Source organism: Petromyzon marinus, chromosome 42, assembly GCF_048934315.1.
Source record: "Petromyzon marinus isolate PM22_M1 ecotype Great Lakes invasive population chromosome 42, UKy_Petmar_22M1.pri1.0, whole genome shotgun sequence".
Lineage (NCBI taxonomy): Eukaryota > Metazoa > Chordata > Hyperoartia > Petromyzontiformes > Petromyzontidae > Petromyzon > Petromyzon marinus.
The window spans coordinates 1,923,601-1,995,689 of record NC_133708.1 but is presented as its reverse complement, the minus strand read 5'-3'; positions in this window follow the sequence as shown (position 1 = coordinate 1,995,689).

The following is a 72,089-nucleotide window of genomic DNA, read 5'->3' as shown; positions in this document are numbered from 1 at the left end:
ATGGGTAATGTTAGACTTTGGGCAATGTTAGACTATGGGTAATGTTAGACTTTGGGCAATGTTAGACTATGGGCAATGTTAGACTATGGGTAATGTTAGACTTTGGGCAATGTTAGACTTTGGGCAATGTTAGTCTATGGGTAATGTTAGACTATGGGCAATGTTAGACTATGGGCAATGTTAGACTATTGGCAATGTTAGACTATTGGCATAGTTATACTATGGGTAATGTTAGACTATGGGTAATGTTAGACTTTGGGCAATGTTAGACTATGGGTAATGTTAGACTTTGGGCAATGTTAGACTATGGGCAATGTTAGACTATGGGTAATGTTAGACTTTGGGCAATGTTAGACTTTGGGCAATGTTAGTCTATGGGTAATGTTAGACTATGGGCAATGTTAGACTTTGGGCAATGTTAGACTATGGGTAATGTTAGACTATTGGCAATGTTAGACTATTGGCATAGTTATACTATCGGTAATGTTAGACTATGGGTAATGTTAGACTTTGGGCAATGTTAGACTATGGGTAATGTTAGACTTTGGGCAATGTTAGACTATGGGCAATGTTAGACTATGGGTAATGTTAGACTTTGGGCAATGTTAGACTTTGGGCAATGTTAGTCTATGGGTAATGTTAGTCTATGGACAATGTTAGTCTATGGGTAATGTTAGTCTATGGGTAATGTTAGACTATGGGCAATGTTAGACTATGGGTAATGTTCATCTATGGGCAATTTCAGTATATGGGCAATGTTAGTCTATGAGCAATGTTAGTCTATGGGTAATGTTAGTCTATGGGTAATGTTAGTCTATGGGTGCTGTTAGTCTATGGGCAATTTTAGACTATGGGCAATGTTAGACTATGGGCAATGTTAGACTATGGGCAATGTTAGACTATGGGCAATGTTAGACTATGGGCAATGTTAGACTATGGGCAATGTTAGACTTTGGGCAATGTTAGACTATGGGCAATGTTAGACTATGGGCAATGTTAGACTATGGGCAATGTTAGACTATTGGCAATGTTAGACTACGGGTAATGTTAGACTTTGGGCAATGTTAGACTATGGGCAATGTTAGACTATGGGCAATGTTAGTCTATGGGCAATGTTAGACTATGGGCAATGTTAGACTATGGGCAATGTTAGACTATGGGCAATGTTAGACTATTGGCAATGTTAGACTATTGGCAATGTTAGACTATGGGCAATGTTAGACTATGGGCAATGTTAGACTATTGGCAATGTTAGACTATTGGCATAGTTATACTATGGGTAATGTTGGACTATGGGTAATGTTAGACTTTGGGCAATGTTAGACTATGGGTAATGTTAGACTTTGGGCAATGTTAGACTATGGGCAATGTTAGACTATGGGTAATGTTAGACTTTGGGCAATGTTAGACTTTGGGCAATGTTAGTCTATGGGTAATGTTAGACTATGGGCAATGTTAGACTTTGGGCAATGTTAGACTATGGGCAATGTTAGACTATTGGCAATGTTAGACTATTGGCATAGTTATACTATGGGTAATGTTAGACTATGGGTAATGTTAGACTTTGGGCAATGTTAGACTATGGGTAATGTTAGACTTTGGGCAATGTTAGACTATGGGCAATGTTAGACTATGGGTAATGTTAGACTTTGGGCAATGTTAGACTTTGGGCAATGTTAGTCTATGGGTAATGTTAGACTATGGGCAATGTTAGACTTTGGGCAATGTTAGACTATGGGCAATGTTAGTCTTTGGGCAATGTTAGACTATTAGCAATGTTAGACTATGGGCAATGTTAGACTATTGGCAATGTTAGACTATGGGGGTAATGTTAGACTATGGGCAATGTTAGACTATGGGCAATGTTAATATATGGGCAATTTCAGTATATGGGCAATGTTAGTCTATGAGCAATGTTAGTCTATGGGTAATGTTAGTCTATGGGTAATGTTAGTCTATGGGTAATGTTAGTCTATTGGCAATGTTAGACTATGGGCAATGTTAGACTATGGGCAATGTTAGACTATGGGTAATGTTAGACTTTGGGCAATGTTAGACTATGGGCAATGTTAGACTATGGGCAATGTTAGACTATTGGCAATGTTAGACTATTGGCATAGTTATACTATGGGTAATGTTAGACTATGGGTAATGTTAGACTTTGGGCAATGTTAGACTATGGGTAATGTTAGACTTTGGGCAATGTTAGACTATGGGCAATGTTAGACTATGGGTAATGTTAGACTTTGGGCAATGTTAGACTTTGGGCAATGTTAGTCTATGGGTAATGTTAGACTATGGGCAATGTTAGACTTTGGGCAATGTTAGACTATGGGCAATGTTAGACTATTGGCAATGTTAGACTATTGGCATAGTTATACTATGGGTAATGTTAGACTATGGGTAATGTTAGACTTTGGGCAATGTTAGACTATGGGTAATGTTAGACTTTGGGCAATGTTAGACTATGGGCAATGTTAGACTATGGGTAATGTTAGACTTTGGGCAATGTTAGACTTTGGGCAATGTTAGTCTATGGGTAATGTTAGACTATGGGCAATGTTAGACTATGGGCAATGTTAGACTATTGGCAATGTTAGACTATTGGCATAGTTATACTATGGGTAATGTTAGACTATGGGTAATGTTAGACTTTGGGCAATGTTAGACTATGGGTAATGTTAGACTTTGGGCAATGTTAGACTATGGGCAATGTTAGACTATGGGTAATGTTAGACTTTGGGCAATGTTAGACTTTGGGCAATGTTAGTCTATGGGTAATGTTAGACTATGGGCAATGTTAGACTTTGGGCAATGTTAGACTATGGGTAATGTTAGACTATTGGCAATGTTAGACTATTGGCATAGTTATACTATCGGTAATGTTAGACTATGGGTAATGTTAGACTTTGGGCAATGTTAGACTATGGGTAATGTTAGACTTTGGGCAATGTTAGACTATGGGCAATGTTAGACTATGGGTAATGTTAGACTTTGGGCAATGTTAGACTTTGGGCAATGTTAGTCTATGGGTAATGTTAGTCTATGGACAATGTTAGTCTATGGGTAATGTTAGTCTATGGGTAATGTTAGACTATGGGCAATGTTAGACTATGGGTAATGTTCATCTATGGGCAATTTCAGTATATGGGCAATGTTAGTCTATGAGCAATGTTAGTCTATGGGTAATGTTAGTCTATGGGTAATGTTAGTCTATGGGTGCTGTTAGTCTATGGGCAATTTTAGACTATGGGCAATGTTAGACTATGGGCAATGTTAGACTATGGGCAATGTTAGACTATGGGCAATGTTAGACTATGGGCAATGTTAGACTATGGGCAATGTTAGACTTTGGGCAATGTTAGACTATGGGCAATGTTAGACTATGGGCAATGTTAGACTATGGGCAATGTTAGACTATTGGCAATGTTAGACTACGGGTAATGTTAGACTTTGGGCAATGTTAGACTATGGGCAATGTTAGACTATGGGCAATGTTAGTCTATGGGCAATGTTAGACTATGGGCAATGTTAGACTATGGGCAATGTTAGACTATGGGCAATGTTAGACTATTGGCAATGTTAGACTATTGGCAATGTTAGACTATGGGCAATGTTAGACTATGGGCAATGTTAGACTATTGGCAATGTTAGACTATTGGCATAGTTATACTATGGGTAATGTTGGACTATGGGTAATGTTAGACTTTGGGCAATGTTAGACTATGGGTAATGTTAGACTTTGGGCAATGTTAGACTATGGGCAATGTTAGACTATGGGTAATGTTAGACTTTGGGCAATGTTAGACTTTGGGCAATGTTAGTCTATGGGTAATGTTAGACTATGGGCAATGTTAGACTTTGGGCAATGTTAGACTATGGGCAATGTTAGACTATTGGCAATGTTAGACTATTGGCATAGTTATACTATGGGTAATGTTAGACTATGGGTAATGTTAGACTTTGGGCAATGTTAGACTATTGGCAATGTTAGACTATTGGCATAGTTATACTATGGGTAATGTTAGACTATGGGTAATGTTAGACTTTGGGCAATGTTAGACTATGGGTAATGTTAGTCTATGGGTAATGTTAGACTATGGGCAATGTTAGACTTTGGGCAATGTTAGACTTTGGGCAATGTTAGTCTATGGGTAATGTTAGACTATGGGCAATGTTAGACTTTGGGCAATGTTAGACTATGGGTAATGTTAGACCATTGGCATCGTTATACTATGGGTAATGTTAGACTATGGGTAATGTTAGACTTTGGGCAATGTTAGACTATGGGTAATGTTAGACTTTGGGCAATGTTAGACTATGGGCAATGTTAGACTATGGGTAATGTTAGACTTTGGGCAATGTTAGACTTTGGGCAATGTTAGTCTATGGGTAATGTTAGTCTATGGACAATGTTAGTCTATGGGTAATGTTAGTCTATGGGTAATGTTAGACTATGGGCAATGTTAGACTATGGGTAATGTTCATCTATGGGCAATTTCAGTATATGGGCAATGTTAGTCTATGAGCAATGTTAGTCTATGGGTAATGTTAGTCTATGGGTAATGTTAGTCTATGGGTGCTGTTAGTCTATGGGCAATGTTAGACTATGGGCAATGTTAGACTATGGGCAATGTTAGACTATGGGCAATGTTAGACTATGGACAATGTTAGACTATGGGCAATGTTAGACTATGGGCAATGTTAGACTTTGGGCAATGTTAGACTATGGGCAATGTTAGACTATTGGCAATGTTAGACTACGGGTAATGTTAGACTTTGGGCAATGTTAGACTATGGGCAATGTTAGACTATGGGCAATGTTAGTCTATGGGCAATGTTAGACTATGGGCAATGTTAGACTATGGGCAATGTTAGACTATGGGCAATGTTAGACTATTGGCAATGTTAGACTATTGGCAATGTTATACTATGGGTAATGTTAGACTATGGGTAATGTTAGACTATGGGCAATGTTAGACTATGGGTAATGTTAGACTTTGGGCAATGTTAGACTATGGGCAATGTTAGACTAAGGGTAATGTTAGACTTTGGGCAATGTTAGACTTTGGGCAATGTTAGTCTATGGGTAATCTTAGACTATGGGCAATGTTAGACTTTGGGCAATGTTAGACTATGGGCAATGTTAGTCTTTGGGCAATGTTAGACTATTGGCAATGTTAGACTATGGGCAATGTTAGACTATTGGCAATGTTAGACTATGGGAAATGTTAGACTATGGGCAATGTTAGACTATGGGCAATGTTAGTCTTTGGGCAATGTTAGACTATTTGCAATGTTAGACTATGGGCAATGTTAGACTATGGGCAATGTTAGACTATGGGCAATGTTAGACTATGGGCAGTGTTAGTCTTTGGGCAATGTTAGACTTTGGGCAATGTTAGACTATGGGCAATGTTAGACTATTGGCATAGTTATACTATGGGTAATGTTAGACTATGGGTAATGTTAGACTTTGGGCAATGTTAGACTATGGGTAATGTTAGACTTTGGGCAATGTTAGACTATGGGCAATGTTAGACTATGGGTAATGTTAGACTATGGGCAATGTTAGACTTTGGGCAATGTTAGACTATGGGCAATGTTAGTCTTTGGGCAATGTTAGACTATTGGCAATGTTAGACTATGGGCAATGTTAGACTATTGGCAATGTTAGACTATGGGTAATGTTAGACTATGGGCAATGTTAGATTATGGGTAATGTTAGACTAAGGGTAATGTTAGACTTTGGGCAATGTTAGACTTTGGGCAATGTTAGTCTATGGGTAATCTTAGACTATGGGCAATGTTAGACTTTGGGCAATGTTAGACTATGGGCAATGTTAGTCTTTGGGCAATGTTAGACTATTGGCAATGTTAGACTATGGGCAATGTTAGACTATTGGCAATGTTAGACTATGTGAAATGTTAGACTATGGGCAATGTTAGACTATGTTCAATGTTAGTCTTTGGGCAATGTTAGACTATTTGCAATGTTAGACTATGGGCAATGTTAGACTATGGGCAATCTTAGACTAAGGGCAATGTTAGACTATGGGCAGTGTTAGTCTTTAGGGCAATGTTAGACTTTGGGCAATGTTAGACTATGGGCAATGTTAGACTATTGGCAATGTTAGACTATGGGTAATGTTAGACTTTGGGCAATGTTAGACTATGGGCAATGTTAGACTATGGGTAAAGTTAGACTTTGGGCAATGTTAGACTTTGGGCAATGTTAGTCTATGGGCAATGTTAGACTAAGGGCAATGTTAGACTATGGGCAGTGTTAGTCTTTGGGCAATGTTAGACTTTGGGCAATGTTAGACTATGGGCAATCTTAGACTATTGGCAATGTTAGACTATGGGTAATGTTAGACTTTGGGCAATGTTAGACTATGGGCAATGTTAGACTATGGGCAATGTTAGACTATTGGCAATGTTAGACTATTGGCATAGTTATACTATGGGTAATGTTAGACTATGGGTAATGTTAGACTTTGGGCAATGTTAGACTATGGGTAATGTTAGACTTTGGGCAATGTTAGACTATGGGCAATGTTAGACTATGGGTAATGTTAGACTATGGGCAATGTTAGACTTTGGGCAATGTTAGACTATGGGCAATGTTAGTCTTTGGGCAATGTTAGACTATTGGCAATGTTAGACTATGGGCAATGTTAGACTATTGGCAATGTTAGACTATGGGTAATGTTAGACTATGGGAAATGTTAGATTATGGGTAATGTTAGACTAAGGGTAATGTTAGACTTTGGGCAATGTTAGACTTTGGGCAATGTTAGTCTATGGGTAATCTTAGACTATGGGCAATGTTAGACTTTGGGCAATGTTAGACTATGGGCAATGTTAGTCTTTGGGCAATGTTAGACTATTGGCAATGTTAGACTATGGGCAATGTTAGACTATTGGCAATGTTAGACTATGGGAAATGTTAGACTATGGGCAATGTTAGACTATGTTCAATGTTAGTCGTTGGGCAATGTTAGACTATTTGCAATGTTAGACTATGGGCAATGTTAGACTATGGGCAATGTTAGACTAAGGGCAATATTAGACTATGGGCAGTGTTAGTCTTTGGGCAATGTTAGACTTTGGGCAATGTTAGACTATGGGCAATGTTAGACTATTGGCAATGTTAGACTATGGGTAATGTTAGACTTTGGGCAATGTTAGACTATGGGCAATGTTAGACTATGGGCAATGTTAGACTATTGGCAATGTTAGACTATTGGCATAGTTATACTATGGGTAATGTTAGACTATGGGTAATGTTAGACTTTGGGCAATGTTAGACTATTGGCAATGTTAGACTATGGGAAATGTTAGACTATGGGCAATGTTAGACTATGTTCAATGTTAGTCTTTGGGCAATGTTAGACTATTTGCAATGTTAGACTATGGGCAATGTTAGACTATGGGCAATCTTAGACTAAGGGCAATGTTAGACTATGGGCATTGTTAGTCTTTAGGGCAATGTTAGACTTTGGGCAATGTTAGACTATTGGCAATGTTAGACTATGGGAAATGTTAGACTATGGGCAATGTTAGACTATGTTCAATGTTAGTCTTTGGGCAATGTTAGACTATTTGCAATGTTAGACTATGGGCAATGTTAGACTATGGGCAATCTTAGACTAAGGGCAATGTTAGACTATGGGCAGTGTTAGTCTTTAGGGCAATGTTAGACTTTGGGCAATGTTAGACTATGGGCAATGTTAGACTATTGGCAATGTTAGACTATGGGTAATGTTAGACTTTGGGCAATGTTAGACTATGGGTAATGTTAGACTTTGGGCAATGTTAGACTATGGGCAATGTTAGACTATGGGTAATGTTAGACTATGGGCAATGTTAGACTTTGGGCAATGTTAGACTATGGGCAATGTTAGTCTTTGGGCAATGTTAGACTATTGGCAATGTTAGACTATGGGCAATGTTAGACTATTGGCAATGTTAGACTATGGGTAATGTTAGACTATGGGCAATGTTAGATTATGGGTAATGTTAGACTATGGGCATTGTTAGTCTTTAGGGCAATGTTAGACTTTGGGCAATGTTAGACTATTGGCAATGTTAGACTATGGGAAATGTTAGACTATGGGCAATGTTAGTCTTTGGGCAATGTTAGACTATTGGCAATGTTAGACTATGGGCAATGTTAGACTATTGGCAATGTTAGACTATGGGAAATGTTAGACTATGGGCAATGTTAGACTATGTTCAATGTTAGTCTTTGGGCAATGTTAGACTATTTGCAATGTTAGACTATGGGCAATGTTAGACTATGGGCAATGTTAGACTAAGGGCAATATTAGACGATGGGCAGTGTTAGTCTTTGGGCAATGTTAGACTTTGGGCAATGTTAGACTATGGGCAATGTTAGACTATTGGCAATGTTAGACTATGGGTAATGTTAGACTTTGGGCAATGTTAGACTATGGGCAATGTTAGACTATGGGCAATGTTAGACTATTGGCAATGTTAGACTATTGGCATAGTTATACTATGGGTAATGTTAGACTATGGGTAATGTTAGACTTTGGGCAATGTTAGACTATGGGTAATGTTAGACTTTGGGCAATGTTAGACTATTGGCAATGTTAGACTATGGGAAATGTTAGACTATGGGCAATGTTAGACTATGTTCAATGTTAGTCTTTGGGCAATGTTAGACCATTTGCAATGTTAGACTATGGGCAATGTTAGACTATGGGCAATCTTAGACTAAGGGCAATGTTAGACTATGGGCATTGTTAGTCTTTAGGGCAATGTTAGACTTTGGGCAATGTTAGACTATTGGCAATGTTAGACTATGGGAAATGTTAGACTATGGGCAATGTTAGACTATGTTCAATGTTAGTCTTTGGGCAATGTTAGACTATTTGCAATGTTAGACTATGGGCAATGTTAGACTATGGGCAATCTTAGACTAAGGGCAATGTTAGACTATGGGCAGTGTTAGTCTTTAGGGCAATGTTAGACTTTGGGCAATGTTAGACTATGGGCAATGTTAGACTATTGGCAATGTTAGACTATGGGTAATGTTAGACTTTGGGCAATGTTAGACTATGGGCAATGTTAAACTATGGGTAATGTTAGACTTTGGGCAATGTTAGACTTTGGGCAATGTTAGTCTATGGGCAATGTTAGACTAAGGGCAATGTTAGACTATGGGCAGTGTTAGTCTTTGGGCAATGTTAGACTTTGGGCAATGTTAGACTATGGGCAATGTTAGACTATTGGCAATGTTAGACTATGGGTAATGTTAGACTTTTGGCAATGTTAGACTATGGGCAATGTTAGACTATGGGCAATGTTAGACTATTGGCAATGTTAGACTATTGGCATAGTTATACTATGGGTAATGTTAGACTATGGGTAATGTTAGACTTTGGGCAATGTTAGACTATGGGTAATGTTAGACTTTGGGCAATGTTAGACTATGGGCAATGTTAGACTATGGGTAATGTTAGACTATGGGCAATGTTAGACTTTGGGCAATGTTAGACTATGGGCAATGTTAGTCTTTGGGCAATGTTAGACTATTGGCAATGTTAGACTATGGGCAATGTTAGACTATTGGCAATGTTAGACTATGGGTAATGTTAGACTATGGGCAATGTTAGATTATGGGTAATGTTAGACTAAGGGTAATGTTAGACTTTGGGCAATGTTAGACTTTGGGCAATGTTAGTCTATGGGTAATCTTAGACTATGGGCAATGTTAGACTTTGGGCAATGTTAGACTATGGGCAATGTTAGTCTTTGGGCAATGTTAGACTATTGGCAATGTTAGACTATGGGCAATGTTAGACTATTGGCAATGTTAGACTATGGGAAATGTTAGACTATGGGCAATGTTAGACTATGTTCAATGTTAGTCGTTGGGCAATGTTAGACTATTTGCAATGTTAGACTATGGGCAATGTTAGACTATGGGCAATGTTAGACTAAGGGCAATATTAGACTATGGGCAGTGTTAGTCTTTGGGCAATGTTAGACTTTGGGCAATGTTAGACTATGGGCAATGTTAGACTATTGGCAATGTTAGACTATGGGTAATGTTAGACTTTGGGCAATGTTAGACTATGGGCAATGTTAGACTATGGGCAATGTTAGACTATTGGCAATGTTAGACTATTGGCATAGTTATACTATGGGTAATGTTAGACTATGGGTAATGTTAGACTTTGGGCAATGTTAGACTATTGGCAATGTTAGACTATGGGAAATGTTAGACTATGGGCAATGTTAGACTATGTTCAATGTTAGTCTTTGGGCAATGTTAGACTATTTGCAATGTTAGACTATGGGCAATGTTAGACTATGGGCAATCTTAGACTAAGGGCAATGTTAGACTATGGGCATTGTTAGTCTTTAGGGCAATGTTAGACTTTGGGCAATGTTAGACTATTGGCAATGTTAGACTATGGGAAATGTTAGACTATGGGCAATGTTAGACTATGTTCAATGTTAGTCTTTGGGCAATGTTAGACTATTTGCAATGTTAGACTATGGGCAATGTTAGACTATGGGCAATCTTAGACTCAGGGCAATGTTAGACTATGGGCAGTGTTAGTCTTTAGGGCAATGTTAGACTTTGGGCAATGTTAGACTATGGGCAATGTTAGACTATTGGCAATGTTAGACTATGGGTAATGTTAGACTTTGGGCAATGTTAGACTATGGGTAATGTTAGACTTTGGGCAATGTTAGACTATGGGCAATGTTAGACTATGGGTAATGTTAGACTATGGGCAATGTTAGACTTTGGGCAATGTTAGACTATGGGCAATGTTAGTCTTTGGGCAATGTTAGACTATTGGCAATGTTAGACTATGGGCAATGTTAGACTATTGGCAATGTTAGACTATGGGTAATGTTAGACTATGGGCAATGTTAGATTATGGGTAATGTTAGACTATGGGCATTGTTAGTCTTTAGGGCAATGTTAGACTTTGGGCAATGTTAGACTATTGGCAATGTTAGACTATGGGAAATGTTAGACTATGGGCAATGTTAGTCTTTGGGCAATGTTAGACTATTGGCAATGTTAGACTATGGGCAATGTTAGACTATTGGCAATGTTAGACTATGGGAAATGTTAGACTATGGGCAATGTTAGACTATGTTCAATGTTAGTCTTTGGGCAATGTTAGACTATTTGCAATGTTAGACTATGGGCAATGTTAGACTATGGGCAATGTTAGACTAAGGGCAATATTAGACTATGGGCAGTGTTAGTCTTTGGGCAATGTTAGACTTTGGGCAATGTTAGACTATGGGCAATGTTAGACTATTGGCAATGTTAGACTATGGGTAATGTTAGACTTTGGGCAATGTTAGACTATGGGCAATGTTAGACTATGGGCAATGTTAGACTATTGGCAATGTTAGACTATTGGCATAGTTATACTATGGGTAATGTTAGACTATGGGTAATGTTAGACTTTGGGCAATGTTAGACTATGGGTAATGTTAGACTTTGGGCAATGTTAGACTATTGGCAATGTTAGACTATGGGAAATGTTAGACTATGGGCAATGTTAGACTATGTTCAATGTTAGTCTTTGGGCAATGTTAGACTATTTGCAATGTTAGACTATGGGCAATGTTAGACTATGGGCAATCTTAGACTAAGGGCAATGTTAGACTATGGGCATTGTTAGTCTTTAGGGCAATGTTAGACTTTGGGCAATGTTAGACTATTGGCAATGTTAGACTATGGGAAATGTTAGACTATGGGCAATGTTAGACTATGTTCAATGTTAGTCTTTGGGCAATGTTAGACTATTTGCAATGTTAGACTATGGGCAATGTTAGACTATGGGCAATCTTAGACTAAGGGCAATGTTAGACTATGGGCAGTGTTAGTCTTTAGGGCAATGTTAGACTTTGGGCAATGTTAGACTATGGGCAATGTTAGACTATTGGCAATGTTAGACTATGGGTAATGTTAGACTTTGGGCAATGTTAGACTATGGGCAATGTTAAACTATGGGTAATGTTAGACTTTGGGCAATGTTAGACTTTGGGCAATGTTAGTCTATGGGCAATGTTAGACTAAGGGCAATGTTAGACTATGGGCAGTGTTAGTCTTTGGGCAATGTTAGACTTTGGGCAATGTTAGACTATGGGCAATGTTAGACTATTGGCAATGTTAGACTATGGGTAATGTTAGACTTTGGGCAATGTTAGACTATGGGCAATGTTAGACTATGGGCAATGTTAGACTATTGGCAATGTTAGACTATTGGCATAGTTATACTATGGGTAATGTTAGACTATGGGTAATGTTAGACTTTGGGCAATGTTAGACTATGGGTAATGTTAGACTTTGGGCAATGTTAGACTATGGGCAATGTTAGACTATGGGTAATGTTAGACTATGGGCAATGTTAGACTTTGGGCAATGTTAGACTATGGGCAATGTTAGTCTTTGGGCAATGTTAGACTATTGGCAATGTTAGACTATGGGCAATGTTAGACTATTGGCAATGTTAGACTATGGGTAATGTTAGACTATGGGCAATGTTAGATTATGGGTAATGTTAGACTAAGGGTAATGTTAGACTTTGGGCAATGTTAGACTTTGGGCAATGTTAGTCTATGGGTAATCTTAGACTATGGGCAATGTTAGACTTTGGGCAATGTTAGACTATGGGCAATGTTAGTCTTTGGGCAATGTTAGACTATTGGCAATGTTAGACTATGGGCAATGTTAGACTATTGGCAATGTTAGACTATGGGAAATGTTAGACTATGGGCAATGTTAGACTATGTTCAATGTTAGTCTTTGGGCAATGTTAGACTATTTGCAATGTTAGACTATGGGCAATGTTAGACTATGGGCAATGTTAGACTAAGGGCAATATTAGACTATGGGCAGTGTTAGTCTTTGGGCAATGTTAGACTTTGGGCAATGTTAGACTATGGGCAATGTTAGACTATTGGCAATGTTAGACTATGGGTAATGTTAGACTTTGGGCAATGTTAGACTATGGGCAGTGTTAGACTATGGGCAATGTTAGACTATTGGCAATGTTAGACTATTGGCATAGTTATACTATGGGTAATGTTAGACTATGGGTAATGTTAGACTTTGGGCAATGTTAGACTATGGGTAATGTTAGACTTTGGGCAATGTTAGACTATGGGCAATGTTAGACTCTGGGCAATGTTAGACTATGGGCAATGTTAGTCTTTGGGCAATGTTAGACTATTGGCAATGTTAGACTATGGGCAATGTTAGACTATTGGCAATGTTAGACTATGGGTAATGTTAGACTATGGGCAATGTTAGACTATGGGCAATGTTAATCTATGGGCAATTTCAGTATATGGGCAATGTTAGTCTATGAGCAATGTTAGTCTATGGGTAATGTTAGTCTATGGGTAATGTTAGTCTATGGGTAATGTTAGTCTATGGGCAATGTTAGACTATGGGCAATGTTAGACTATGGGCAATGTTAGACTATGGGCAATGTTAGACTATAGGCAATGTTAGACTATGGGCAATGTTAATCTATGGGCAATGTTAGTCTATGGGCAATGTTAGTCTATGGGCAATGTAAGTCTATGGGTAATGTTGGATTATGGGTAATGTTAGTCTATGGGCAATGTTAGACTATGGGTAATGTTAGTCTATGGGTAATGGTAGTCTATGGGTAATGTTAGTCTATGGGCAATGTTAGTCTATGGGTAATGTTAGTCTATGGGCAATGTGAGTCTATGGGTAATGTTAGTCTATGGGTAATGTTAGTCTATGGGCAATGTTAGTATATGAGTAATGTTAGTCTATGGGCAATGTTTGTCTATGGGTAATGTCAGTCTATGGGTAATGTTAGACTATGGGCAATGCTAGATTATGGGTAATGTTAATCTATGGGTAATGTTCGTCTATGGACAATGTTAGTCTATGGGTAATGTTAGTCTTTGGGCAATGTTAGACTATTTGCAATGTTAGACTATGGGCAATGTTAGACTATGGGCAATGTTAGACTAAGGGCAATGTTAGACTATGGGCAGTGTTAGTCTTTGGGCAATGTTAGACTTTGGGCAATGTTAGACTATGGGCAATGTTAGACTATTGGCAATGCTAGACTATGGGTAATGTTAGTCTATGGGCAATGTTAGACTATGGGCAATGTTAGACTATGGGCAATGTTAGACTATGGGCAATGTTAGACTATAGGCAGTGTTAGACTATGGGCAATGTTAATCTATGGGCAATGTTAGTCTATGGGCAATGTTAGTCTATGGGCAATGTAAGTCTATGGGTAATGTTGGATTATGGGTAATGTTAGTCTATGGGCAAAGTTAGACTATGGGTAATGTTAGTCTATGGGTAATGGTAGTCTATGGGTAATGTTAGTCTATGGGCAATGTTAGTCTATGGGTAATGTTAGTCTATGGGCAATGTGAGTCTATGGGTAATGTTAGTCTATGGGTAATGTTAGTCTGTGGGCAATGTTAGTATATGAGTAATGTTAGTCTATGGGCAATGTTTGTCTATGGGTAATGTCAGTCTATGGGTAATGTTAGACTATGGGCAATGCTAGACTATGGGTAATGTTAATCTATGGGTAATGTTCGTCTATGGACAATGTTAGTCTATGGGTAATGATAGTCTTTGGGCAATGTTAGACTATTTGCAATGTTAGACTATGGGCAATGTTAGACTATGGGCAATGTTAGACTAAGGGCAATGTTAGACTATGGGCAGTGTTAGTCTTTGGGCAATGTTAGACTTTGGGCAATGTTAGACTATGGGCAATGTTAGACTATTGGCAATGTTAGACTATGGGTAATGTTAGTCTATGGGCAATGTTAGACTATGGGCAATGTTAGACTATGGGCAATGTTAGACTATGGGCAATGTTAGACTATAGGCAGTGTTAGACTATGGGCAATGTTAATCTATGGGCAATGTTAGTCTATGGGCAATGTTAGTCTATGGGCAATGTAAGTCTATGGGTAATGTTGGATTATGGGTAATGTTAGTCTATGGGCAAAGTTAGACTATGGGTAATGTTAGTCTATGGGTAATGGTAGTCAATGGGTAATGTTAGTCTATGGGCAATGTTAGTCTATGGGTAATGTTAGTCTATGGGCAATGTGAGTCTATGGGTAATGTTAGTCTATGGGTAATGTTAGTCTATGGGCAATGTTAGTATATGAGTAATGTTAGTCTATGGGCAATGTTTGTCTATGGGTAATGTCAGTCTATGGGTAATGTTAGACTATGGGCAATGCTAGAATATGGGTAATGTTAATCTATGGGCAATTTCAGTATATGGGCAATGTTAGTCTATGAGCAATGTTAGTCTATTTGTAATGTTAGTCTATGGGCAATGTTAGTCTATGGGCAATGTTAGTCTATGGGCAATGTGAGTCTATGGGCAATGTTAGTCTATTGGCAATGTTAGTATATGGGTAATGTTAGTCTATGGGTAATGTTAGTCTATGGACAATGTTAGTCTATGGGTAATGTTAGTCTATGGGTAATGTTAGACTATGGGCAATGTTAGACTATGGGTAATGTTAATCTATGGGCAATTTCAGTATATGGGCAATGTTAGTCTATGAGCAATGTTAGTCTTTGGGTAATGTTAGTCTATGGGTAAAGTTAGTCTATGGGTGCTGTTAGTCTATGGGCAATGTTAGACTATGGGCAATGTTAGACTATGGGCAATGTTAGACTATGGGCAATGTTAGACTATGGGCAATGTTAGACTATGGGCAATGTTAGACTATGGGCAATGTTAGACTTTGGGCAATGTTAGACTACGGGCAATGTTAGACTATTGGCAATGTTAGACTACGGGTAATGTTAGACTTTGGGCAATGTTAGACTATGGGCAATGTTAGACTATGGGCAATGTTAGACTATTGGCAATGTTAGACTATTGGCAATGTTATACTATGGGTAATGTTAGACTATGGGTAATGTTAGACTATGGGCAATGTTAGACTATGGGTAATGTTAGACTTTGGGCAATGTTAGACTATGGGCAATGTTAGACTATTGGCAATGTTAGACTATGGGTAATGTTAGACTTTGGGCAATGTTAGACTAAGGGCAATGTTAGACTATGGGCAGTGTTAGTCTTTGGGCAATGTTAGACTTTGGGCAATGTTAGACTATGGGCAATGTTAGACTATTGGCAATGTTAGACTATGGGTAATGTTAGACTTTGGGCAATGTTAGACTATGGGCAATGTTAGACTATGGGCAATGTTAGACTATTGGCAATGTTAGACTATTGGCGTAGTTATACTATGGGTAATGTTTGACTATGGGTAATGTTAGACTTTGGGCAATGTTAGACTATGGGTAATATTAGACTTTGGGCAATGTTAGACTATGGGCAATGTTAGACTATGGGTAATGTTAGACTATGGGCAATGTTAGACTTTGGGCAATGTTAGACTATGGGCAATGTTAGTCTTTGGGCAATGTTAGACTATTGGCAATGTTAGACTATGGGCAATGTTAGACTATTGGCAATGTTAGACTATGGGTAATGTTAGACTATGGGCAATGTTAGATTATGGGTAATGTTAGACTAAGGGTAATGTTAGACTTTGGGCAATGTTAGACTTTGGGCAATGTTAGTCTATGGGTAATCTTAGACTATGGGCAATGTTAGACTTTGGGCAATGTTAGACTATGGGCAATGTTAGTCTTTGGGCAATGTTAGACTATTGGCAATGTTAGACTATGGGCAATGTTAGACTATTGGAAATGTTAGACTATGGGAAATGTTAGACTATGGGCAATGTTAGACTATGTTCAATGTTAGTCTTTGGGCAATGTTAGACTATTTGCAATGTTAGACTATGGGCAATGTTAGACTATGGGCAATGTTAGACTAAGGGCAATGTTAGACTATGGGCAGTGTTAGTCTTTGGGCAATGTTAGACTTTGGGCAATGTTAGACTATGGGCAATGTTAGACTATTGGCAATGTTAGACTATGGGTAATGTTAGACTTTGGGCAATGTTAGACTATGGGCAATGTTAGACTATGGGCAATGTTAGACTATTGGCAATGTTAGACTATTGGCATAGTTATACTATGGGTAATGTTAGACTATGGGTAATGTTAGACTTTGGGCAATGTTAGACTATGGGTAATGTTAGACTTTGGGCAATGTTAGACTATGGGCAATGTTAGACTATGGGCAATGTTAGACTATGGGCAATGTTAGACTTTGGGCAATGTTAGACTATTTGCAATGTTAGACTATGGGCAATGTTAGACTATGGGCAATGTTAGACTAAGGGCAATGTTAGACTATGGGCAGTGTTAGTCTTTGGGCAATGTTAGACTTTGGGCAATGTTAGACTATGGGCAATGTTAGACTATTGGCAATGTTAGACTATGGGTAATGTTAGACTATGGGCAATGTTAGATTATGGGTAATGTTAGACTAAGGGTAATGTTAGACTATGGGCAATGTTAGACTTTGGGCAATGTTAGACTATGGGCAATGTTAGTCTTTGGGCAATGTTAGACTATTGGCAATGTTAGACTATGGGCAATGTTAGACTATTGGCAATGTTAGACTATGGGTAATGTTAGACTATGGGCAATGTTAGATTATGGGTAATGTTAGACTAAGGGTAATGTTAGACTTTGGGCAATGTTAGACTTTGGGCAATGTTAGTCTATGGGTAATCGTAGACTATGGGCAATGTTAGACTTTGGGCAATGTTAGACTATTGGCAATGTTAGACTATGGGAAATGTTAGACTATGGGCAATGTTAGACTATGTTCAATGTTAGTCTTTGGGCAATGTTAGACTATTTGCAATGTTAGACTATGGGCAATGTTAGACTGTGGGCAATGTTAGACTAAGGGCAATGTTAGACTATGGGCAGTGTTAGTCTTTGGGCAATGTTAGACTTTGGGCAATGTTAGACTATGGGCAATGTTAGACTATTGGCAATGTTAGACTATGGGTAATGTTAGACTTTGGGCAATGTTAGACTATGGGCAATGTTAGACTATGGGCAATGTTAGACTATTGGCAATGTTAGACTATTGGCATAGTTATACTATGGGTAATGTTAGACTATGGGTAATGTTAGACTTTGGGCAATGTTAGACTATGGGTAATGTTAGACTTTGGGCAATGTTAGACTATGGGCAATGTTAGACTATGGGCAATGTTAGACTATGGGCAATGTTAGACTTTGGGCAATGTTAGACTATTTGCAATGTTAGACTATGGGCAATGTTAGACTATGGGCAATGTTAGACTAAGGGCAATGTTAGACTATGGGCAGTGTTAGTCTTTGGGCAATGTTAGACTTTGGGCAATGTTAGACTATGGGCAATGTTAGACTATTGGCAATGTTAGACTATGGGTAATGTTAGACTTTGGGCAATGTTAGACTATGGGCAATGTTAGACTATGGGCAATGTTAGACTATTGGCAATGTTAGACTATTGGCATAGTTATACTATGGGTAATGTTTGACTATGGGTAATGTTAGACTTTGGGCAATGTTAGACTATGGGTAATGTTAGACTTTGGGCAATGTTAGACTATGGGCAATGTTAGACTATGGGTAATGTTAGACTATGGGCAATGTTAGACTTTGGGCAATGATAGACTATGGGCAATGTTAGTCTTTGGGCAATGTTAGACTATTGGCAATGTTAGACTATGGGCAATGTTAGACTATTGGCAATGTTAGACTATGGGTAATGTTAGACTATGGGCAATGTTAGATTATGGGTAATGTTAGACTAAGGGTAATGTTAGTCTATGGGCAATGTTAGACTATGGGCAATGTTAGACTATGGGCAATGTTAGATTATGGGCAATGTTAGACTAAGGGCAATGTTAGACTATGGGCAGTGTTAGTCTTTGGGCAATGTTAGACTTTGGGCAATGTTAGACTATGGGCAATGTTAGACTATTGGCAATGTTAGACTATGGGTAATTTTAGACTTTGGGCAATGTTAGACTATGGGCAATGTTAGACTATGGGCAATGTTAGACTATTGGCAATGTTAGACTATTGGCATAGTTATACTATGGGTAATGTTAGACTATGGGTAATGTTAGACTTTGGGCAATGTTAGACTATGGGTAATGTTAGACTTTGGGCAATGTTAGACTATGGGCAATGTTAGACTATGGGCAATGTTAGGCTATGGGCAATGTTAGACTTTGGGCAATGTTAGACTATTTGCAATGTTAGACTATGGGCAATGTTAGACTATGGGCAATGTTAGACTAAGGGCAATGTTAGACTATGGGCAGTGTTAGTCTTTGGGCAATGTTAGACTTTGGGCAATGTTAGACTATGGGCAATGTTAGACTATTGGCAATGTTAGACTATGGGTAATGTTAGACTTTGGGCAATGTTAGACTATGGGCAATGTTAGACTATGGGCAATGTTAGACTATTGGCAATGTTAGACTATTGGCATAGTTATACTATGGGTAATGTTTGACTATGGGTAATGTTAGACTTTGGGCAATGTTAGACTATGGGTAATGTTAGACTTTGGGCAATGTTAGAGTATGGGCAATGTTAGACTATGGGTAATGTTAGACTATGGGCAATGTTAGACTTTGGGCAATGATAGACTATGGGCAATGTTAGTCTTTGGGCAATGTTAGACTATTGGCAATGTTAGACTATGGGCAATGTTAGACTATTGGCAATGTTAGACTATGGGTAATGTTAGACTATGGGCAATGTTAGATTATGGGTAATGTTAGACTAAGGGTAATGTTAGACTTTGGGCAATGTTAGACTTTGGGCAATGTTAGTCTATGGGTAATCTTAGACTATGGGCAATGTTAGACTTTGGGCAATGTTAGACTATGGGCAATGTTAGTCTTTGGGCAATGTTAGACTATTGGCAATGTTAGACTATGGGCAATGTTAGACTATTGGCAATGTTAGACTATGGGAAATGTTAGACTATGGGCAATGTTAGACTATGTTCAATGTTAGTCTTTGGGCAATGTTAGACTATTTGCAATGTTAGACTATGGGCAATGTTAGACTATGGGCAATGTTAGACTAAGGGCAATGTTAGACTATGGGCAGTGTTAGTCTTTGGGCAATGTTAGACTTTGGGCAATGTTAGACTATGGGCAATGTTAGACTATTGGCAATGTTAGACTATGGGTAATGTTAGACTTTGGGCAATGTTAGACTATGGGCAATGTTAGACTATGGGCAATGTTAGACTATTGGCAATGTTAGACTATTGGCATAGTTATACTATGGGTAATGTTAGACTATGGGTAATGTTAGACTTTGGGCAATGTTAGACTATGGGTAATGTTAGACTTTGGGCAATGTTAGACTATGGGCAATGTTAGACTATGGGCAATGTTAGACTATGGGCAATGTTAGACTTTGGGCAATGTTAGACTATTTGCAATGTTAGACTATGGGCAATGTTAGACTATGGGCAATGTTAGACTAAGGGCAATGTTAGACTATGGGCAGTGTTAGTCTTTGGGCAATGTTAGACTTTGGGCAATGTTAGACTATGGGCAATGTTAGACTATTGGCAATGTTAGACTATGGGTAATGTTAGACTTTGGGCAATGTTAGACTATGGGCAATGTTAGACTATGGGCAATGTTAGACTATTGGCAATGTTAGACTATGGGAAATGTTAGACTATGGGCAATGTTAGACTATGTTCAATGTTAGTCTTTGGGCAATGTTAGACTATGGGCAATGTTAGACTAAGGGCAATGTTAGACTAAGGGCAATGTTAGACTATGGGCAGTGTTAGTCTTTGGGCAATGTTAGACTTTGGGCAATGTTAGACTATGGGCAATGTTAGACTATTGGCAATGTTAGACTATGGGTAATGTTAGACTTTGGGCAATGTTAGACTATGGGCAATGTTAGACTATGGGCAATGTTAGACTATTGGCAATGTTAGACTATTGGCATACTTATACTATGGGTAATGTTAGACTATGGGTAATGTTAGACTTTGGGCAATGTTAGACTATGGGTAATGTTAGACTTTGGGCAATGTTAGACTATGGGCAATGTTAGACTATGGGCAATGTTAGACTATGGGCAATGTTAGACTTTGGGCAATGTTAGACTATGGGCAATGTTAGTCTTTGGGCAATGTTAGACTATTGGCAATGTTAGACTATGGGCAATGTTAGACTATTGGCAATGTTAGACTATGGGTAATGTTAGACTATGGGCAATGTTAGACTATGGGCAATGTTAATCTATGGGCAATTTCAGTATATGGGCAATGTTAGTCTATGAGCAATGTTAGTCTATGGGTAATGTTAGTCTATGGGTAATGTTAGTCTATGGGTAATGTTAGTCTATGGGCAATGTTAGACTATGGGCAATGTTAGACTATGGGCAATGTTAGACTATGGGCAATGTTAGACTATAGGCAATGTTAGACAATGGGCAATGTTAATCTATGGGCAATGTTAGTCTATGGGCAATGTTAGTCTATGGGCAATGTAAGTCTATGGGTAATGTTGGATTATGGGCAATGTTAGTCTTTGGGCAATGTTAGACTATTGGCAATGTTAGACTATGGGCAATGTTAGACTATTGGCAATGTTAGACTATGGGTAATGTTAGACTATGGGCAATGTTATATTATGGGTAATGTTAGACTAAGGGTAATGTTAGACTTTGGGCAATGTTAGACTTTGGGCAATGTTAGTCTATGGATAATCTTAGACTATGAGCAATGTTAGACTTTGGGCAATGTTAGACTATGGGCAATGTTAGTCTTTGGGCAATGTTAGACTATTGGCAATGTTAGACTATGGGCAATGTTAGACTATTGGCAATGTTAGACTATGGGAAATGTTAGACTATGGGCAATGTTAGACTATGTTCAATGTTAGTCTTTGGGCAATGTTAGACTATTTGCAATGTTAGACTATGGGCAATGTTAGACTATGGGCAATGTTAGACTAAGGGCAATGTTAGACTATGGGCAGTGTTAGTCTTTGGGCAATGTTAGACTTTGGGCAATGTTCGACTATGGGCAATGTTAGACTATTGGCAATGTTAGACTATGGGTAATGTTAGACTTTGGGCAATGTTAGACTATGGGCAATGTTAGACTATGGGCAATGTTAGACTATTGGCAATGTTAGACTTTTGGCATAGTTATACTATGGGTAATGTTAGACTATGGGTAATGTTAGACTTTGGGCAATGTTAGACTATGGGTAATGTTAGACTTTGGGCAATGTTAGACTATGGGCAATGTTAGACTATGGGCAATGTTAGACTTTGGGCAATGTTAGACTATGGGCAATGTTAGACTATTGGCAATGTTAGACTATGGGTAATGTTAGACTTTGGGCAATGTTAGACTATGGGCAATGTTAGACTATGGGCAATGTTAGACTATTGGCAATGTTAGACTATTGGCATAGTTATACTATGGGTAATGTTAGACTATGGGTAATGTTAGACTTTGGGCAATGTTAGACTATGGGTAATGTTAGACTTTGGGCAATGTTAGACTATGGGCAATGTTAGACTATGGGCAATGTTAGACTATGGGCAATGTTAGACTTTGGGCAATGTTAGACTATGGGCAATGTTAGTCTTTGGGCAATGTTAGACTATTGGCAATGTTAGACTATGGGCAATGTTAGACTATTGGCAATGTTAGACTATGGGTAATGTTAGACTATGGGCAATGTTAGACTATGGGCAATGTTAATCTATGGGCAATTTCAGTATATGGGCAATGTTAGTCTATGAGCAATGTTAGTCTATGGGTAATGTTAGTCTATGGGTAATGTTAGTCTATGGGTAATGTTAGTCTATGGGCAATGTTAGACTATGGGCAATGTTAGACTATGGGCAATGTTAGACTATGGGCAATGTTAGACTATAGGCAATGTTAGACAATGGGCAATGTTAATCTATGGGCAATGTTAGTCTATGGGCAATGTTAGTCTATGGGCAATGTAAGTCTATGGGTAATGTTGGATTATGGGCAATGTTAGTCTTTGGGCAATGTTAGACTATTGGCAATGTTAGACTATGGGCAATGTTAGACTATTAGCAATGTTAGACTATGGGTAATGTTAGACTATGGGCAATGTTAGATTATGGGTAATGTTAGACTAAGGGTAATGTTAGACTTTGGGCAATGTTAGACTTTGGGCAATGTTAGTCTATGGGTAATCTTAGACTATGGGCAATGTTAGACTTTGGGCAATGTTAGACTATGGGCAATGTTAGTCTTTGGGCAATGTTAGACTATTGGCAATGTTAGACTATGGGCAATGTTAGACTATTGGCAATGTTAGACTATGGGAAATGTTAGACTATGGGCAATGTTAGACTATGTTCAATGTTAGTCTTTGGGCAATGTTAGACTATTTGCAATGTTAGACTATGGGCAATGTTAGACTATGGGCAATGTTAGACTAAGGGCAATGTTAGACTATGGGCAGTGTTAGTCTTTGGGCAATGTTAGACTTTGGGCAATGTTAGACTATGGGCAATGTTAGACTATTGGCAATGTTAGACTATGGGTAATGTTAGACTTTGGGCAATGTTAGACTATGGGCAATGTTAGACTATGGGCAATGTTAGACTATTGGCAATGTTAGACTATTGGCATAGTTATACTATGGGTAATGTTAGACTATGGGTAATGTTAGACTTTGGGCAATGTTAGACTATGGGTAATGTTAGACTTTGGGCAATGTTAGACTATGGGCAATGTTAGACTATGGGCAATGTTAGACTATGGGCAATGTTAGACTTTGGGCAATGTTAGACTATGGGCAATGTTAGTCTTTGGGCAATGTTAGACTATTGGCAATGTTAGACTATGGGCAATGTTAGACTATTGGCAATGTTAGACTATGGGTAATGTTAGACTATGGGCAATGTTAGACTATGGGCAATGTTAATCTATGGGCAATTTCAGTATATGGGCAATGTTAGTCTATGAGCAATGTTAGTCTATGGGTAATGTTAGTCTATGGGTAATGTTAGTCTATGGGTAATGTTAGTCTATGGGCAATGTTAGACTATGGGCAATGTTAGACTATGGGAAATGTTAGACTATGGGCAATGTTAGACTATAGGCAATGTTAGACAATGGGCAATGTTAATCTATGGGCAATGTTAGTCTATGGGCAATGTTAGTCTATGGGCAATGTAAGTCTATGGGTAATGTTGGATTATGGGTAATGTTAGACTATGTTCAATGTTAGTCTTTGGGCAATGTTAGACTATTTGCAATGTTAGACTATGGGCAATGTTAGACTATGGGCAATGTTAGACTAAGGGCAATGTTAGACTATGGGCAGTGTTAGTCTTTGGGCAATGTTAGACTTTGGGCAATGTTAGACTATGGGCAATGTTAGACTATTGGCAATGTTAGACTATGGGTAATGTTAGACTTTGGGCAATGTTAGACTATGGGCAATGTTAGACTATGGGCAATGTTAGACTATTGGCAATGTTAGACTATTGGCATAGTTATACTATGGGTAATGTTAGACTATGGGTAATGTTAGACTTTGGGCAATGTTAGACTATGGGTAATGTTAGACTTTGGGCAATGTTAGACTATGGGCAATGTTAGACTATGGGCAATGTTAGACTATGGGCAATGTTAGACTTTGGGCAATGTTAGACTATGGGCAATGTTAGTCTTTGGGCAATGTTAGACTATTGGCAATGTTAGACTATGGGCAATGTTAGACTATTGGCAATGTTAGACTATGGGTAATGTTAGACTATGGGCAATGTTAGACTATGGGCAATGTTAATCTATGGGCAATGTTAGTCTATGGGCAATGTTAGTATATGAGTAATGTTAGTCTATGAGCAATGTTTGTCTATGGGTAATGTCAGTCTATGGGTAATGTTAGACTATGGGCAATGCTAGACTATGGGTAATGTTAATCTATGGGCAATTTCAGTATATGGGCAATGTTAGTCTATGAGCAATGTTAGTCTATTTGTAATGTTAGTCTATGGGTAATGTTAGTGTATGGGCAATGTTAGTCTATGGGCAATGTGAGTCTATGGGCAATGTTAGTCTATTGGCAATGTTAGTATATGGGCAATGTTAGTCTATGGGTAATGTTAGTCTATGGACAATGTTAGTCTATGGGTAATGTTAGTCTATGGGTAATGTTAGACTATGCCCAATGTTAGACTATGGGTAATGTTAATCTATGGGCAATTTCAGTATATGGGCAATGTTAGTCTATGAGCAATGTTAGTCTATGGGTAATGTTAGTCTATGGGTAATGTTAGTCTATGGGTACTGTTAGTCTATGGGCAATGTTAGACTATGGGCAATGTTAGACTATAGGCAATGTTAGACTATGGGCAATGCTAATCTATGGGCAATGTTAGTCTATGGGCAATGTTAGTCTATGGGCAATGTTAGTCTATGGGTAATGTTAGACTATGGGTAATGTTAGAATATGGGCAATGTTAGACAATGGGCAATGCTAGACTTTGGGCAATGTTAGACTATTGGCATAGTTATACTATGGGTAATGTTAGACTATGGGTAATGTTAGACTTTGGGCAATGTTAGACTATGGGTAATGTTAGACTTTGGGCAATGTTAGACTATGGGCAATGTTAGACTATGGGCAATGTTAGACTATGGGCAATGTTAGACTTTGGGCAATGTTAGACTATGGGCAATGTTAGTCTTTGGGCAATGTTAGACTATTGGCAATGTTAGACTATGGGCAATGTTAGACTATTGGCAATGTTAGACTATGGGTAATGTTAGACTATGGGCAATGTTAGACTATGGGCAATGTTAATCTATGGGCAATTTCAGTATATGGGCAATGTTAGTCTATGAGCAATGTTAGTCTATGGGTAATGTTAGTCTATGGGTAATGTTAGTCTATGGGTAATGTTAGTCTATGGGCAATGTTAGACTATGGGCAATGTTAGACTATGGGCAATGTTAGACTATGGGCAATGTTAGACTATAGGCAATGTTAGACAATGGGCAATGTTAATCTATGGGCAATGTTAGTCTATGGGCAATGTTAGTCTATGGGCAATGTAAGTCTATGGGTAATGTTGGATTATGGGTAATGTTAGACTATGTTCAATGTTAGTCTTTGGGCAATGTTAGACTATTTGCAATGTTAGACTATGGGCAATGTTAGACTATGGGCAATGTTAGACTAAGGCCAATGTTAGACTATGGGCAGTGTTAGTCTTTGGGCAATGTTAGACTTTGGGCAATGTTAGACTATGGGCAATGTTAGACTATTGGCAATGTTAGACTATGGGTAATGTTAGACTTTGGGCAATGTTAGACTATGGGCAATGTTAGACTATGGGCAATGTTAGACTATTGGCAATGTTAGACTATTGGCATAGTTATACTATGGGTAATGTTAGACTATGGGTAATGTTAGACTTTGGGCAATGTTAGACTATGGGTAATGTTAGACTTTGGGCAATGTTAGACTATGGGCAATGTTAGACTATGGGCAATGTTAGACTATGGGCAATGTTAGACTTTGGGCAATGTTAGACTATGGGCAATGTTAGTCTTTGGGCAATGTTAGACTATTGGCAATGTTAGACTATGGGCAATGTTAGACTATTGGCAATGTTAGACTATGGGTAATGTTAGACTATGGGCAATGTTAGACTATGGGCAATGTTAATCTATGGGCAATTTCAGTATATGGGCAATGTTAGTCTATGAGCAATGTTAGTCTATGGGTAATGTTAGTCTATGGGTAATGTTAGTCTATGGGTAATGTTAGTCTATGGGCAATGTTAGACTATGGGCAATGTTAGACTATGGGCAATGTTAGACTATGGGCAATGTTAGACTATAGGCAATGTTAGACAATGGGCAATGTTAATCTATGGGCAATGTTAGTCTATGGGCAATGTTAGTATATGAGTAATGTTAGTCTATGAGCAATGTTTGTCTATGGGTAATGTCAGTCTATGGGTAATGTTAGACTATGGGCAATGCTAGACTATGGGTAATGTTAATCTATGGGCAATTTCAGTATATGGGCAATGTTAGTCTATGAGCAATGTTAGTCTATTTGTAATGTTAGTCTATGGGTAATGTTAGTGTATGGGCAATGTTAGTCTATGGGCAATGTGAGTCTATGGGCAATGTTAGTCTATTGGCAATGTTAGTATATGGGCAATGTTAGACTATTGGCAATGTTAGACTATGGGCAATGTTAGACTATTGGCAATGTTAGACTATGGGAAATGTTAGACTATGGGCAATGTTAGACTATGTTCAATGTTAGTCTTTGGGCAATGTTAGACTATTTGCAATGTTAGACTATGGGCAATGTTAGACTATGGGCAATGTTAGACTAAGGGCAATGTTAGACTATGGGCAGTGTTAGTCTTTGGGCAATGTTAGACTTTGGGCAATGTTAGACTATGGGCAATGTTAGACTATTGGCAATGTTAGACTATGGGTAATGTTAGACTTTGGGCAATGTTAGACTATGGGCAATGTTAGACTATGGGCAATGTTAGACTATTGGCAATGTTAGACTATTGGCATAGTTATACTATGGGTAATGTTAGACTATGGGTAATGTTAGACTTTGGGCAATGTTAGACTATGGGTAATGTTAGACTTTGGGCAATGTTAGACTATGGGCAATGTTAGACTATGGGCAATGTTAGACTATGGGCAATGTTAGACTTTGGGCAATGTTAGACTATGGGCAATGTTAGTCTTTGGGCAATGTTAGACTATTGGCAATGTTAGACTATGGGCAATGTTAGACTATTGGCAATGTTAGACTATGGGTAATGTTAGACTATGGGCAATGTTAGACTATGGGCAATGTTAATCTATGGGCAATTTCAGTATATGGGCAATGTTAGTCTATGAGCAATGTTAGTCTATGGGTAATGTTAGTCTATGGGTAATGTTAGTCTATGGGTAATGTTAGTCTATGGGCAATGTTAGACTATGGGCAATGTTAGACTATGGGAAATGTTAGACTATGGGCAATGTTAGACTATAGGCAATGTTAGACAATGGGCAATGTTAATCTATGGGCAATGTTAGTCTATGGGCAATGTTAGTCTATGGGCAATGTAAGTCTATGGGTAATGTTGGATTATGGGTAATGTTAGACTATGTTCAATGTTAGTCTTTGGGCAATGTTAGACTATTTGCAATGTTAGACTATGGGCAATGTTAGACTATGGGCAATGTTAGACTATGGGAAATGTTAGACTATGGGCAATGTTAGACTATAGGCAATGTTAGACAATGGGCAATGTTAATCTATGGGCAATGTTAGTCTATGGGCAATGTTAGTCTATGGGCAATGTAAGTCTATGGGTAATGTTGGATTATGGGTAATGTTAGACTATGTTCAATGTTAGTCTTTGGGCAATGTTAGACTATTTGCAATGTTAGACTATGGGCAATGTTAGACTATGGGCAATGTTAGACTAAGGGCAATGTTAGACTATGGGCAGTGTTAGTCTTTGGGCAATGTTAGACTTTGGGCAATGTTAGACTATGGGCAATGTTAGACTATTGGCAATGTTAGACTATGGGTAATGTTAGACTTTGGGCAATGTTAGACTATGGGCAATGTTAGACTATGGGCAATGTTAGACTATTGGCAATGTTAGACTATTGGCATAGTTATACTATGGGTAATGTTAGACTATGGGTAATGTTAGACTTTGGGCAATGTTAGACTATGGGTAATGTTAGACTTTGGGCAATGTTAGACTATGGGCAATGTTAGACTATGGGCAATGTTAGACTATGGGCAATGTTAGACTTTGGGCAATGTTAGACTATGGGCAATGTTAGTCTTTGGGCAATGTTAGACTATTGGCAATGTTAGACTATGGGCAATGTTAGACTATTGGCAATGTTAGACTATGGGTAATGTTAGACTATGGGCAATGTTAGACTATGGGCAATGTTAATCTATGGGCAATGTTAGTCTATGGGCAATGTTAGTATATGAGTAATGTTAGTCTATGAGCAATGTTTGTCTATGGGTAATGTCAGTCTATGGGTAATGTTAGACTATGGGCAATGCTAGACTATGGGTAATGTTAATCTATGGGCAATTTCAGTATATGGGCAATGTTAGTCTATGAGCAATGTTAGTCTATTTGTAATGTTAGTCTATGGGTAATGTTAGTGTATGGGCAATGTTAGTCTATGGGCAATGTGAGTCTATGGGCAATGTTAGTCTATTGGCAATGTTAGTATATGGGCAATGTTAGTCTATGGGTAATGTTAGTCTATGGACAATGTTAGTCTATGGGTAATGTTAGTCTATGGGTAATGTTAGACTATGCCCAATGTTAGACTATGGGTAATGTTAATCTATGGGCAATTTCAGTATATGGGCAATGTTAGTCTATGAGCAATGTTAGTCTATGGGTAATGTTAGTCTATGGGTAATGTTAGTCTATGGGTACTGTTAGTCTATGGGCAATGTTAGACTATGGGCAATGTTAGACTATAGGCAATGTTAGACTATGGGCAATGCTAATCTATGGGCAATGTTAGTCTATGGGCAATGTTAGTCTATGGGCAATGTTAGTCTATGGGTAATGTTAGACTATGGGTAATGTTAGAATATGGGCAATGTTAGACAATGGGCAATGCTAGACTTTGGGCAATGTTAGACTATTGGCATAGTTATACTATGGGTAATGTTAGACTATGGGTAATGTTAGACTTTGGGCAATGTTAGACTATGGGTAATGTTAGACTTTGGGCAATGTTAGACTATGGGCAATGTTAGACTATGGGCAATGTTAGACTATGGGCAATGTTAGACTTTGGGCAATGTTAGACTATGGGCAATGTTAGTCTTTGGGCAATGTTAGACTATTGGCAATGTTAGACTATGGGCAATGTTAGACTATTGGCAATGTTAGACTATGGGTAATGTTAGACTATGGGCAATGTTAGACTATGGGCAATGTTAATCTATGGGCAATTTCAGTATATGGGCAATGTTAGTCTATGAGCAATGTTAGTCTATGGGTAATGTTAGTCTATGGGTAATGTTAGTCTATAGGTAATGTTAGTCTATGGGCAATGTTAGACTATGGGCAATGTTAGACTATGGGCAATGTTAGACTATGGGCAATGTTAGACTATAGGCAATGTTAGACAATGGGCAATGTTAATCTATGGGCAATGTTAGTCTATGGGCAATGTTAGTCTATGGGCAATGTAAGTCTATGGGTAATGTTGGATTATGGGTAATGTTAGACTATGTTCAATGTTAGTCTTTGGGCAATGTTAGACTATTTGCAATGTTAGACTATGGGCAATGTTAGACTATGGGCAATGTTAGACTAAGGGCAATGTTAGACTATGGGCAGTGTTAGTCTTTGGGCAATGTTAGACTTTGGGCAATGTTAGACTATGGGCAATGTTAGACTATTGGCAATGTTAGACTATGGGTAATGTTAGACTTTGGGCAATGTTAGACTATGGGCAATGTTAGACTATGGGCAATGTTAGACTATTGGCAATGTTAGACTATTGGCATAGTTATACTATGGGTAATGTTAGACTATGGGTAATGTTAGACTTTGGGCAATGTTAGACTATGGGTAATGTTAGACTTTGGGCAATGTTAGACTATGGGCAATGTTAGACTATGGGCAATGTTAGACTATGGGCAATGTTAGACTTTGGGCAATGTTAGACTATGGGCAATGTTAGTCTTTGGGCAATGTTAGACTATTGGCAATGTTAGACTATGGGCAATGTTAGACTATTGGCAATGTTAGACTATGGGTAATGTTAGACTATGGGCAATGTTAGACTATGGGCAATGTTAATCTATGGGCAATTTCAGTATATGGGCAATGTTAGTCTATGAGCAATGTTAGTCTATGGGTAATGTTAGTCTATGGGTAATGTTAGTCTATGGGTAATGTTAGTCTATGGGCAATGTTAGACTATGGGCAATGTTAGACTATGGGCAATGTTAGACTATGGGCAATGTTAGACTATAGGCAATGTTAGACAATGGGCAATGTTAATCTATGGGCAATGTTAGTCTATGGGCAATGTTAGTATATGAGTAATGTTAGTCTATGAGCAATGTTTGTCTATGGGTAATGTCAGTCTATGGGTAATGTTAGACTATGGGCAATGCTAGACTATGGGTAATGTTAATCTATGGGCAATTTCAGTATATGGGCAATGTTAGTCTATGAGCAATGTTAGTCTATTTGTAATGTTAGTCTATGGGTAATGTTAGTGTATGGGCAATGTTAGTCTATGGGCAATGTGAGTCTATGGGCAATGTTAGTCTATTGGCAATGTTAGTATATGGGCAATGTTAGTCTATGGGTAATGTTAGTCTATGGACAATGTTAGTCTATGGGTAATGTTAGTCTATGGGTAATGTTAGACTATGCCCAATGTTAGACTATGGGTAATGTTAATCTATGGGCAATTTCAGTATATGGGCAATGTTAGTCTATGAGCAATGTTAGTCTATGGGTAATGTTAGTCTATGGGTAATGTTAGTCTATGGGTACTGTTAGTCTATGGGCAATGTTAGACTATGGGCAATGTTAGACTATAGGCAATGTTAGACTATGGGCAATGCTAATCTATGGGCAATGTTAGTCTATGGGCAATGTTAGTCTATGGGCAATGTTAGTCTATGGGTAATGTTAGACTATGGGTAATGTTAGAATATGGGCAATGTTAGACAATGGGCAATGCTAGACTTTGGGCAATGTTAGACTATGGGCAATGTTAGACTATGGGCAATGTTAGACTATGGGCAATGTTAGACTATGGGCAATGTTAGACTATGGGCAATGTTAGACTTTGGGCAATGTTAGACTATGGGCAATGTTAGACTATGGGCAATGTTAGACTATGGGCAATGTTAGACTATGGGCAATGTTAGACTATGGGCAATGTTAGACTTTGGGCAATGTTAGACTATGGGCAATGGTAGACTATGGGCAATGGTAGACTATTGGCAATGTTAGACTATGGGTAATGTTAGACTTTGGGCAATGTTAGACTATTGGCAATGTTAGATTATGGGCAATGTTAGACTATTGGCAATGTTAGACTATTGGCAATGTTATACTTTGGGTAATGTTAGACTATGGGTAATGTTAGACTATGGGCAATGTTACACTATGGGTAACGTTAGACTTTGGGCAATGTTAGACTTTGGGCAATGTTAGACTTTGGGCAATGTTAGTTTATGGGTAATATTAGACTATGGGCAATGTTAGACTTTGGGCAATGTTAGACTATGGGCAATGTTAGTCTTTGGGCAATGTTAGACTATTGGCAATGTTAGACTATGGGCAATGTTAGACTATTGGCAATGTTAGACTATGGATAATGTTAGACTATGGGCAATGGTAGACTATGGGCAATGTTAGTCTTTGGGCAATGTTAGATTATTTGCAATGTTAGACTATGGGCAATGTTAGACTATGGGCAATGTTAGACTATGGGCAATGTTAGACTATGGGCAATGTTATTCTTTGGGCAATGTTAGACTATGGGCAATGTTAGACTATGGGCAATGTTAGACTATGGGCAATGTTAGTCTTTGGGCAATGTTAGACAATGGGCAATGTTAGACTATGGGCAATGTGAGACTATGGGCAATGTTAGTCTTTGCGCAATGTTAGACTATGGGCAATGTTAGACTATGAGCAATGTTAGACTATTGGCAATGTTAGACTATGGGCAATGTTAGACTTTGGGCAATGTTAGACTATGGGCAATGTTAGTCTATGGGCAATGTTAGACTTTGGGCAATGTTAGACTATGGGCAATGTTAGACTATGGGCAATGTTAGACTATTGGCAATGTTAGACTATTGGCAATGTTATACTATGGGTAATGTTAGACTATGGCCAATGTTAGACTTTGGGCAATGTTAGACTATGGGTAATGTTAGACTTTGGGCAATGTTAGATTATGGGCAATGTTAGACTATGGGTAATGTTAGACTTTGGGCAATGTTAGACTTTGGGCAATGTTAGTCTATGGGTAATGTTAGACTATGGGCAATGTTAGACTTTGGGCAATGTTAGACTATGGGCAATGTTAGTCTTTGGGCAATGTTAGACTATTGGCAATGTTAGACTATGGGCAATGTTAGACTATTGGCAATGTTAGACTATGGGTAATGTTAGACTATGGGCAATGTTAGACTATGGGCAATGTTAGTCTTTGGGCAATGTTAGACTATGGGCAATGTTAGACTATGGGCAAAGTTAGACTATGGGCAATGTTAGACTATGGGCAATGTTAGACTATGGGCAATGTTAGTCTTTGGGCAATGTTAGACTATGGGCAATGTTAGACTATGGGCAATGTTAGACTATGGGCAATGTTAGTCTTGGGGAATGTTAGACTATGGGCAATGTTAGACTATGGGCAATGTTAGACTATGGGCAATGTTAGACTATGGGCAATGTTAGTCTTTGGGCAATGTTAGACTATGGGCAATGTTAGACTATGGGCAATGTTAGACTATGGGCAATGTTAGTCTTGGGGAATGTTAGACTATGGGCAATGTTAGACTATGGGCAATGTGAGACTATGGGCAATGTTCGTCTTTGCGCAATGTTAGACTATGGGCAATGTTAGACTATGGGCAATGTTAGACTATGGGCAATGTTAGACTATGGGCAATGTTAGACTATGGGCAATGTTAGACTTTGGGCAATGTTAGACTATGGGCAATGTTAGACAGACGTTTGCCAATGCTGTTGGCTGTGAGCGTGATACAACCTCGCTAGCGAGACGGAGGTGTTTCTCGGCCTTACGAGTGGGTGACCAAATCCGCGAGCGACGTGAAATTGCCCGAGCATGACGATGTGTGACATTCACGTCAATGACGGCGGTACACCAAACGGAGACAAAGGTCCCCCGTGTAGCCTCTAACAGGCTGCTGGGGCAAGTGCTGTTCGCGAGGAGCGCCTACGAAGGTCGTCAGGGTTCTAGGGGGCCGTCCATAAATGACGTCACACGATTGTGGACGATTTATGACCTCCCCCCCCCCCCTTTGTCACACAGCGTCACAAAAAATCAGACCCCCTTCAAATATGACGTCACAAAGCTATGCCCCCCAATCCCCCCAAAAATACATAAAACATGCTTCAAATCGCTTTAAACTATTGTCATTGTAGTGCGTATTTAATGTGGCGCTGCACTCTGATGTTGTAGGAGATTAACATTGATAAAAAATCTATTTAATTAAGTAGAACGTGTTGTCTATTTTTATTTAAAGTTGCGCATTTTGATGTGACGTCACATTTCTCAACCCTCCCCCCCCCTCCATCGTCACAAATGTCTGACCCCCCCCCCCAGGTGCGGTACGTCATTTATGGACGGCCCCTAGTCACCACGCCCAGCCGCCTTTGTCTCTCCCCACTGCTGATTTTTTGTTCGTGTATTACAACATTGCATCAGTTGCTCGTTTGAGGCTGGTTCGACCTAGGGCGAGTCCGGGAACCCGGTTCGGAAAGACAGTCGCTGTCACCTCATGTTAGCCGTGAGACAGGATCGAACTCGGGTTCGTAGCGCGGTGGCGATAACCGTTGCGCCACCGCTCCCCACTTACGTACAACACGCACACACTTTATTTGCATACAGACATCATTAACATCAAAATCCGATGTATAGAAAAGCTATCTATGTAAATCCACATTACACATGCGGTGTGAATGTAGCATAGAGGCACGCGCTATATTTCCATAACAACAACATTATCATCATCATCATAGCCATCACCAAAACGTTAAATTATTGTACATCCATTTTATCTCCTAACCGTCCAATCTTAACGACTAATTAATCCGCACTGTACTGAAATTAAATCTGAATTCAATCGTAATGTCAACTCGTAACACTGCGCTACCCCCACCGCCATTGCGCTGGGAGAGAGTCGATCCACACATCCAGAGAACAGCCACCGCTCGTTCACTTCCCCACACCGAAGTGGTACTGATTTTATCGACCCCCAGATGCGGGGGTGATGGGCCGAGGCGACCCCTTCTCCCCAGACCAGGACTCGAACTCGCACACCGCTGATCCACCATCACCATCATCAACATCATCACCATTAACATCATCACCATTAACATCATCATCACCATCACCACCATCACCAACATCACCATCACCAACATCACCATCATCAACATCATCACCATCACCAACATCACTATCACCAACATCATCACCATCAACATCATCAACATCATCACCATCAACATCATCACCGTTAACATCATCACCATCACCAACATCTCCATCACCAACATCACCATCATCAACATCATCACCATAAACATCATAACCATCACCAACATCACCAACATCACCATCATCAACATCATCACCATCAACATCATCACCATTAACATCATCAACATCATCACCATCAACATCATCAACATCATCACCATCAACATCATCACCATTAACATCATCACCATTAATATCATCACCATCACCAACATCACCATCACCAACATCATCACCATTAACATCATCACCATCATCAACATCATCACCATTAACTTCACCATTAACATCATCACCATTAACATCATCACCATCAACATCATCACCGTTAACATCATCACCATCACCAACATCACCATCACCAACATCACCATCACCAACATCACCATCATCAACATCATCACCATAAACATCATAACCAACATCAACATCACCATCATCAACATCATCACCATCAACATCATCACCATTAACATCATCACCATCAACATCATCAACATCATCACCATCAACATCATCACCATTAACATCATCACCATTAACATCATCACCATCACCAACATCACCATGATCAACATCATCACCATCAACCTCATCACCATCACCAACATCACCATCACCATTATCAACATCATCACCATCAACATCATCACCATTAACATCATCAACGTCATCACCATCAACATCATCACCATCAACATCATCACCATTAACATCATCGCGATCATTATTTTGTCTCAGACAAAGACAAAGATCCCCCGAATAGCCTTAACTGACTGTTGGGGAAGTGTTGTTAGCGAGCAGCACTCATGAAGGCCGGAATAGCACACAAAGGGGTGGTGGAGCTAGACCCACGCCCGGCCGCCTTTGTCTCCCCAGTGATGATGTACACACTCCGCAACAGCTGCTCATTTGCTTCAAGTTGGAGGCCCAGGGCTGGCTCACACACGCACACACCACACGCACACACCACACGCACACACCACACGCACACACCACACACACACTACAACAACAACCGCCATTCGCCACTAAGTGGCGGTGACGTCACCACGACGCTTGTGCCAGGCTATGTGCACCCTGAGGCCACGTGAAGTGTCGAACGCCCGCTGGCAGGAGGTCACGGGGCAGACCCAGGTGCCACGGGTCGACTGACTGAGATGACTGGCTGATGCACCACCTGTGCCCCCTACTGTGCCAACCTGCTGTGCTTTAGCCACCCGGCGCTCCGCTCGCTGTTGTGAGCGTCGCTCCTCCGCCCTCCGTTGTTGTTGGAGGGCGACTGCCTCCAACTGCCCAGTAGCATCCTTCACGAGCCTCCTCCACAGAGGCCGATCTTGACACCGCTGGTACCAGTCATCGGCAAGTCCACTCAGCTCCACGTCCTCCTGTACCACATCACTCCATCTCTTCTCTAGCCCGTGCCGCGCCCGCTTAGCCCCCTCAATCCGGCCAAACAAAAGCTGTTTCGGCATGCGGTGGCTGGGCATGCGGGCTACATGACCCAGCCATCGCAGCCTTGCCTGCCGGAGGAGCTCACCGATGGGACCCTGCCCAGATCTTTCAAGGATTTGTGAGCTCCTCACACAATCCAGTCTGGTTAAACCCAGGATGGATCGTAGGCAGGCCAGCCTAAATGTTTCTAACCGGCGAAGATGTTCCATTAGGGGGGTCCACGTTTCGCAAGCATAGAGAAGGGAGGGAATGACCGTGGCCGAGAAGACCTGAAGCTTAGTGCGGAGCGACAGACCAGGTAGCTTCCACACAGCGTTACGCAACCGATGAAAAGATATTGCCGCTCGACTGATTCGGAGTGAGACCTCTGCTGTTAAACTGGAGCCAGTCATAAGCACACTGCCCAGGTATGGGAAACTCTCCACTCTCTCCACAACTGCCCCATCACCGATTGGGAGCTGTGGTGGTGGAGTGTCCGATGGTACAAAATACCCAGGCAGGTGCTTAGTTTTGGTGGGGCTGATGGTAAGGCCCCACCTCTTAGTGGCATTCTCCAGTCTCAGCAGCAGCGTCTCCAACTCCTCCTCTGACTGAGCAGCTATTACCAAGTCATCAGCATACATAACGTGGTTGAGCAATAGGGAGCCATCCCTTGACCGCACCCGGGCATCGATTAGCCTCCCATTATATCTGTACCATATGGAGATTCCCCCGGTACAGCTATTGAAGGCTTCACGAACTACGTGGTCAAAATAGATGTTAAATAATGTGGGAGCCAAAGGACATCCCTGTCGCACCCCAAGGTGTACAGGGAATGGCTCTGACTCCCGGCCACGTAGTTTTACCCGGGCCCGCTCACCATCATGAAGGTCCTTAATGATCGTGAGCAGAGGGTCAGGTACTCCAAAAGCACGAAGAACGACCCAGAGCCCAGGCCTACTGATGGTATCATAGGCCTTGACCAGGTCAATAAAGCAGAGATGTAGGTCTTGTTGGAATTCCCTACACCTCTGCTGTAGCAGACGGACAGAAAATATGGCATCTGTGCAGGACCGCCCTTTCCTGAAACCGCATTGGGGCTCCGCAAGCCTCTCCTCAGCGTGCCTGGCAAGGCGATGCTGAATAATCCTTGCCAGGACCTTTCCCGGCACACTGAGGAGTGAGATGCCCCTGTAGTTGTTACAGTCTGTGCGGTCCCCCTTCTTAAAAAGGGGGACCACCAGGGCATCCTTCCAATCCTGCGGAACCCGTCCAGTGGTCCAGACTGTTGTTATGATGTCATATAGGGCAGTCTGTGCACAAACGCCACCCTCCCTCAGCATTTCGCTTGGGAGATCATCTCTGCCCGCTGCCTTTCCTGGTCTCAGACTCCGGATCGCCTTCAATACTTCCTCAGCAGATGGCACCTCAGCCAGCCACTCACAGGGGGTGACTTCATCCAATATTTGAGGCACCGCAGCCTCAGCAGGGTCATCCTCACTTTGTGCCGCGATGTTTTCCTGGCTGAGGGATTTTCCCTCCCCCAGGACCTCACAGAAATGCTCAGCAAATCTGCGAACCTGTTCCTGGGGGTCGGAAATTGGATCACCGTTTTTTCCCCTAATGATGGTAATAGGTGTGGCGCTGCAGGTTACTTTTTTGATGGAGTTAAATAGAGATTTGTGATCACGGGCCACTGAGGCAGACTCCATCTCCTCAGCAACCCGCGACCACCACCCATCCTTGCAGCGCCTCACGGCTCTCCGAACCTCCGAGCGAAGGCTGCGGTAAGCCTCATTCTCTGACGTGGGATTCTGTAGCCGATGACAGTGGGCCTGTCGCTTTTTCTCAACCATCCTGAACAACTCCTCTGTCATCCAGGGTGTCTGGGGAGGTCTGGACCGCGTACCCAAAGCAGCCATTGCAGCTGCATGAGTCACAGTCCTAAACCTCGCCCATTTACCCTCGACATCAGGAGGAGTCGGGGACGATGCCAATCCCAGCCGCAAGCGATGATGAAATTCTCGCTTGCAACTTTCATCAGATAACTGAGACCAGGCCACTTTAGGTTGGAATGGGGTCCTGGGTGTACACCCACCACCGGAGTGGAAGAATGGCAGGCGCATCTTACAGATGACTAGTCGATGGTCAGAGGGCAGATCAGCTCCACGGTAGGTCCTGGTGTCAAGGACATGGGCTCGCATTCGCTGGTCCGTCACTATGTAGTCCAGCAGATGTTCTTGCTTGGACCCGGCATGCATCCATGATGTTGTGTGGATGCGCCGATGCCGGAACAGCGTGTTGGTAATTACAAGCCCATGGGCTGCACAAAAATCTAGCAGCCTCCTACCGTTGTTATTGAGCTGATCTGGCCCATGCCCTCCAATCACTCCAGACCAGGTGCCAGTATCATGACCAACTCGGGCATTGAAGTCACCCAACATGATGACTCTATCCCGAGGGGCCACTTTAGCCAGCACCTGTGACAGGAGGTCATAGAAGGCATCTGACTCATCGGCTTTGCCTGCATCCCTCCACGGATGTTCATCTTCGGTGGGGGCATAAGTAACCACGACCACCATTCCTCGCCTCCGGTTGATGGGAAGGCGAGCCCAAAGTAGCCTGGGGCTTACAGCTTCCCACACCTCACCGCCACGCTCCCACGCCCCCTTCATTCTTTTGTTCAAAAGAAGACCCACACCCTGTTGTTTGGCAGTCTGCTGCCCCGAGTAGAGGACTGTCCACCCCTCATGGTGGCAGGAGCCAGAGCCGGTCCACCGGACCTCCTGAATGCCGCATAGATCCAGGCGGTACCGGTCCAGCTCCCGACAGAGGAGTGGCAGCCTCTCCTCTGCAGTGAGCGTTCGAACATTCCACGTGGCCAACCGTAGTGGCTTTTCGTTGTTTCTGGAGTAGCCCCGAGGGTAGGTATTCAATCTCCTGGCTCCGCCAATTGGGGTTTGGCCAGGAGACGTCATAGACGCCTGGCCCCCCGGGGCCTCCGGCACAAGCTTAGTTGTTACATATTTCATTCGTAGTTTCGTGGTAATTAATTGAAGGTGGAGGGGTTACCAGCCCCTCGCACCCGTCCAGAGCCCCCGTTTAGCCCCTGTGGTGGACACATATGCCATGAGGGGAGGAGCCAATCAAAATTGGATCTCCCCCCACAGCGCTGTCCACGACAGAGTTGCCCGTCCGGCACCGCGAGGAGGTAGGGGTTGTTTTGCCACACTACGCGCACACACGCACACACCACACCACACACTACACGCCCACACCACACGCACACACGCACACACCACACGCACACACACACGCACACACCACACGCACACACCACACGCACACACACACCACACGCACACACACCACACGGACACACACACGCACACACCACACGCACACACACACGCACACACCACACGCACACACCACACGGACACACCACACGCACACACCACACGGACACACCACACGCACACACCACACGCACACACACGCACACACCACACGCACACACCACACGCACCCTCCACACGCACACACCACACGCACACACCACACGCACACACCACACGCACACACGCACACACTACACGCACACACCACACGCACACACCACACGCACACACCACACGCACACACCACACCACACGCACACACCACACGCACACACCACACGGACACGCACACCCACACGCACACACCACACGCACACACCACACGGACACACCACACGCACACACCACACGCACACACCACACGCACACACACTACACGCACACACCACACACACTACACGCACACACCACACGCACACACGCACACACCACACGCACACACCACACGCACACACGCACACACCACACGCACACACCACACGAACCCCCTAATGTCCGTTTTAAACCACAAGGTGGTGGTGGTGGTGGTGGGAGGTTGGGTGGCCGTTCGTGCCACCCCAAAACAAACACGGCCATGCTCGGAGGGCAGACGCATTGGCAATGTTAATATTTAAATAAAACATTTATCACAATTTAACCAATTAACACTGCCAAAGCGGCGACACGGGCAGCATCAGCAGCATTTGCCGCACTCCACTCGGTACCATCTATACAGTGAGAAACGTTTTAACGGTCACGTGACAAATCTGTTGTCACGTGGAAATTCACACAGTTTATCACGCGACAAGTTTATTAACGGTCACGTGACAAATATATTGTCACACGACGGTTCACAAATGTTGTCACGTGACAACTATATTAACGGTCACGTGACAAATCTACTGTGACGTGTCAGTTCAAGAAATTTGTCACGTGACAACCATATTAACGGTCACGTGACAACCATAATAACGGTCACGTGACAAATCTACTGTGACGTTCTAGATTTTTTTTGGTTCTTTCGATAAAGTCACGTAGGTGAAAGTATACAATTAATGAAATCACGACGTTTCGGACGCAACACAAGCGTCTGCCATCACAAGCGTCGGTCACCTGCTGTGACGTGCCAGGTCACGAAGTTTGTCACGTGACAACGGTATTATCACTCGGCTGCGTCGGTTGAGCGGGGGCTTTCGACGAGGCACGTTTTTTTTCCCACGTGATCTGACGGAGCAAGTCCATTATGATGTCATAATACCGCTCGTCACGGGCGCCTCGTGCTGAGTGGCTCCTCCTTCCCCTCCTTCTCCTCCACCGTACGTCTGATGTCGGTGTATAGCTCCGTGAGTTCTCAACTGTGACCCCCCCCGCCTCCTTGGCTGACCCAACGTGCTTCTGAGAAATAAATGTAGCGTGAATAAATAACGTCAATATCTTAGCCAATTGTCCCATTGTGTGAGGTGTCCGAACTTAGCTAAGTAACTGCGAGCGAATACAAATGTCAACGGACGCTCTGCAGGCATGACGCACTTGGTTCGCGCTCGCTGATTACTCTCGGAACCCAACATTGTTTACGACCAATGAGATTAACACGTAGGCTTTCGCGACCAATATCAGCAGTTACTGGCGAAACGTCGTACTCAGATTGTAAATCTTGTTGCTTTGGCTCTCCAACACACCGGTGTGCTGTACTAGTATACTATGCTATACACTACACACTACACTACACACTAGTGCTGTACTAGTGACGAATTGACCACGTTCTGTTTACGTGACAACCCTTAGTAGTTGGCTGTGTCGGGTGGTGGCGGGTTTAACGACACATTCATATATTTACGCGATCGGACCCCTAAATAAATAAATAAAACTTTTTTAAAAACACGCTCTCATGAAATGTACTAATAACTTTAAAATAAATATTTTCTGTTCAAGTACTTTGCATTATTTATGTTTCATATACTTTTGTTGTAACTGACTCTAAGTAAAAGCGTGGAGAGTGCGTACTATTTGTCAACAAATGTGTCTGTGTTCATAATGGGAAGTAAGTGTTCATATCTTGTTAATATGTAGTAATTTGAACGTAAAGGTTTTAAGCAGTTTCTTTTTGGGAATGTCTCCATTGGGAATGCAAAGTAACTGTTCATATGTAGTGAATATCTTATTACTGTAACGTACAGTTTTTCATGCGTTAATGTTTGTGAATATGTCTCGATTGACAATCGCAAGTAACTGGTGATATCTTGGTCATATGTTGCAATGTAAACGTGGAGATTTTTAAGCCGTTTATGTTTGTGAATATATCTCCATTGACAATGGAAAGTAACTGCTCATATGTTGTTTGTATATGTTCTAATGTAAAGGTAACGTTTTTAAGGCCTTTATTTTAGTGAAGATGTCTGCATTGACAATGGAAAGTAACTGCTCATATGTTGTTTGTATATGTTCTAATGTAAAGGTAACGTTTTTAAGGCCTTTATTTTAGTGAAGATGTCTGCATTGACAATGGAAAGTAACTGCTCATATGTTGTTTGTATATGTTCTAATGTAAAGGTAACGTTTTTAGGGCCTTTATTTTAGTGAAGATGTCTGCATTGACAATGGAAAGTAACTGCTCATATGTTGTTAATATGTTGTCATTCAAACGTACAGTTTTGACGCCGTTTATTTTCGTAAAATATGTGTGCATTGACAATGGAACGTAACTTCCTCATATGTTGTCAATATGTTCAAATATAAACCTTTACGTTTTTAAGCCTTTTTATTTCTGTGAATGTCTCTGCATTGGCAATGGAAATTAACTGTCATATGTTAATATGTTGTAATTTGAAAGTTTAGTATTTCAGCCGGTTTTTTTAGTGAATATCTGCATTAGCAATGGAAAGTCACTGTCCATATATTGTAAACATGTTGTAATTCAAACTGTAAGTTTGTTATGGCGCTTTTCTTTTTATTGGCAATGGAAAGTAACTGTTCATATGTTGTTAATATGTTTTAATTGAAACGTGTACATTTTGAGCGGTGTATAGTTGTGAATATGTCTGCATTAGCAATGGAAGGTAACTGCACATATGTTGGTTATATGTTTGAATTTAAACGTCAAATTTTATGGTGTTTATTTATGTGAAGATGTCTGCATTGGCAATGGAAAGTAACTGTCCATATGTAGTTAATATGTTGTAATTAAAATGTTTGGTTTTTAAGCCGTTTATTTGTGTGAATATGTGTGCATTGACAATGAAAATGTACTGGTCATGTTGTTAATACGTTGTACTTGAGACGTTACGTTTGTACGCGGTATTTATTTGTTAATATGTAATATGTCTGAATTGGCAATGGAAAGTAACTGCACATATGTTGTTTATATGTTCTAATTACAAGGTTAAGTTTTTAAGGCGGGTTGTTTAGTAAAGATGTGTGGATTGCTAATGGGAAGAAACTGCTCATATGTTGTTTATATGTTCTAATTACAAGGTTAAGTTTTTTAAGGCGGGTTGTTTAGTAAAGATGTGTGGATTGCTAATGGGAAGAAACTGCTCATATGTTGTTTATATGTTCTAATTACAAGGTTAAGTTTTTAAGGCGGGTTGTTTAGTAAAGATGTGTGGATTGGTAATGGGAAGAAACTGCTCATATGTTGTTTATATGTTCTAATTACAAGGTTAAGTTTTTTAAGGCGGGTTGTTTAGTAAAGATGTGTGGATTGCTAATGGGAAGAAACTGCTCATATGTTGTTTATATGTTCTAATTACAAGGTTAAGTTTTTAAGGCGGGTTGTTTAGTAAAGATGTGTGGATTGGTAATGGGAAGAAACTGCTCATATGTTGTTTATATGTTCTAATTACAAGGTTAAGTTTTTAAGGCGGGTTGTTTAGTAAAGATGTGTGGATTGGTAATGGGAAGAAACTGCTCATATGTTGTTTATATGTTCTAATTACAAGGTTAAGTTTTTAAGGCGGGTTGTTTAGTAAAGATGTGTGGATTGGTAATGGGAAAAAACTGCTCATATGTTGTTTATATGTTCTAATTACAAGGTTAAGTTTTTAAGGCGGGTTGTTTAGTAAAGATGTGTGGATTGGCAATGTAAAGTAACTGCGCATATGTTGTTTATATGTTCTAATTACAAGGTTAAGTTTTTAAGGCGGGTTGTTTAGTAAAGATGTGTGGATTGGCAAAGTAAAGTAACTGCGCATATGTTGTTTATATGTTCTAATTACAAGGTTAAGTTTTTAAGGCGGGTTGTTTAGTAAAGATGTGTGGATTGGCAATGTAAAGTAACTGCGCATATGTTGTTTATATGTTCTAATTACAAGGTTAAGTTTTTAAGGCGGGTTGTTTAGTAAAGATGTGTGGATTGGCAATGTAAAGTAACTGCGCATATGTTGTTTATATGTTCTAATTACAAGGTTAAGTTTTTAAGGCGGGTTGTTTAGTAAAGATGTGTGGATTGGCAATGTAAAGTAACTGCGCATATGTTGTTTATATGTTCTAATTACAAGGTTAAGTTTTTAAGGCGGGTTGTTTAGTAAAGATGTGTGGATTGGTAATGGGAAAAAACTGCTCATATGTTGTAATTGTTACCGAAAGTTTTAAAGGCGTTAATATGAGCGCCCAACGCTTTTACTTAGAGTCAGTTACAACAACGGTACAGTATATGAAACATCTATAATGCAAAGTACTTGAACAGAAAATAGTTAGTTGAAACTTTTTAGTACATTTCATGAAAGCGTTTAAAAAAATGTTTAAAAAAATACATTTTACGTAGTACTTTTTCGTGGCATCAAATATTGTTACCACATTATATTTGATGAATTATGGACGAAAGTTAAAAGATTTATTAGTATTAAAGCATTTTGATGAAGGCTAGCCGTTCTCTTGATCGGGCTCGTACTTTCCCATTCGTCCCATTTCTTCTAGGGCAGCAGTGTTGCACGGATTCTTCCGTGGAGTAAGTGCGGTGAGCGGGCAGCTATGAAAGCTGACAGCACACACGAGGGTGTAGGTCGCCAGCACCACGATTTTTGTCTCCCCAGTGGCGATGTCTACACACAGCACCAGGTACTCATTTGAGGCTGAGACGACCTAGGGGAAGCCCAGGACCAGTACAACACCCAGTACAGCACCACCCAACACAGCACCACCTAGTACAGCACCACCCAGTACAGCACCACCCAACACAGCACCACCCAGTACAGCACCACCCAGCACAGCACCACCAGTACAGCACCCAACACAGCACCACCCAACACAGCACCACCCAACACAGCACCACCCAGCACAGCACCACCCAGTACAGCACCACCCAACACAGCACCACCCAACACAGCACCACTCAGCACAGCACCACCCAGTACAGCACCACCCAGCACAGCACCACCCAGTACAGCACCACCCAGTACAGCACCACCCAACACAGCACCCCCCAGCACAGCACCACCAGCACAGCACCCAGCACACCACCCAACACAGCACCACCCAACACAGCCCCCAGCACAGCAGCCCCCAGCACTGGCGAGCTGTCATCCCATGAATCCCCCCGCGTCTCCCCGCCCCTCCCCTCCGTCCACATCCCCCGCCCCTGGGCGAGCCACGGTGATTTACAGCTTGGACAATTCGACCCAAGCCGAAACATAACATATATAAAAAATGAATGTTTAAAATTTTATTTTAATATTTTATGATAGCATATGGTATTGTCATCAGTATGACATAAGTATACCAAGTTTCCAGTCGATACCACATTGGGAAGTGGGTTAACATTGAGTTACAAGATTTGAGGATACAACAGCGACCACAACAGACAGAATGAGTTAAATAAAAGCGTGTTAAAACCTCTATTACGACCAATGATTTTAGAAAGGTCGTTAATATCGTTATAGCGTCACCGTATGAATTTAAAGTTGTATCGCAGTTATTTCATATTGGCAGATTCGTAGAACGTGATTATTCACCAAATGCCTATCATGCATCATATACTTTCACACGTTACCGCACGTACCCCCCTGGGACATTGCCCCGTTACCCCCAGGGGGTCCGCGTGCCTCCAGTTGAGAGCCACTGGGGTAGAGCAACAGCTGCGACTTGACGTTCAGGTCGTCAGTGAACCAGATGATTGCCTCAGGAGTAGCGGAGTAGTGAATCATCGCTGCTGTGATGATGATGCCTCCCTCCCTCCCTACCCTCCCTCCCTCCTTCCCCTCCCTCCCCCCTACCTCCCCCCTCCCTCCCTCCCTCCCTCCATCCCTCCCCCCCTCCCTCCCTCCCCCCTCCCTCCCTCTCCCCCCCCCTCCCTCCCTCCCCCCCTCCCTCCCCCCCTCCCTCCCCCCCTCCCCTCCCTCCCTCCCCTCCCTCCCCCCTCCCTCCCCCCTCCCTCCCCCCTCCCCTCCCTCCCTCCCTCCCCTCCCTCCCCCCTCCCTCCCGCCATCCCTCCCCCCCCCTCCCTCCCCCCTCCCTCCCCCCTCCCTCCCTCCCTCCCCCCTCCCTCCCCCCCCTCCCTCCCCCAACCCCTCCCCCCCCTCCCTCCCTCCCTCCCCTCCTTCCCCCCTCCCTCCCCCCTCCCTTCCCCCTCCCTCCCTCCCTCCCTCACCCCCTCCCTCCCTCCCCCTCCCCCCTCCCCTCTCTCCCTCCCTCCTCCCCACTCTTTTGCCTGACGTACGAGCGTCTTGGTGGGAGAGAGATCATTCTACTTGTGGCTGGTGGTGTTTAGTTTGCGTGTGTTCGGTTTGTTGTCCTTCCCCGGCGCGCGCCTACGACGAGCACGTCTGCCTGCGTAAGGTGCGAAAGAAGTTCAACATGCAGACGTCAGTGGGAGTGCAGACCACGGCGGCTCGCGCTATGGTCCACGGTACTATCCATGAGCCGTCTCGCGCGACAGCTGCATGCACTTTGTAATTCTTCTTACGGCGTACGCAATGGACTTCGTTCGCACCGTGCGTAGCCCACAACGCTCGTCACAGGTGCGGCCTCCTTGGGGCTGTTGCGAGGCCTTTCGTAGGAAATCGAGGACAGCAAAAATTCGTGAATCGTATCCGCTGCTCCGGTTACCCTTGCTTGCGAGGAGGAAAGCTGCCGAGGAATCAGGATCACCGAAGGAATCCGATGAGCTATGAAGTTCTTTGTTTTTTTTTTTACACTGATATCCCGCAAGGGGCGGTTCAGAACGTTAACAATAGCAAACAGATACACGAACGCACAATAGGAGTGCAAAGTATCGGCACAGATCACTTTAACAAAAATATAAGAATGAAACTAAACACATTTTTGTATCTTACCAGGTCAGGCCCACTGAGTAATGAGATTTGTTTTGCTTTGTTTAAAGCGACCTGGCTATCACAATTGATAGCTCAACGAAGTGGGATCATCATCATCATCGTGTGGAAATCCACAGGAGCAAAATGGTCAAAACAATCTCAATGTGGAGAGGTAAACAAAACGGAGGACACGGAGACAAACATCAAGGGGAGAGAGAGAAACACACGCAAACTCCAAATATACAGCAGCAGGCGTCTGGGTAGGGATCGAACCCACGACCTCCTGTAGACCAGGCGAGGTAGCTAACATCACAACAGCGTGGTGACCTGGCCACAAAGGATAGGTCAACGGAGTTGCTAATCACGTGGAGATGTACAGCAGCTAAATCGTCTAAACGCGTGATGTTGATTCTAAATGTGGAATGGAGAACCCGGAGGAAAAACAAATCCACGCGACCACGGGGAGAAAACGCATTGAGGAAATATACAGGCGGGTGGATCGGCATCGAACCCACGACCTCCTGCAGACCAGGCGAGGTAGTCAACATCACACCACCGCAGCCACAAACGATAGGTCAACTAAGTGACGCATCATCATCATCACGTGGACATTCATAGCAGCAGCCAAATACTCTGAACGCGTGGTCATGTTGAGAGACACCGCAAACTCCAAATATACAGCAGCAGCAGCAGCTGGCGTCCTGGTCGGGATCGAACCAACGACCTCCTGCACACCAGGCGAGGTAGTCAACATCACACCACCGCGGCCACAAACGATAGGTCAACTAAGTGACGCATCATCATCATCACCACGTGGACATTCATAGCGGTAGGCGGATGCCCTGAACGCCTCCTGACGTTGATCCTGAACGCGGATGTAACAGAACACAACACGACCACCACGTGCACGAGCGACGATCGGAGTCAGACGCCCGACCCCCTACCCCGCCTCTCGGCTGGCGGCGTTCCGCGGTCGTTCCACGCGCGCCGTCTCCTCTCGTACGCGAACGGACTGCGGTGCCGGCCGCGAACGGACGGAGCTCGACAGGGAGAGACAAAGACGGAGAGGCGAGCGGCGATAGCGCCGGGTAGCATTGGCCGGGGGTTGGGGGTGGGGTGCGACTTGGTGGGGGGCAGGGGAGGTGGGTTTGGGGGAAAAGCGTTAAGCCATCGACCTGTGTAATCTTCTATTATAACTCACCGGCGATTCGTGTGTCCGCTTGTCGTCAACTCAACTATAAGAGCGTGAATCAAGACGGTAAAGTAAGTGGACCTCCCCCCCCCCCTCCGCCAAGTGGGGGGGGGGGGGGGATAAGTAATTCGCCAAAAACACCATTATATACAGGGGACCGCAAAGCTTGGGGAATAATTTGGCGTGCGCTCTTCGTCACTGCGTGGCTGCTGCTGCCTTCCCGCTCCTCGTCTGTGGTTCCTCCTCCTCCTCGGCCCATTGAGTCGTCCTCTCTCGCTCTGAGTCGTCCTCTCTGAGTCGTCCTCTCTCTCTGAGTCGCCCTCTCTCTATGAGTCGCCCTCTCTCGCTCTGAGTCGTCCTCTCTGAGTCGTCCTCTCTCTCTGAGTCGTCCTCTCTCTCTTAGTCGTCCTCTCTGAGTCGTCCTCTCTCTCTGAGTCGTCCTCTCTCTCTCTCTCTTAGTTGTCCTCTCTCTCTGAGTCGCCCTCTTTCTCTGAGTTGCCCTCTCTCTCTCTGAGTCGCCCTCTCTCTATGAGTCGTCCTCTCTCTCTTAGTCGTCCTCTCTCTCTGAGTCATCCTCTCTCTCTGAGTCACCCTCTCTCTCTGAGTCTCTCTCTCTCTCTGAGTCGTCCTCTCTCTCTGAGTCGTCCTCTCTCTCTGAGTCGCCCTCTCTCTGAGTCGTCCTCTCTCTCTGAGTCGTCCTCTCTCTCTGAGTCGCCCTCTCTCTCTGAGTCGTCCACTCTCTCTGAGTTGCTCACACAGAGACACATAGACTCCCACAGAGACCCATAGACTCCCACAGAGACACATGACTCACACAGAGACCCATAGACACACAGAGAACCATAAACTCACACAGAGACACATATACTCACACAGAGACCCATAGACTCCCACAGAGACCCATGACTCACACAGAGACCCATAGACTCATACAGAGAACCATAGACTCACACAGAGACCTATAGGCTCCCACAGAGACACAACGACTCCTACAGAGACCCATAGACACCCACAGAGACCCATAGACTCACACAGAGACCCATAGACTCCCGAAAACAACCCATAGACTCCCACAGAGACCCATATACTCGCAAAGAGACCCATAGACTCCTGCAACGACCCATAGACTCACACAGAGACCCATATACTCATATAGAGATCCATAGACTTGCACATCCTGTAGACCCATAGACTCAAAAATAGACACATAGACTCACAAAGAGACCCATTTACTCCCAAAGAGACCAATAAACTCACACAGGCACCCATAGACACACACAAAGACACATAGACTCACACAGAGACCCATCAACTCAAACGTAGACTCATAGGGTCACAAAGAGACCCATAGACTCCCGAAAACAACCCATATATTGCCACAGAGACCCATAGACACAAACAGAGACCCATTGACTCACATAGAGACCCATAGACACAGAGACCCATAGACTCACATAGAGACCCATAGACACAAACAGAGACCCATAGACTCACGCAGAGACCCATAGACTCACACAGAGACCCATATATTCCCACAGAGACCCACAGACACAAACAGAGACCCATAGACTCACATAGAGACCCATAGACACAAACAGAGACCCATAGACTCACATAGAGACCCATAGACACAAACAGAGACCCATAGACTTACATAGAGACCCATAGACACAAACAGAGACCCATAGACTCACATAGAGACCCATAGACACAAACAGAGACCCATAGACTCACATAGAGACCCATAGACACAAACAGAGGCCCATAGACTCACGCAGAAACCCATAGACACAAACAGAGAACCTTAGACTCACATAGAGACCCATAGACTCACGCAGAGACCCATAGACTCAAACAGAGACCCATAGACTCACATAGAGACCCATAGACACAAACAGAGACCCATAGACTCACGCAGAGACCCATAGACTCACACAGAGACCCATAGACACAAACAGAGACCCATAGACACAAACAGAGACCCATAGACACAAACAGAGACCCATAGACTCGCGCAGAGACCCATAGACACAAACAGAGACCCATAGACTCACACAGAGACCCATAGACTCACGCAGAGACCCATGACTCACACAGAGACCCATAGACTCATACAGAGAACCATAGACTCACACAGAGACCTATAGGCTCCCACAGAGACACAACGACTCCTACAGAGACCCATAGACACCCACAGAGACCCATAGACTCACACAGAGACCCATAGACTCCCGAAAACAACCCATAGACTCCCACAGAGACCCATATACTCGCAAAGAGACCCATAGACTCCTGCAACGACCCATAGACTCACACAGAGACCCATATACTCATATAGAGATCCATAGACTTGCACATCCTGTAGACCCATAGACTCAAAAATAGACACATAGACTCACAAAGAGACCCATTTACTCCCAAAGAGACCAATAAACTCACACAGGCACCCATAGACTCACACAAAGACACATAGACTCACACAGAGACCCATCAACTCAAACGTAGACTCATAGGGTCACAAAGAGACCCATAGACTCCCGAAAACAACCCATATATTGCCACAGAGACCCATAGACACAAACAGAGACCCATTGACTCACATAGAGACCCATAGACACAGAGACCCATAGACTCACATAGAGACCCATAGACACAAACAGAGACCCATAGACTCACGCAGAGACCCATAGACTCACACAGAGACCCATATATTCCCACAGAGACCCATAGACACAAACAGAGACCCATAGACTCACATAGAGACCCATAGACACAAACAGAGACCCATAGACTCACATAGAGACCCATAGACACAAACAGAGACCCATAGACTCACATAGAGACCCATAGACACAAACAGAGACCCATAGACTCACATAGAGACCCATAGACACAAACAGAGGCCCATAGACTCACGCAGAAACCCATAGACACAAACAGAGAACCTTAGACTCACATAGAGACCCATAGACTCACGCAGAGACCCATAGACTCAAACAGAGACCCATAGACTCACATAGAGACCCATAGACACAAACAGAGACCCATAGACTCACGCAGAGACCCATAGACTCACACAGAGACCCATAGACACAAACAGAGACCCATAGACACAAACAGAGACCCATAGACACAAACAGAGACCCATAGACTCGCGCAGAGACCCATAGACACAAACAGAGACCCATAGACTCACACAGAGACCCATAGACTCACGCAGAGACCCATGACTCACACAGAGACCCATAGACTCATACAGAGAACCATAGACTCACACAGAGACCTATAGGCTCCCACAGAGACACAACGACTCCTACAGAGACCCATAGACACCCACAGAGACCCATAGACTCACACAGAGACCCATAGACTCCCGAAAACAACCCATAGACTCCCACAGAGACCCATATACTCGCAAAGAGACCCATAGACTCCTGCAACGACCCATAGACTCACACAGAGACCCATATACTCATATAGAGATCCATAGACTTGCACATCCTGTAGACCCATAGACTCAAAAATAGACACATAGACTCACAAAGAGACCCATTTACTCCCAAAGAGACCAATAAACTCACACAGGCACCCATAGACTCACACAAAGACACATAGACTCACACAGAGACCCATCAACTCAAACGTAGACTCATAGGGTCACAAAGAGACCCATAGACTCCCGAAAACAACCCATATATTGCCACAGAGACCCATAGACACAAACAGAGACCCATTGACTCACATAGAGACCCATAGACACAGAGACCCATAGACTCACATAGAGACCCATAGACACAAACAGAGACCCATAGACTCACGCAGAGACCCATAGACTCACACAGAGACCCATATATTCCCACAGAGACCCATAGACACAAACAGAGACCCATAGACTCACATAGAGACCCATAGACACAAACAGAGACCCATAGACTCACATAGAGACCCATAGACACAAACAGAGACCCATAGACTCACATAGAGACCCATAGACACAAACAGAGACCCATAGACTCACATAGAGACCCATAGACACAAACAGAGACCCATAGACTCACATAGAGACCCATAGACACAAACAGAGGCCCATAGACTCACGCAGAAACCCATAGACACAAACAGAGAACCTTAGACTCACATAGAGACCCATAGACTCACGCAGAGACCCATAGACTCAAACAGAGACCCATAGACTCACATAGAGACCCATAGACACAAACAGAGACCCATAGACTCACGCAGAGACCCATAGACTCACACAGAGACCCATAGACACAAACAGAGACCCATAGACACAAACAGAGACCCATAGACACAAACAGAGACCCATAGACTCGCGCAGAGACCCATAGACACAAACAGAGACCCATAGACTCACACAGAGACCCATAGACTCACGCAGAGACCCATAGACTCACACAGAGACCCATAGACTCACATAGAGACCCATAGACACAAACAGAGACCCATAGACTCACATAGAGACCCATAGACACAAACAGAGACCCATAGACTTACATAGAGACCCATAGACACAAACAGAGACCCATAGACTCACATAGAGACCCATAGACACAAACAGAGACCCATAGACTCACATAGAGACCCATAGACACAAATAGAGGCCCATAGACTCACGCAGAAACCCATAGATACAAACAGAGAACCTTAGACTCACATAGAGACCCATAGACTCACGCAGAGACCCATAGACTCAAACAGAGACCCATAGACTCACATAGAGACCCATAGACACAAACAGAGACCCATAGACTCACGCAGAGACCCATAGACTCACACAGAGACCCATAGACACAAACAGAGACCCATAGACACAAACAGAGACCCATAGACACAAACAGAGACCCATAGACTCGCGCAGAGACCCATAGACACAAACAGAGACCCATAGACTCACACAGAGACCCATAGACTCACGCAGAGACCCATAGACTCACACAGAGACCCATAGACTCACATAGAGACCCATAGACTCACATAGAGACCCATAGACTCACACAGATATCCATAGACTCACATAGAGACCCATACACTCACATTGAGACCCATAGACTCACACAGAGACCCATCGACTCCCACAGAGACTCATAATTGAACAACGCAAGTATGACATAAATAACGCAAATATTTTAATAATTATTATAATGAGTCTGCAGTTATTTATGTATTTGACTGACCCAATTGCTTTGTAATTGCTGCTGCTGCCCGCTGATAATTCCGACTCAGATTTAGACCCCATTGTCAATGCAGATGTCTGCATTGACAATGGAAAGTAACTGCTCATATGTTGTTTGTATATGTTCTAATGTAAAGGTAACGTTTTTAAGGCCTTTATTTTAGTGAAGATGTCTGCATTGACAATGGAAAGTAACTGCTCATATGTTGTTTGTATATGTTCTAATGTAAAGGTAACGTTTTTAGGGCCTTTATTTTAGTGAAGATGTCTGCATTGACAATGGAAAGTAACTGCTCATATGTTGTTAATATGTTGTCATTCAAACGTACAGTTTTGACGCCGTTTATTTTCGTAAAATATGTGTGCATTGACAATGGAACGTAACTTCCTCATATGTTGTCAATATGTTCAAATATAAACCTTTACGTTTTTAAGCCTTTTTATTTCTGTGAATGTCTCTGCATTGGCAATGGAAATTAACTGTCATATGTTAATATGTTGTAATTTGAAAGTTTAGTATTTCAGCCGGTTTTTTTAGTGAATATCTGCATTAGCAATGGAAAGTCACTGTCCATATATTGTAAACATGTTGTAATTCAAACTGTAAGTTTGTTATGGCGCTTTTCTTTTTATTGGCAATGGAAAGTAACTGTTCATATGTTGTTAATATGTTTTAATTGAAACGTGTACATTTTGAGCGGTGTATAGTTGTGAATATGTCTGCATTAGCAATGGAAGGTAACTGCACATATGTTGGTTATATGTTTGAATTTAAACGTCAAATTTTATGGTGTTTATTTATGTGAAGATGTCTGTATTGGCAATGGAAAGTAACTGTCCATATGTAGTTAATATGTTGTAATTAAAATGTTTGGTTTTTAAGCCGTTTATTTGTGTGAATATGTGTGCATTGACAATGAAAATGTACTGGTCATGTTGTTAATACGTTGTACTTGAGACGTTACGTTTGTACGCGGTATTTATTTGTTAATATGTAATATGTCTGAATTGGCAATGGAAAGTAACTGCACATATGTTGTTTATATGTTCTAATTACAAGGTTAAGTTTTTAAGGCGGGTTGTTTAGTAAAGATGTGTGGATTGCTAATGGGAAGAAACTGCTCATATGTTGTTTATATGTTCTAATTACAAGGTTAAGTTTTTTAAGGCGGGTTGTTTAGTAAAGATGTGTGGATTGCTAATGGGAAGAAACTGCTCATATGTTGTTTATATGTTCTAATTACAAGGTTAAGTTTTTAAGGCGGGTTGTTTAGTAAAGATGTGTGGATTGGTAATGGGAAGAAACTGCTCATATGTTGTTTATATGTTCTAATTACAAGGTTAAGTTTTTAAGGCGGGTTGTTTAGTAAAGATGTGTGGATTGGTAATGGGAAGAAACTGCTCATATGTTGTTTATATGTTCTAATTACAAGGTTAAGTTTTTAAGGCGGGTTGTTTAGTAAAGATGTGTGGATTGGTAATGGGAAGAAACTGCTCATATGTTGTTTATATGTTCTAATTACAAGGTTAAGTTTTTAAGGCGGGTTGTTTAGTAAAGATGTGTGGATTGGTAATGGGAAAAAACTGCTCATATGTTGTTTATATGTTCTAATTACAAGGTTAAGTTTTTAAGGCGGGTTGTTTAGTAAAGATGTGTGGATTGGCAATGTAAAGTAACTGCGCATATGTTGTTTATATGTTCTAATTACAAGGTTAAGTTTTTAAGGCGGGTTGTTTAGTAAAGATGTGTGGATTGGTAATGGGAAAAAACTGCTCATATGTTGTAATTGTTACCGAAAGTTTTAAAGGCGTTAATATGAGCGCCCAACGCTTTTACTTAGAGTCAGTTACAACAACGGTACAGTATATGAAACATCTATAATGCAAAGTACTTGAACAGAAAATAGTTAGTTGAAACTTTTTAGTACATTTCATGAAAGCGTTTAAAAAAATGTTTAAAAAAATACATTTTACGTAGTACTTTTTCGTGGCATCAAATATTGTTACCACATTATATTTGATGAATTATGGACGAAAGTTAAAAGATTTATTAGTATTAAAGCATTTTGATGAAGGCTAGCCGTTCTCTTGATCGGGCTCGTACTTTCCCATTCGTCCCATTTCTTCTAGGGCAGCAGTGTTGCACGGATTCTTCCGTGGAGTAAGTGCGGTGAGCGGGCAGCTATGAAAGCTGACAGCACACACGAGGGTGTAGGTCGCCAGCACCACGATTTTTGTCTCCCCAGTGGCGATGTCTACACACAGCACCAGGTACTCATTTGAGGCTGAGACGACCTAGGGGAAGCCCAGGACCAGTACAACACCCAGTACAGCACCACCCAACACAGCACCACCTAGTACAGCACCACCCAGTACAGCACCACCCAACACAGCACCACCCAGTACAGCACCACCCAGCACAGCACCACCAGTACAGCACCCAACACAGCACCACCCAACACAGCACCACCCAACACAGCACCACCCAGCACAGCACCACCCAGTACAGCACCACCCAACACAGCACCACCCAACACAGCACCACTCAGCACAGCACCACCCAGTACAGCACCACCCAGCACAGCACCACCCAGTACAGCACCACCCAGTACAGCACCACCCAACACAGCACCCCCCAGCACAGCACCACCAGCACAGCACCCAGCACACCACCCAACACAGCACCACCCAACACAGCCCCCAGCACAGCAGCCCCCAGCACTGGCGAGCTGTCATCCCATGAATCCCCCCGCGTCTCCCCGCCCCTCCCCTCCGTCCACATCCCCCGCCCCTGGGCGAGCCACGGTGATTTACAGCTTGGACAATTCGACCCAAGCCGAAACATAACATATATAAAAAATGAATGTTTAAAATTTTATTTTAATATTTTATGATAGCATATGGTATTGTCATCAGTATGACATAAGTATACCAAGTTTCCAGTCGATACCACATTGGGAAGTGGGTTAACATTGAGTTACAAGATTTGAGGATACAACAGCGACCACAACAGACAGAATGAGTTAAATAAAAGCGTGTTAAAACCTCTATTACGACCAATGATTTTAGAAAGGTCGTTAATATCGTTATAGCGTCACCGTATGAATTTAAAGTTGTATCGCAGTTATTTCATATTGGCAGATTCGTAGAACGTGATTATTCACCAAATGCCTATCATGCATCATATACTTTCACACGTTACCGCACGTACCCCCCTGGGACATTGCCCCGTTACCCCCAGGGGGTCCGCGTGCCTCCAGTTGAGAGCCACTGGGGTAGAGCAACAGCTGCGACTTGACGTTCAGGTCGTCAGTGAACCAGATGATTGCCTCAGGAGTAGCGGAGTAGTGAATCATCGCTGCTGTGATGATGATGCCTCCCTCCCTCCCTACCCTCCCTCCCTCCTTCCCCTCCCTCCCCCCTACCTCCCCCCTCCCTCCCTCCCTCCCTCCATCCCTCCCCCCCTCCCTCCCTCCCCCCTCCCTCCCTCTCCCCCCCCTCCCTCCCTCCCCCCCTCCCTCCCCCCCTCCCTCCCCCCCTCCCCTCCCTCCCTCCCCTCCCTCCCCCCTCCCTCCCCCCTCCCTCCCCCCTCCCCTCCCTCCCTCCCTCCCTCCCCTCCCTCCCCCCTCCCTCCCGCCATCCCTCCCCCCCCCTCCCTCCCCCCTCCCTCCCCCCTCCCTCCCTCCCTCCCCCCTCCCTCCCCCCCCTCCCTCCCCCAACCCCTCCCCCCCCCTCCCTCCCTCCCTCCCCTCCTTCCCCCCTCCCTCCCCCCTCCCTTCCCCCTCCCTCCCTCCCTCCCTCACCCCCTCCCTCCCTCCCCCTCCCCCCTCCCCTCTCTCCCTCCCTCCTCCCCACTCTTTTGCCTGACGTACGAGCGTCTTGGTGGGAGAGAGATCATTCTACTTGTGGCTGGTGGTGTTTAGTTTGCGTGTGTTCGGTTTGTTGTCCTTCCCCGGCGCGCGCCTACGACGAGCACGTCTGCCTGCGTAAGGTGCGAAAGAAGTTCAACATGCAGACGTCAGTGGGAGTGCAGACCACGGCGGCTCGCGCTATGGTCCACGGTACTATCCATGAGCCGTCTCGCGCGACAGCTGCATGCACTTTGTAATTCTTCTTACGGCGTACGCAATGGACTTCGTTCGCACCGTGCGTAGCCCACAACGCTCGTCACAGGTGCGGCCTCCTTGGGGCTGTTGCGAGGCCTTTCGTAGGAAATCGAGGACAGCAAAAATTCGTGAATCGTATCCGCTGCTCCGGTTACCCTTGCTTGCGAGGAGGAAAGCTGCCGAGGAATCAGGATCACCGAAGGAATCCGATGAGCTATGAAGTTCTTTGTTTTTTTTTTACACTGATATCCCGCAAGGGGCGGTTCAGAACGTTAACAATAGCAAACAGATACACGAACGCACAATAGGAGTGCAAAGTATCGGCACAGATCACTTTAACAAAAATATAAGAATGAAACTAAACACATTTTTGTATCTTACCAGGTCAGGCCCACTGAGTAATGAGATTTGTTTTGCTTTGTTTAAAGCGACCTGGCTATCACAATTGATAGCTCAACGAAGTGGGATCATCATCATCGTGTGGAAATCCACAGGAGCAAAATGGTCAAAACAATCTCAATGTGGAGAGGTAAACAAAACGGAGGACACGGAGACAAACATCAAGGGGAGAGAGAGAAACACACGCAAACTCCAAATATACAGCAGCAGGCGTCTGGGTAGGGATCGAACCCACGACCTCCTGTAGACCAGGCGAGGTAGCTAACATCACAACAGCGTGGTGACCTGGCCACAAAGGATAGGTCAACGGAGTTGCTAATCACGTGGAGATGTACAGCAGCTAAATCGTCTAAACGCGTGATGTTGATTCTAAATGTGGAATGGAGAACCCGGAGGAAAAACAAATCCACGCGACCACGGGGAGAAAACGCATTGAGGAAATATACAGGCGGGTGGATCGGCATCGAACCCACGACCTCCTGCAGACCAGGCGAGGTAGTCAACATCACACCACCGCAGCCACAAACGATAGGTCAACTAAGTGACGCATCATCATCATCACGTGGACATTCATAGCAGCAGCCAAATACTCTGAACGCGTGGTCATGTTGAGAGACACCGCAAACTCCAAATATACAGCAGCAGCAGCAGCTGGCGTCCTGGTCGGGATCGAACCAACGACCTCCTGCACACCAGGCGAGGTAGTCAACATCACACCACCGCGGCCACAAACGATAGGTCAACTAAGTGACGCATCATCATCATCACCACGTGGACATTCATAGCGGTAGGCGGATGCCCTGAACGCCTCCTGACGTTGATCCTGAACGCGGATGTAACAGAACACAACACGACCACCACGTGCACGAGCGACGATCGGAGTCAGACGCCCGACCCCCTACCCCGCCTCTCGGCTGGCGGCGTTCCGCGGTCGTTCCACGCGCGCCGTCTCCTCTCGTACGCGAACGGACTGCGGTGCCGGCCGCGAACGGACGGAGCTCGACAGGGAGAGACAAAGACGGAGAGGCGAGCGGCGATAGCGCCGGGTAGCATTGGCCGGGGGTTGGGGGTGGGGTGCGACTTGGTGGGGGGCAGGGGAGGTGGGTTTGGGGAAAAAGCGTTAAGCCATCGACCTGTGTAATCTTCTATTATAACTCACCGGCGATTCGTGTGTCCGCTTGTCGTCAACTCAACTATAAGAGCGTGAATCAAGACGGTAAAGTAAGTGGACCTCCCCCCCCCCCTCCGCCAAGTGGGGGGGGGGGGGGGGATAAGTAATTCGCCAAAAACACCATTATATACAGGGGACCGCAAAGCTTGGGGAATAATTTGGCGTGCGCTCTTCGTCACTGCGTGGCTGCTGCTGCCTTCCCGCTCCTCGTCTGTGGTTCCTCCTCCTCCTCGGCCCATTGAGTCGTCCTCTCTCGCTCTGAGTCGTCCTCTCTGAGTCGTCCTCTCTCTCTGAGTCGCCCTCTCTCTATGAGTCGCCCTCTCTCGCTCTGAGTCGTCCTCTCTGAGTCGTCCTCTCTCTCTGAGTCGTCCTCTCTCTCTTAGTCGTCCTCTCTGAGTCGTCCTCTCTCTCTGAGTCGTCCTCTCTCTCTCTCTCTTAGTTGTCCTCTCTCTCTGAGTCGCCCTCTTTCTCTGAGTTGCCCTCTCTCTCTCTGAGTCGCCCTCTCTCTATGAGTCGTCCTCTCTCTCTTAGTCGTCCTCTCTCTCTGAGTCATCCTCTCTCTCTGAGTCACCCTCTCTCTCTGAGTCTCTCTCTCTCTCTGAGTCGTCCTCTCTCTCTGAGTCGTCCTCTCTCTCTGAGTCGCCCTCTCTCTGAGTCGTCCTCTCTCTCTGAGTCGTCCTCTCTCTCTGAGTCGCCCTCTCTCTCTGAGTCGTCCACTCTCTCTGAGTTGCTCACACAGAGACACATAGACTCCCACAGAGACCCATAGACTCCCACAGAGACACATGACTCACACAGAGACCCATAGACACACAGAGAACCATAAACTCACACAGAGACACATATACTCACACAGAGACCCATAGACTCCCACAGAGACCCATGACTCACACAGAGACCCATAGACTCATACAGAGAACCATAGACTCACACAGAGACCTATAGGCTCCCACAGAGACACAACGACTCCTACAGAGACCCATAGACACCCACAGAGACCCATAGACTCACACAGAGACCCATAGACTCCCGAAAACAACCCATAGACTCCCACAGAGACCCATATACTCGCAAAGAGACCCATAGACTCCTGCAACGACCCATAGACTCACACAGAGACCCATATACTCATATAGAGATCCATAGACTTGCACATCCTGTAGACCCATAGACTCAAAAATAGACACATAGACTCACAAAGAGACCCATTTACTCCCAAAGAGACCAATAAACTCACACAGGCACCCATAGACTCACACAAAGACACATAGACTCACACAGAGACCCATCAACTCAAACGTAGACTCATAGGGTCACAAAGAGACCCATAGACTCCCGAAAACAACCCATATATTGCCACAGAGACCCATAGACACAAACAGAGACCCATTGACTCACATAGAGACCCATAGACACAGAGACCCATAGACTCACATAGAGACCCATAGACACAAACAGAGACCCATAGACTCACGCAGAGACCCATAGACTCACACAGAGACCCATATATTCCCACAGAGACCCACAGACACAAACAGAGACCCATAGACTCACATAGAGACCCATAGACACAAACAGAGACCCATAGACTCACATAGAGACCCATAGACACAAACAGAGACCCATAGACTTACATAGAGACCCATAGACACAAACAGAGACCCATAGACTCACATAGAGACCCATAGACACAAACAGAGACCCATAGACTCACATAGAGACCCATAGACACAAACAGAGGCCCATAGACTCACGCAGAAACCCATAGACACAAACAGAGAACCTTAGACTCACATAGAGACCCATAGACTCACGCAGAGACCCATAGACTCAAACAGAGACCCATAGACTCACATAGAGACCCATAGACACAAACAGAGACCCATAGACTCACGCAGAGACCCATAGACTCACACAGAGACCCATAGACACAAACAGAGACCCATAGACACAAACAGAGACCCATAGACACAAACAGAGACCCATAGACTCGCGCAGAGACCCATAGACACAAACAGAGACCCATAGACTCACACAGAGACCCATAGACTCACGCAGAGACCCATGACTCACACAGAGACCCATAGACTCATACAGAGAACCATAGACTCACACAGAGACCTATAGGCTCCCACAGAGACACAACGACTCCTACAGAGACCCATAGACACCCACAGAGACCCATAGACTCACACAGAGACCCATAGACTCCCGAAAACAACCCATAGACTCCCACAGAGACCCATATACTCGCAAAGAGACCCATAGACTCCTGCAACGACCCATAGACTCACACAGAGACCCATATACTCATATAGAGATCCATAGACTTGCACATCCTGTAGACCCATAGACTCAAAAATAGACACATAGACTCACAAAGAGACCCATTTACTCCCAAAGAGACCAATAAACTCACACAGGCACCCATAGACTCACACAAAGACACATAGACTCACACAGAGACCCATCAACTCAAACGTAGACTCATAGGGTCACAAAGAGACCCATAGACTCCCGAAAACAACCCATATATTGCCACAGAGACCCATAGACACAAACAGAGACCCATTGACTCACATAGAGACCCATAGACACAGAGACCCATAGACTCACATAGAGACCCATAGACACAAACAGAGACCCATAGACTCACGCAGAGACCCATAGACTCACACAGAGACCCATACATTCCCACAGAGACCCACAGACACAAACAGAGACCCATAGACTCACATAGAGACCCATAGACACAAACAGAGACCCATAGACTCACATAGAGACCCATAGACACAAACAGAGACCCATAGACTCACGCAGAGACCCATAGACTCACACAGAGACCCATATATTCCCACAGAGACCCATAGACACAAACAGAGACCCATAGACTCACATAGAGACCCATAGACACAAACAGAGACCCATAGACTCACATAGAGACCCATAGACACAAACAGAGACCCATAGACTTACATAGAGACCCATAGACACAAACAGAGACCCATAGACTCACATAGAGACCCATAGACACAAACAGAGACCCATAGACTCACATAGAGACCCATAGACACAAACAGAGGCCCATAGACTCACGCAGAAACCCATAGACACAAACAGAGAACCTTAGACTCACATAGAGACCCATAGACTCACGCAGAGACCCATAGACTCAAACAGAGACCCATAGACTCACATAGAGACCCATAGACACAAACAGAGACCCATAGACTCACGCAGAGACCCATAGACTCACACAGAGACCCATAGACACAAACAGAGACCCATAGACACAAACAGAGACCCATAGACACAAACAGAGACCCATAGACTCGCGCAGAGACCCATAGACACAAACAGAGACCCATAGACTCACACAGAGACCCATAGACTCACGCAGAGACCCATAGACTCACACAGAGACCCATAGACTCACATAGAGACCCATAGACACAAACAGAGACCCATAGACTCACATAGAGACCCATAGACACAAACAGAGACCCATAGACTTACATAGAGACCCATAGACACAAACAGAGACCCATAGACTCACATAGAGACCCATAGACACAAACAGAGACCCATAGACTCACATAGAGACCCATAGACACAAATAGAGGCCCATAGACTCACGCAGAAACCCATAGATACAAACAGAGAACCTTAGACTCACATAGAGACCCATAGACTCACGCAGAGACCCATAGACTCAAACAGAGACCCATAGACTCACATAGAGACCCATAGACACAAACAGAGACCCATAGACTCACGCAGAGACCCATAGACTCACACAGAGACCCATAGACACAAACAGAGACCCATAGACACAAACAGAGACCCATAGACACAAACAGAGACCCATAGACTCGCGCAGAGACCCATAGACACAAACAGAGACCCATAGACTCACACAGAGACCCATAGACTCACGCAGAGACCCATAGACTCACACAGAGACCCATAGACTCACATAGAGACCCATAGACTCACATAGAGACCCATAGACTCACACAGATATCCATAGACTCACATAGAGACCCATACACTCACATTGAGACCCATAGACTCACACAGAGACCCATCGACTCCCACAGAGACTCATAATTGAACAACGCAAGTATGAAATAAATAACGCAAATATTTTAATAATTATTATAATGAGTCTGCAGTTATTTATGTATTTGACTGACCCAATTGCTTTGTAATTGCTGCTGCTGCCCGCTGATAATTCCGACTCAGATTTGGACCCCAACGCGGGAGAAGGCCCAGAGGAAGACGCAGCACTACGTGTGTGGTTATAGTGTGGTTATTGTGTGGTTAGGGTGTGGTGAGTGTGTGGTTATGGTGTGGTGAGTGTGTGGTTAGGGTGTGGTGAGTGTGTGGTTAGGGTGTGGTGAGTGTGTGGTTATACTATGGTGAGTGTGTGGTTATGGTGTGGTGAGTGTGTTGTCATGGTGTGGTGAGTGTGTGGTCATGGTGTGGTGAGTGTGTGGTTATAGTGTGGTTAGTGTGTGGTTATGGTGTGGTGAGTGTGTGGTCATTGTGTGGTGAGTGTGTGGTTATAGTGTGGTTAGTGTGTGGTTATACTGTGGTGAGTGTGTGGTTATACTGTAGTGAGTGTGTGGTTATACTGTGGTGAGTGTGTGGTTATGGTGTGGTGAGTGTGTGGTTATGGTGTGGTGAGTGTGTGGTTATGGTGTGGTGAGTGTGTGGTTATACTGTGGTGAGTGTGTGGTTATGGTGTGGTGAGTGTGTGGTTATACTGTGGTGAGTGTGTGGTTAGGGTGTGGTGAGTGTGTGGTTATAGTGTGGTGAGTGTATGGTTATGGTGTGGTGAGTGTGTGGTTATACTGTGGTGAGTGTGTGGTTAGGGTGTGGTTATGGTGTGGTGAGTGTGTGGTTATACTGTGGTGAGTGTGTGGTTATGGTGTGGTGAGTGTGTGGTTATGGTGTGGTGAGTGTGTGGTTAGGATGTGGTGAGTGTGTGGTTAAGGTGTGGTGAGTGTGTGGTTATGGTGTGGTGAGTGTGTGGTTATACTGTGGTGAGTGTGTGGTTATGGTGTGGTGAGTGTGTGGTTATGGTGTGGTGAGTGTGTGGTTATACTGTGGTGAGCGTGTGGTTAGGGTGTGGTGAGTGTGTGGTTATGGTGTGGTGAGTGTGTGGTTAGGGTGTGGTGAGTGTGTGGTTATACTGTGGTGAGTGTGTGGTTATGGTGTGGTGAGTGTGTGGTTATGGTGTGGTGAGTGTGTGGTTAGGGTGTGGTGAGTGTGTGGTTATACTGTGGTGAGTGTGTGGTTAGTGTGTAGTTATAATGTGTGTGTGGTAAGTGTGTGGTAAGTGTGTGGTTATGGTGTGGTTAGTGTGTGGTTATACTGTGGTGAGTGTGTGGTTATGGTGTGTTTAGGGTGTGGTTATACTGTGTGTGTGGTTAGGGTGTGGTGAGTGTGTGGTTATGGTGTGTGGTGTGGTGAGTGTATGGTTAGGGTGTGGTGAGTGTGTGGTTATGGTGTGGTGAGTGTGTGGTTAGGGTGTGGTGAGTGTGTGGTTAGGGTGTGGTGAGTGTGTGGTTAGGGTGTGGTGAGTGTGTGGTTATGGTGTGGTGAGTGTGTGGTTATGGTGTGGTGAGTGTGTGGTTATACTGTGGTGAGTGTGTGGTTATGGTGTGGTGAGTGTGTGGTTATACTGTGGTGAGTGTGTGGTTAGGGTGTGGTGAGTGTGTGGTTATAGTGTGGTGAGTGTGTGGTTATGGTCTGGTGAGTGTGTGGTTATACTGTGGTGAGTGTGTGGTTAGGGTGTGGTTAGGGTGTGGTTATGGTGTGGTGAGTGTGTGGTTATACTGTGGTGAGTGTGTGGTTATGGTGTGGTGAGTGTGTGGTTATGGTGTGGTGAGTGTGTGTTTATACTGTGGTGAGTGTGTGGTTAGGATGTGGTGAGTGTGTGGTTATGGTGTGGTGAGTGTGTGGTTAAGGTGTGGTGAGTGTGTGGTTATACTGTGGTGAGTGTGTGGTTATGGTGTGGTGAGTGTGTGGTTATGGTATGGTGAGTGTGTGGTTAGGGTGTGGTGAGTGTGTGGTTATACTGTGGTGAGTGTGTGGTTAGTGTGTAGTTATACTGTGTGTGTGGTAAGTGTGTGGTAAGTGTGTGGTTATGGTGTGGTTAGTGTGTGGTTATACTGTGGTGAGTGTGTGGTTATGGTGTGGTTAGGGTGTGGTTATACTGTGTGTGTGTGGTTAGGGTGTGGTGAGTGTGTGGTTATGGTGTGGTTAGGGTGTGGTTATACTGTGTGTGTGTGGTTAGGGTGTGGTGAGTGTGTGGTTATGGTGTGTGGTGTGGTGAGTGTGTGGTTAGGGTGTGGTGAGTGTGTGGTTATGGTGTGGTGAGTGTGTGGTTAGGGTGTGGTGAGTGTGTGGTTAGGGTGTGGTGAGTGTGTGGTTAGGGTGTGGTGAGTGTGTGGTTATGGTGTGGTGAGTGTGTGGTTATACTGTGGTGAGTGTGTGGTTATGGTGTGGTGAGTGTGTGGTTAGGGTGTGGATGAGTGTGTGGTTGTGGTGTGGTGAGTGTGTGGTTAGGGTGTGGTGAGTGTGTGGTTATACTGTGGTGAGTGTGTGGTTATGGTGTGGTGAGTGTGTGGTTAGGGTGTGGTGAGTGTGTGGTTATACTGTGGTGAGTGTGTGGTTATGGTGTGGTGAGTGTGTGGTTAGGGTGTGGTGAGTGTGTGGTTATACTGTGGTGAGTGTGTGGTTATGCTGTGGTTAGGGTGTGGTTATACTGTGTGTGTGGTTAGGGTGTGGTTAGTGGGTGGTTATACTGTGGTTAATGTGTGGTTAGGGTGTGGTGAGTGTGTGGTTAGGGTGTGGTGAGTGTGTGGTTAGACTGTGGTTAGTGTGTGGTTAGTGTGTGGTTAGTGTGTAGTTATACTGTGTGTGTGGTTAGTGTGTGGTTAGTGTGTGGTTAGTGTGTAGTTATACTGTGGTGAGTGTGTGGTTATGGTGTGGTGAGTGTGTGGTTAAGGTGTGGTGAGTGTGTGGTTATAGTGTGGTGAGTGTGTGGTTATGGTGTGGTTAGGGTGTGGTTATACTGTGTGTGTGGTTAGGGTGTGGTTAGTGTGTGGTTATACTGTGGTTAGTGTGTGGTTAGAGTGTGGTGAGTGTGTGGTTAGGGTGTGGTGAGTGTGTGGTTAGACTGTGGTTAGTGTGTGGTTAGTGTGTGGTTAGTGTGTGGTTATACTGTGTGTGTGGTTAGTGTGTGGTTAGTGTGTAGTTATACTGTGGTGAGTGTGTGGTTATAATGTGGTTAGGGTGTGGTTAGTGTGTGGTTAGTGTGTAGTTATACTGTGTGTGTGGTTAGTGTGTGGTTAGTGTGTGGTTAGTGTGTAGTTATACTGTGGTGAGTGTGTGGTTATACTGTGGTTAGGGTGTGGTTAGTGTTTGGTTAGTGTGTGGTTAGGGTGTGGTTAGTGTGTGGTTAGTGTGTGGGTAGTGTGTGTGTGGTTAGTGTGTGTGTGGTTAGTGTGTGTGTGGTTAGTGTGTGGTTATACTGTGGTTAGTGTGTGGTTAGTGTGTAGTTATACTGTGGTTAGTGTGTGGTTAAGGTGTGGTTATGGTGTGGTTAGTGTGTGGTTATACTGTGTGTGTGTGGTTAGTGTGTGGTTAGACTGTGGTTAGTGTGTGGTTAGTGTGTGGTTAGTGTGCAGTTATACTGTGGTGAGTGTGTGGTTATACTCTGGTTAGTGTGTGGTTAGTGTGTCGTTAGTGTGTGGTTCGGGTTTGGATAGTGTGTGGTTAGTGTGTGGGTAGTGTGTGTGTGGTTAGAGTGTATGTGGTTAGTGTGTGGTTATACTGTGGTTAGTGTGTGGTTAGGGTGTGGTTAGGGTGTGTGTGGTTAGTGTGTGGTTGGTGTGTGGTTAGAATGTGGTTAGTGTGTGGTTACGGAGTGGTTATACTGTGGTTAGGGCGTGGTTAGTGTGTGGTTAGTGTGTGGTTATACTGTGGTGAGTGTGTGGTTATGGTGTGGTTAGACTGTGTGTGGTTAGTGTGTGGTCATGGTGTGGTTAGGGTGTGGTTATACTGTGGTTAGTGTGTGGTTAGTGTGTGGTTAGGGTGTGGTTAGTGTGTGGTTAGGGTGTGGTTAGTGTGTGGTTAGTGTGTGTGTGGTTAGTATGTGGTTAGTGTGTGGTTAGGGTGTGGCTAGTGTGTGGTTAGACTGTGGTTAGTGTGTGGTTAGACTGTGGTTAGTGTGTGGTTAGACTGTGTGTGTGTGTGGTTAGTGTGTGGTTAGTGTGTGGTTAGACTGCGTGTTTGTGGTTAGTGTGTGGTTAGGGTGTGGTTAGTGTGTGGTTAGTGTGTGGTTAAACTGTGTGTGTGTGGTTAGTGTGTGGTTAGACTGTGTGTGCGTGGTTAGTGTGTGGTTAGTGTGTGGTTAGGGTGTGGTTAGTGTGTGGTTAGTGTGTGGTTAGACTGTGTGTGGTTAGTGTGTGGTTAGGGTGTGGTTAGTGTATGGTTAGATTGTGGTTATTGTGTAGTTAAGGTGTGGTTAGTGTGTGGTTAGTGTGTGTGTGGTTAGTGTGTGGTTAGGTTGTGGTTAGTGTGTGGTTACTCTGTGTGTGTGGTTAGTGTGTGGTTAGACTGTGGTTAGTGTGTGGTTAAAGTGTGTGTGTGGTTAGTGTGTGGTTAATGTGTGGTTACTGTTTGTGTGTTTGTGGTTAGACTGTGTTTAGTGTGTGGTTAGTGTGTGGTTAGTTTGTGGTTAGACTGTGTGTGTGTGGTTAGTGTGTGGTTAGGGTGTGTGTGGTTAGACTGTGTGTGTGGTTAGTTGGTGTGGTTAGTGTGTGTGGTTAGTGTATGTGGTTAGACTGTGTTTAGTGTGTTGTTAGTGTGTGGTTACTGTGTGGTTAGTGTGTGTGTGTGTGGTTAGTGTGTGTGTGGTTAGTGTGTGGTTAGTGTGTGTGTTTGTGGTTAGACTGTGTTTTTAATGTGTGGTTAGTGTGTGGTTAGTGTATGGTTAGACTGTGTGTGTGGTGGTTAGGGTGTGTGTGGTTAGACTGTTTGTGGTGGTTAGTATGTGTGTTGTTAGACTGTGTGTGGCGGTTAGGGTGTGTGTGGTTAGACTGTGTGTGTGTGTGGTTAGTGTGTGGTTAGGGTGTGTGTGGTTAGACTGTGTGTGTGTGGTTAGGGTGTGTGTGGTTAGACTGTGTGTGTGTATGGTTAGTGTGTGGTTAGGGTGTGTGTGGTTAGACTGTGTTTGTAGTTTGCCCGTGTGTGTGGTGGTTATGGTGTGTGTGGTTAGACTGTGTGTGTGGTTAGGGTGTGTGTGGTTAGACTGTGTGTGTGTGTGGTTAGGGTGTGTGTGGTTAGACTGTGTGTGTGTGTGTGGTTAGGGTGTGTGTGGTTAGACTGTGTGTGTGGTTAGTGTGTGGTTAGGGTGTGTGTGGTTAGACTGTGTGTGTGTGTGTGGTTAAGGTGTGTGTGGTTAGACTGTGTGTGTGGTTAGGGTGTGTGTGGTTAGACTGTGTGTGTGTGGTTAGGGTGTGTGTGGTTAGACTGTGTGTGTGTGGTTAGACTGTGTGTGTGTGGTTAGACTGTGTGTGTGGTTAGGGTGTGGTTGGTTAGACTGTGTGTGTGTGTTTAGGGTGTGTGTGGTTAGACTGTGTGTGTGTGGTTAGACTGTCTTTGTAGTTTGGCTGTGTGTGTGGTGGTTAGGGTTACCCTTCCCACAAACAAACAGCTTGTAGGGGCAAGTGCTGTTAGCGGGCACCTATGAAGGCCGGCATGGCACACGAGGGGGTGAGTGGCCAACACCACGCCCGGCCACCTTTGTCTCCCCAGTGGCGATATTAACACATCGCACCAGGTAATAATTTGCGGCTGAGTCGACCTAGGGGAGGCCCAGCACCGCTCCAGATAATCGTCATCGGTGTCGGCCGTGAACGGGCATCGAACCCGGTTCGTAGCGCAAGCTAACTGCAGCGCCACCGCTCCACAAGGGAACAAACACCCACACACATACATAGACACACCCACACACACACACAGACATAGACACACACACCCACACACACACACATAGACACACACACACACATAGACACACCCACACACACACACACATAGACACACACACCCACACACACACCCACACACACTCACACACACACCACACACACACACCCACACACCCACACACACCCACACACACACACCCACACACACACACACACCCACCACACACCCCACACACACACACACACCCACCCACACACACCCACAACAACAACAACCGCCATTCGCCATTAAGTGGTGGTGACGTCACCACGACGCTTGTGCCAGGCCATGTGCACCTTGAGGCCACGTGAAGTGTCGAACGCCCGCTGGCAGGAGGTCACAGGGCAGAACCAGGAGCCACGGGTCGACTGACTGAGATGACTGGCTGATGCACCACTTGTGCCCCCTACTGTGCCAAACTGCTGTGCTTTAGCCACCCGGCGCTCCGCTCGTTGTTGTGAGCGTCGCTCCTCCGCCCTCCGTTGTTGTTGGAGGGCGATTGCCTCCAACTGCCCAGTAGCGTCCTTTACGAGCCTCCTCTACAGAGGCCGATCTTGACACTGCTGGTACCAGTCATCGGCAAGTCCACTGAACTCCACGTCCTCCTGTACCACATCACTCCATCTCTTCTCTAGCACGTGCCACGCCCGTTTAGCCCCCTCGATCCGGCCGAACAAAAGCTGTTTCAGCATGCGGTGGCTGGGCATGCGGACTACATGACCCAGCCAACGCAGCCTTGCCTGCCGGAGGAGCTCATCGATGGGACCGTGCCCAGATCTTTCAAGGATTTGTGAGCTCCTCACACAATCCAGCCTGGTTAAACCCAGGATGGATCGTAGGCAGGCCAGCCTAAATTTTTCTAACCGGCGAAGATATTCCATTAGGGGGGTCCATGTTTCGCAAGCGTAGAGAAGGGAGGGAATGACCGTGGCCGAGAATACCTAAAGCTTAGTGCGGAGCGACAGACCAGGTAGCTTCTCTCCACAACTGCCTCATCACCGATTGGGAGTTGTGGGGGTGTTGTGTCCGATGGTACAAAATAAGGTAAGGCCCCATCTCTTAGTGGCACGCTCCAGTCTCAGGAGCAGCGTCTCCAACTCCTCCTCTGAATGAGCAGCTATTACCAAATCATTGGCATAGGGAGCCATCCCTTGACCACACCCAGGGATCGATCATCCTCCCATTATATCTGTACCATATGGAGATTCCCCCGGTACAGCCATTGAAGGCTTCACGAACTACGTGGTCAAAATAGATGTTAAATAATGTGGGAGCCAGAGGACATCCCTGTCACACTGCAAGGTATACAGGGAATGGCTCTGACTCACGGCCACGTAGTTTTACCCGGGCCTGCTCACCATCATGAAGGTCCTTAATGATCGTGAGCAGAGGGTCAGGTACTCCAAAAAAACGAAGAACAACCCAGAGCCCAGGCCTACTGATGGTATCATAGGCCTTTACCAGGTCAATAAAGCAGAGATGTAGGTCTTGCTGGAATTCCCTACACCTCTGCTGTAGCAGACGGACAGAAAATATGGCATCTGTGCAGGACCGCCCTTTTCTGAAACCGCATTGGGGCTCCGCAAGCCTCTCCTCAGCGTGCCTGGCAAGGCGATGTTGAATAATCCTTGCCAGGACCTTTCCCGGCACACTGAGGAGTGAGATGCCCCTGTAGTTGTTACAGTCTGTGCGGTCCCCCTTCTTAAAGAGGGGGACCACCATGGCATCCTTCCAATCCTGTGGAACCCGTCCAGTGGTCCAGACTGTTGTTATGATGTCATATAGGGCAGTCTGTGCACAAACGCCACCCTCCCTCAGCATTTCGCTTGGGAGATCATCTCTGCCCACTGACTTTCCTGGTCTCATACTCCGGATCGCCTTCAGTACTTCCTCAACAGATGGCACCTCAGCCAGCCACTCACTGGGGGTGACTTCCTCCAATATTTGAGGCACCGCTGCATCAGCAGGGTCATCCCCACTTTGTGCCACGATGTTTTCCTGGCTGAGGGATTTTCCCTCCCCCAGGACCTCACAGAAATGCTCAGCAAATCTGAAAACCTGTTCCTGGGGGTCGGAGATTGGATCACCGTTTTTCCCCTAATGATGGTAATAGGTGTGGCGCTGCAGGTTACTTTTTTGATGGAGTTAAATAGAGATTTGTGATCGCGGGCCACTGAGGCAGACCCCATCTCTTCAGCAACCCGCGACCACCACCCATCCTTGCAGTGCCTCACGGCTCTCCAAACCTCCGAGCGAAGGCTGCGGTAAGCCTCCTCATTCTCTGACGTGGGATTCTGTAGCCGATGACAGTGGGCCTGTCGCTTTTTCTCGACCATCCTGAACACCTCCTCTGTCAGCCAGGGTCTCTGGGGAGGTCTGCACCACGTACCCAAAGCAGCCATTGCAGCTGCATGAGTCACAGTTCTAAAACCTCGCCCATTTACCCTCGACATCAGGAGGAGTGGGGGACGATGCCAACCCCAGCCACAGGCGATGATGAAATTCTCGCTTCCAACTTTCATCAGACAACTGAGACCAGGCACCTTTGGTTGAAATGGGGTCCTGGGTGTACACCCACCACCGGAG